General features: G+C 44.6%; 1 protein-coding gene and 1 long non-coding RNA gene across 3 annotated transcripts in view; one reads left to right on the top strand and one right to left on the bottom strand.

Annotated features, from left to right (window-relative positions):
- LOC120411752 overlaps nucleotides 1–8,255 on the bottom strand; it is a 10,031-nt gene extending 1,776 nt beyond the window's left edge. The window contains exons 1-3 of one of the 2 annotated variants that reach the window (XR_005604265.1): nucleotides 7,998–8,255; nucleotides 6,333–6,515; nucleotides 2,601–2,712 (exon numbers count right to left, since the gene is read on the bottom strand). This is a non-coding gene — a long non-coding RNA (uncharacterized LOC120411752). Of the gene's footprint in view, nucleotides 1–2,600; nucleotides 2,713–6,332; nucleotides 6,516–7,623; nucleotides 7,756–7,997 lie in introns of those variants that run through there. The other variant, XR_005604264.1, reaches the window with a different exon arrangement.
- A 29,687-nt stretch (nucleotides 8,256–37,942) lies between these two features.
- LOC104685413 lies at nucleotides 37,943–69,393 on the top strand. Its single transcript, XM_039569457.1, has 11 exons — nucleotides 37,943–38,017; nucleotides 48,474–48,533; nucleotides 49,721–49,811; nucleotides 52,167–52,235; nucleotides 54,062–54,277; nucleotides 55,208–55,282; nucleotides 56,872–56,970; nucleotides 64,131–64,234; nucleotides 64,917–65,036; nucleotides 66,623–66,752; nucleotides 67,216–69,393. Exons 5-11 carry the CDS (start codon nucleotides 54,202–54,204, stop codon nucleotides 67,269–67,271), a joined length of 660 nt encoding a protein of 219 aa, XP_039425391.1. The 5' UTR covers nucleotides 37,943–38,017; nucleotides 48,474–48,533; nucleotides 49,721–49,811; nucleotides 52,167–52,235; nucleotides 54,062–54,201; the 3' UTR covers nucleotides 67,272–69,393.
- Nucleotides 69,394–71,445: the final 2,052 nt, after the last annotated feature.

Here is a 71,445-nt window from a genome sequence, read left to right as displayed (position 1 = left end):
CAGCTTCCACGAGTTTGCCCTCCTTGAACAGTCAGGGTTTTTTTGCAGCCTTTTTAATTACACAGAGACTCTGAAAAATACAGTCTGAAAATAAGCATGGCATGTTTTGCTGAACTGTATCCTGACCAGGAAGTCTGAGCAACAGAGATGGGACTCAAAGCTGTAGCCTTCGTGACTTATTTAGCTTTCTAACCACAATTAAAATCTCAGTGCATCATCACGTAACAAGTGAGTACACTTGATCAAAAATAAGGTTGTTTGGAAGCTTCAGACAGTGGTCTGATGGTTATCACAGAATCATAGAATTCTAGAATGGTTTGGGTTGACAGGGGCTTTAGAGATCATCCAGTTCCAACACTCCCACCATGGGCAGGAACAACTTCCACTATCCCAGGGTGCTCAAAAACCCATCCAAACTGGCCTTGAGCACTTCCAGGAATGTGGCATCCACAACTTCTCTTGGCAGTCTGTACATATTTTATAGGTATTTGTGTATGTTTTATTCACTAAAATTAAAAGAACTACAGTTTTAAAAGCTTATCATATGGATGTGTGAATACGCTGATGCAGGATGGGAAAAAAGAATACACAGCGTCATCACTAAGTATTATTTAGGTCCCCTGGGGAGTGTAAAATCTGTTCTGACTGAAGGGACAGGAGCACCAGGTTCCCAGCAGCATGCTGGCAGCTTATGGGGTCTTTTGGTCTCCTCCAGGATCAGCATTCACCCATCCTGTTGCTGTTTTCCTGATATCTATTACCTGTTCTTCACTGTTGACTACAAGCAGTTAATGGATAATGAAAATATGTTTTGGGAGAGATTTATACAACCACATTTTATCACTGGGTCATTTTCTGTTGGCTTGTGTGGCTATAAACTGGAGGGAATGGATGCCTTTAAAACAAGCCCTTTGGTCAGAGAGGATGAGCTGTGGTTACAAAATGTTATTCACTGTCTAGAACAGACTGAGAGGAGAAGATTGCAAATACCCAAGATCTTAAACATCTACACTTGGAAGTAAAACAATGACATTCAGTCACTCTAGGCCTGGTGTTGGCATTGGTAACTTGCCCTCAGATCATTCTCTGGGCTGTTTTTCTGCAGCAATGCCATCCCAGGCTGATTATAGACCAACCCCAAGACAGACAGAGGACAGGACTGTGCCTGTGGGTCTAGCCTGAGGGCCACAAAATGAAGATTGACAAGAAAGTAGTTTCCTGTTTGTTTGATTAAATACAACTACAAAATTAAGATAAAACATATCCATAGCCCACTGGAGGTGTGTTGTGACGCACCACTGAATGTTTGTAAAATGATTTGGAAGTGAAAAACGCTGCAACAATGCAAAGCCGTGTTCTTATGAAAGACAGTTGATTGCTTCTTTTATAAGGCCACAAAGTCCAGAAAAGCAGAGTAGAAATCAGCATGTCTCCAGATGTCTGGCAGCAGTCCTATCCCTGGCAGCAGCTGCAGCTCTGACACAACCTGATGCTGCAATCTTCTGGAGAGAAGAAGAAAGCTCTCTAGCACTCAGTGACTTCAGGATGCCCACTGAGTGTTGTTATTTATTCAGAGGGGTACTGCTACACCCCCCAAATCAGGAGTTCAGGTCTGAACTCAGCTGCCATCACAGTGACTGGTGTGGCTTGAGAAAAAACTCACCATCCCTTAATCACCAAATCTGCAGCATTTCTGACTAAAGGCCTGTGAGTGAATGCTTCTTCAAAGAAGCTGGCAATTGGTGTCCAGTGCATTTTGAAAACTGGCAAAACTATACAATGGCAAAACAAGCACTGCTCTTGAATTTTCAGCAGCATTTGTGCTATGAGGATCAATGTTTGTATACATTTGTGAGTCTATTAGGACACAAGAGCATGAAAATCTTACAGGGGCAGGAATACACACAGCACCTGTCAGTAGTTCTCTTGAAGAAGGTTAAATCCTTAATTTTATTGAAAAACCTCTGTAGGATATACTGCCGTGGAGACTGATCACTCCAGAGCACAGTGTGAGCAGTTTATAGCTCTGTACTGAGAAATCTTGCTATGCAATGAGGTGCAAAATATTTTTCAATTCCCTCATTGCCAGTATCGAGTTGCCCACCATATTATTTGAAATATATTTCTTGACTGAAAGGTTATTGCAGGGATCTACTGGAAAAGCAGTGAGCCCCTGTGCACTGCTTGTTTGGCTTCTGAAGGGCTCTTGGTGGGCATCCTACCCAGTTTGCTATCACCTTCTGCTGCACCCCTTCAGCTGTGCTGGGGCAGAAGAGGATGTTTTTATTTTCAGTGGGGATGCTTTCAGTAATGCTGTGGATAAAGGGGTTTTAGTCAGTGGTGTGCTCACCCTCCCCTCCTGGGCAGGGCTGTGCCCTCTGCTCCAGGTGACATGGCTGTTCATGAGACAAAGGACTACACAGCCTGGTGTGAAGTCCTCAGTTTAACCCACAGTAGTGGAGTTATTATGGACAGGCATGGTTCAGCCACTGGGAACAGGAGTCAAGCAGCCTCTGTGCCAGGCCCAGCTCTGTTACCCTGTGGGACCAGCAGACCACAGGAAAAGGTACAGGGCAAAGAGTATAAAAGTCATCACCTACCCAAAGCCCTTCCCTTTACCGTAAATGCTGATTTAAATGCAGTTGCTGATTTAAACTTGCATTTCAGGATCATCACCAACTTGTGCAGAACAAAATGCCTTCCCTTCCCATCCTGTAAGCAAGAAGCAAAATGACTTTTTAGGAAAGCTGTGTAATTCCTGCCTGAAATTAAAGTGCAGATTCTTTTTGGTTCCTCCAAGCTATTTTTTTACAGTTTCTTAAGCCACAGATGAGAAAAAAGCACAACAAAAATCCAATTAAGGAAAAGCCTTGGGAAAGAGAAAGTGCTTGTTGTTTAAACGTGAGCTGCAAAGGTAGCTAGGAAAGGTGGGTTAAATGCAGAGCCTAAATATCCAGCAGCCATAATTGTTATCTGAGCCTCTGCACCATTAGTGATGCAGCAATACTGGTTTGGGTTTTCCCCTCCACTCTCCAGGTTCACATGTGAGCAGGTCTCCACAAGCTCCTCACTTACTGGTCTGATGAAAAATTGGTTTGAAAAATAAAACTCTGTTAGAAAAAGAAAGTGTGTGAACAGGCAAAGTAACGATCTTGGAGCTCTAGAAAAAAAATCCTGGCTCCAAATTATTCTACATGGGGAAAATTCATCAGGTGCCAAGAGGAAAAAAAAACAAAACTGAGAGCCTTGTTTTGATTTCCATCCATTCCAGCTGATCACTTGTCTCCAGGCTGAGTGTATCTTTTTAAAGAGAGCTTCTTATTCAGTGAGCCACAAGCAGTGACTGCAGGGAGAAGGCACAGCCTTGTTTTATGTAGGATGTTTCAGCTGCCAATGAAAAGATCTTCCTTCCCTGAATGTTGTAAAACCTACACCACCAAACTGTGCCATAAGTGATGTGCTTTGCAACAGGATTTCCTTGTACTCCACTAAACACAGACAACCTGAGACCCACTTACCTCACTCACCCATGGAAAAGGAAATGGGATGAAGAATTAGAAGAAGGAACAAGACAACAAATGCAAACACATTTGTCATTCGTTCCTCACCTGACTTTTGTACAGGCCCTTTCTCCTCTGTCTTTCTCTCCCTTTGACCTGTATGTTTAAAATCACTCTGGAGGGCTTCTGCCTTTTTCAGTTTGCTGGCCTTGGTGGAAGGAAAAATTCAGCTTTATTAATTTAAGCTATCTGGCAAAAGGCTTATTTTCTCAGATGGCTGCACAGATGCAAAAGGCCACAGACTGAACAGTGCTAATCCACTAGGTAAAATGAAGACAGAGTTTTATGGGCAAGAAGGAGTTTTTTGCAGAGTGACAGAATCTGCAGCTAGAAAAGACCAGAAGAAAATAAATCAACTCCCTCTACGGATTAAATTCTCCCAGTGGCACAAAAAGGGAGCACAGCTGTACTAAGGTCCTGGGCGTATATTTGGTTAATTAGATATTTTTCCTCCTTCCCAACCAGGATAGCTTTGTTTTATGTCTGCACCTCTCTCCGGTTTAGCCAGTCCCAACATGATGGAAATGCTTGTTCCATGCTGCTCAAAGGCACAGGGATTCCTGTCTTTGGCAGGGAAAACAGGGAAAGCTGTGTGTGTAAACATACATATACACATATATATCACCTCTTCTGGAAGCTATGAGCACTGACAGCTCCTAGTTCAAACTGAAGTAGCTCAGGTATATGCAGGGATCTGTTTGTATGTATTATTCAAGTAAGTATGTGTGTAGATAAATACAAAAAAATGCACAAATGGCTGCATACTCCAAACAATATATTTCCATATGAACTCATTTATCTTGAGAGGCAGGCAAGGAGCAGTTTCTGGAGCAGCTTTCTGCTGGAAAGACTGAGAGTGATCTCCCTTTGGTCATTTAATGAGTGGTGGGGTCAGATTGAGATCTCTGAGGCTTTCAACACTTAGTCTTCTTTCTCCAACTTATTTGTCTTTCTTTCTCATATTATGCAAGAGATGAGACGCTCTGATAAAATCTCTTCTTGTGGGAGAACATGACTCAGTTTTCACAAGTGGGTACCCCATGAAACAGAGCCATCATCCCCTTGCAAGTCTTCATATAACCAAAATAATATCAGAAGTGGAGGCAGGAGAGAAGCAGGGTCAGAGGAGTGAAGTGGAGGAGGAAGTCATAAACTTCCTTCTGTATTATTTGCACCCAGCTCCTACAGCTTCTGAATCACAACTATGTGAACAAATAACTCACAGTCATCTGCAGGAGATCACCACAATTGTAATAATCACCCTTTTTACTCCAGAATTTTCAAGGTTCAAGTATTAGTGGCACAATATATTTGTACACATCCAACTTACACCTCTATTACGGTGGGGGGGTGTCTCATTCCTCTAATCTCATTCAGCTGTAGAACTTCTATTGAATGTGTCTGGGAAGAAAATCTAATGGAATAAACCAGATCTATATCCACCAAGGGAGACAAAAACTCAAAAATTCATTGTTTCCTCAGACCCAAGAGTAGATATACCTAATTCAACCACAAATTGCTGGGCTGAGCAGGGTTCATGGCACAGCCAGGAAGAATAATTCCTTCCCGTGCAGGAATTACCATGTTAAACTCCCTGACCTGGGTTACACAGGAGGTCAGATTAGATTATCACTGTCCAAAATTCTGCTCCCAGAAACCAACTTCCAGTGCCCATCTGGCTGCAATCCCAGGTAAACATGAGGAAAGGAAAAAAGCAAGCATGTGGTCAGGGTATCTCATTTCTGTGTGCTGTGGTGGAGGGCTCTCACTGCTGTCGGTAAGAAGGCAGCAGACCTTCCTGAAAACAAGAAAAACTTTAACAGATGCCAGGGGGGAAATTTTAGGGTCATCAGTGGCCAACATAGAGCCCTCCCAGCATGGCCTTGTGTGCATGCAGGCAGTCCCTGCTGCTGATTCAGGGCTCCCAGATGCCCTGAAATTGGTAAAATACAGAGAAACTCCCCTGTGGCACAGTGAGTCGCAGAGGTACAAACCATTGCAAAGGGCAATGCTGCCAGTTTGTTCCATCCATTCCAGGACTCTCCTCTGGGCCATTGCATCCCTGCTGGAGAAAGGGATGCCACCTTGCCCTATGCAGCCACTCAATAACCACTTCTGCCCATACGAGCCCCAGTGAGAGACCAAACAAATTCTGCTGCCTGTCTTCTCTCCACTGCAGCAGCCAGCCCGCAGAACACAGACCTGGAATGGTGTATTCTCATGCCATGGATAGCCACAGTCATGCCAGCCCCATACATCTGAAGGCCACAATATCACTGGGGAGGAAGCAGCTCTCTCCAGTCAGCCTAAGCAGCAGACCTTTATTTCTCAGAGTTGCATGAACATTTCTCAGTAGCTGCTCACCTGCCAACAGAGGCAGCAGAGCCTGTTTCCCTGGTTTGTTGGTGCTCACTTCCAGCTCACACTTATCCCTAAAGCTCCGGGATCCCTTTTTAGCACCTCCTGTGTGAAATGCTTAGGCAGATGGTACCAGCAAGGCTTAAGCTTTCTTTTGAGGTGCCATGAAATCACCTGCCCATCCCTGATTACCAAACACTGGCCTCCATCCACTTGTCCTTTCCCCACCCCTGGGCGGCTGGTGAGCCCAGAGCTGGTCTGTGACTAACGGCAGCATGAGCAAGCGAGGAGGCCATCGGCCATCTAAATCAGCTGAATCAGAAGGACCAGCGGAAAGGAAAAAGAAAAGCTGTGTGAACAAGCACTAACCGCTTACAAGCTGCAGCATGAACATCAGGCACATTAGTGACTCACGGGTGAAATGCGTGACAGCGACTTCGGTGAGTGCTGGGAAGGGCTTCGCGCTTGGGCGGTGGGAGCGGAGGGTGTGCGGTGGAGACACAGCCCGGCCAGCCAAGTGTTTCCCACGCACATTCCTCTACTCCATGCACTATGAAATTCGGTCAGAAGATAAAGCATGGAAGCAGAAAGAAATTCCTAGGAGGAAAGCGAAACAGAAAAACAAAACAGCATGGTAATTTCTTGCTTGTGAAGAGCGGTATTTCCATGTGCGGGCTTGCTCCACCCGCAATTTTACATGTGTACAGTGATTTCTGATACATGCCTCTGGTAAGAAGCTTGATCTGTCTCAGGAAAATCCCTTTCTTGTTAATTTATTATTTGATATATATGTAAAAGAGCATACAATATAGCCTCAATCTACAGAGACTCATGCCTTCAGGGCTGTGGGTAAAGGAAAGAGTACACAAGAGATAAAGCACAGAGCAAACTAAGCTAACAGCTGAGCACCCTGGGTTCAGAGCAGCCCCTGGTGTTATTTTTGTCATGATTACCAGCACTGTGGTAGCATCCACAGCAGTGCATGGTGCTGTAGTTACACACAGCAGGTACCTGCCAGTGAGCATCCCCTCAGCAGTGCGACCCTGATGCTGGACAAACAGAAAAAAATCCACCCTGAGGATTTTCAGGGTAACGGGAGACAGACCCTTCAGTGGTGCTGAACTGGGTAAATTTTGAACTGGAAATATTCAAGGTTAGGTTGAATTGGGCTTTCAGCAAGCTGCTGTAGTGAAAGGTGTCCCTGCCCATGGCAAGACACCTGGAATTGAATGATCTTTAAGGTTCCTCCCAACCCAAACAGTTCTGTGATTCTATGGTTCTAGAAGTCCCTCTATGAGTCCCTGCATCTGAACCCTTTGCAGCAGAAGAGCATTTCTGAAGGAGTGCTGCCTGTCTAAGGGCCCATACGCTCCAGACCTCACCTCAGAAGGCATCCATGCATGATGGGTAAATAGGTGAAAAAAACCCTACTCTGTAATGAGGAAGCTATTGTTTCAAGCAGTGACCTCACAGCCTGCTGTGTGCTCCCCGTGGAATTTCAGTCAGCTGCACTGACATGCAGGAACCTGCCAGGACACCGACCCCACACCCAGCCCCGGGGTGCTCCATGCCCTGTAACAGCGGAGCAGAGCTCGAGGACGAGCCAAACTGAGATTACAAAAGAGACCTGAGGTGCAAAGAAACCCCAAAATACTACAGCAGCATGGCAAATAGTGGCCCAGAGTGCCCCAGCCAAATCACTCACTAGGTGTTGATGCAGCCAAAAAGCACTGGAGGCAGCAGCCTGGAAGAGCCCCCCAGCCCAGCTCCTGCAGGGGAGGCTCAGTCCCTGTCTCAGCATTCCGGAGCAGGCCCTGCTGCCAGTGCCGGCACACGGGGTGAGCTCTCCATGCAGCCAGCTGTGATTGCAACACAATGACTTGCAGTGTATTAAATTAAGCAAGCAGTTAAATCATTTTCCAGATCAGGTCCTAACATGAGACAAGATGCAAAGACAGTTTAATAGAGGAAGTGAAGGGGGCGGAGGAGAAAGGGAGGAGCACTCCAGACGTGCTGTAAAATAAACCTACAGCGCACCCATTTTGATGGCTACCGATCTGGGTGTTTTTTCAGACATACCTGATAATGGGAGGTAAATGCCAGAAGCCCAGGGATAGTGAGAGCCCCACCACAAGCCCACAGGATGACCCATCTCCTGTGTGGTTCACACACATGTGCAGCCTCTGTTCCCCTCAGTGCATGGTGTGCAGCAGTGCCTCGCGGTTGCAGGGCTCCACGGGTTTTGTGTTGTGTGGGCACAACCCAACCCGAAAGCCCAAGTGTGCAGGGCTATGTTGATGGCAGAGACTGCCAAGGCAAGTCCATGGTGCCGGCGGCTCCCTGTTCTCCTTGCTGCCTGCCTGCAAAATTTTCCAGCAGTTCAGCACATCTTTCGTTGTTTACTCTGCTGACCTTTGTACAAAAAGCAACCTCTGTCTTTTGCAGTGAAGAGGATATTTGCAAAGAGCTGACAGGTATTCACTGGCTCCTGGAGCAACTTTGCGTGCTAACAGAGTGTTAAACAGCCTTGGGCATCCCTTGTGCCTGTGAGTGACTGGCTCCAAGTAATCTTGTTGTGGATGTGTGAGTTTTAGTTCTCACTATCTCATGTGAGAGATGCCCTGGAGGGGCTGTAGGACGTGCAACACCCTTTCACAGACCCTTTTGTTAGGTATTAATGAGTTACCATGACCGTGGCTTCCAGGTCTCCATTCAATTCACACCGGTTCCTCTCAGGCAGTCTAATTTGTACACCTCCACCACTATTAGAGCAGCTGGCCACTTCTCTATCACAAATATACACTTCTTTTTATAGCAAAGAGATCGAGCCTACTTCCATCCTAGTATGAAATGAAAAGTACCCACTGTTCTCCTTTTCTCAGTCTTGCCTCTGGCCTCTCCACCATCATTATATGGCAACAAGGACCTAGCTTCAGTCCTCTGAAATGTCTTTTGCATCCCAAGAATGTGCTTTTCTAATTATGCCCTTCCCTCCCACCCCCAAAAGATTATCTTTTTTTTTAGTTATGAGTTAGAGTGAGGCCCTGGGACAGATGGGCAGAAGCACACTGGGATGGGGCAAGGCTCCTCCTTTCTTTAATTTTCATGGGGCAGAGGACATCTACAGTCCTAGCCTGGCCCCAGACTTAACTGCACAAACAAGATGGGTGGAGAGCGTGGCTAACACCTGCTGCAACCCTACCATGTTGGGCAGGTGTTGGAGAGGCTTGGGAGGCCAGACACCCTCTCCACGATGGAATGGGGTTACAAGATCCCATGTCAAATGAAGCTGTGGCTAATGCAAGCTGTATCTGGGGCTGCTGTAATGAAACTGCACTGAGCACTGAGCTCCTGGTGCCACTGAAGCACTCTGCCTTCCCCAAACTTCCTGGGAAGTGTTTTGAACTTTATTTTTAAAAGTGCAATTAATCACGGACCAGAGCTTGAAATGAGTCCAAGTGCAATAAAAGCAGCCGAGCAGAGCCTGCTCAGCCCAGTGAGCATTGTTCACCATGGCCTGACTTCAGGCATCAGGAAACTTCCAGATGTGTTAACTTTGCTGCTCCTGGCTCCTGCAGGAATCTTAACTGCTTCCATCTGTATGGGGGAAAGGCTTCGGAAAAGCAGCTCTCCCTCTCCTTTTACTTACATTCCTCCAAGCAGCAAGAGTTATTATCCCACAGCCTCTGCAATTTCTGCTGGCTTCACCCTCATTGATTGAATACTGCACCCTGCAAAGGTGCCATTCCTTGCTGCTCCCATCCCTTGGCAGGGAACTTCCTGAAGGAGCCCCTCCATTGGGCGAGGACAGGCCCCTCCATCTGCTCCTGTTCTGCATGTGGTTTACAATAAGCTACAGGAAGGCATTTTCTCACGCTATTAAGTTTTCACTAGATGCGGAGGGGGATCAGGAATGCCTTGGATGGCGTAAAAATTCCCTTCTTGGTTTGGTTATTAGGATCTAGCGGCAGCAGCAGGCAAAATTATAGCCTGCATGAAATCTGAGTCTGCTGCTCTGCCATGGGTGAGGGGTGCACCCCATCCCTGTTCCAGGTACACTCAGAATCTCCTGGGCAGCCCCAGAGCCTCTTCAGTTCCTCCTCAGGCCTCCAGACACAGGACTAATTTGTACCTGTGCAAGCTCCCTGTTTATGCCCACAGTCTGGGGGTAAGGCAGCTTTTTGGCTAAAAGTCCCCAAACCAGCACTTCCAGCTTAGTTGCTGCCCTGGGAAAGTTGTCCTTCACTCAGTGTGTTGTTTTCTTTCCAAGAAGAGGTTGCTTTTTGCTGCTTGTTTATCACCTTTTCCTCTTTCCCAAAGACTTTCAAGTAACAGCCCCGTGCACAAGCTCTGTAGATGCTCCTAAGCATCCCAGCCACATTTAGCACTTACGAAGCACTCCGTGCTCTGTGAAGCATCGAAAGTGTATCCCAAATGTAAATTAATTGATTTTTTCACTCTCAGAGGATGGAGGTGAGCAGGGCTGCACTCCTTTTGCAGATAAGGAGGCTGACGAAGGAGAGGTCTGCGGCTTTGCACAGGGCCACACAAGGGGTGAGTGGCGCAGTTAGATCAGAAGTCTCTGGCTCTTAAACTGTGCTCAAACCACCAAATGTCAGGGCAGAGGAAAATGGGAAGGACTAGGTCCAAACCAGAAGTGAACAGTGCCCAGGACTATAAATAATTTCATCTGACACAGCTTTTGTGAAGCTTGTGTAAAATGCAGAAAAGGCTGGGGTTGTCCTGGGGTTTATGACTGTGTTTCTTTCCAAAACCCTGCAGATCACTCAGCCCCCCAGTACCCAGATGAGTCCTGGAAATGAAAACCCAGTGAAGCAGTTTGTGACCACAGAGACCTTGTCTGTGGCCAGGGCTTTGGGTGCTATCACAACAAAACCAGTAACAAAGTACAGCTGCTCAAAAGCAAACCTACACACGAGGCCTTGGAGCAGTGGGTGAGAAACAAGGAGGAGCAGGGGAGAGAGGAAGGGAGATGCTTGACAAGAGGAGCTCCGGTGATCCAGGATCTCTGGGGAAAGCTAAAATGCAGTCCTGTTTACCTGCCTGGTAGCAGTATAGCTGGATGTGTTTGCATCCAAATACAGAGTGGAAGTTACGTGTTCAGAGATGTAACTCTTCCTGCCCTGTGCTCCCGGCCGGGAATAACCCAAATGCCCTGCTGTTTGGAGAAGGGGGAACATGACTCAGCATGGAGGAGCTGCAGTCATCCTGCCAGCATGCCAGATCTGCTGTCCTCAGGCTGTGCATGCCCCAGGGCCACATCTTCTGAGAGGAGAGATGTTTTCATAGACACTGTGCCAGAGCAGAGGCAGGATGCAGAGACATACAAGTTACTCATCCTGGCTTAAACCCCACAGGATGTCTCAAGTGACTGAAGTGTAGGCTGAAATAAAGTCTTAAACTATCAGCGTGTGGATTTTGGCAATAAGTCAGTGTCCGCAGGGAGGGCCAACATGAGATGACCAAGCAGATAACCCCAAGTGACAGCAGAAAAAGCTGCCAGATGGAGCTGTCCGCTCCCGAGGGATTTTGGCATCACTAGTGGCAGTCAATGCCCAGGCTCTATTATGGCAATATCAGAGCAGAGAAATTGTGGTCACAGGGGGAACAATGCCTATTTTTTGTTCATCTGTGCTGGATAGTTTTTTTAGCTGTTTATAAAATTTCGAAATCAAGAAGTTTCTGTCTTCTACATTTTTCTGCCAGTGCAGCTTCTGTTTCTGAGAACAGTCCCCAGATGGAGAGCACTGGAAATGAGATGTGAAATGAGAATTCAGATTTCACACTAGAATCAGAAATTAGGAAGGACAGTTAGCTCACTCTCTCCACTTTCCATGCAGGAGAAATTCATTCCCTCAAATTTTCAATGCTTTCAGTGTTATTTGCTTAATCTGATGGAACAGATCTTTTATTAGGAAATTAAAATGTTGTAGCATGATTCATCAGGAAGCAGATAAAATATATTTAAGGAACCACATTGTATTATGATATGTCTAAACATGTATAATAAATTAAGGATTTCCATATCCAATTTATACAGAAGATTGGAAGAGATTTATTGGATCAGATGTTCCAATGCATGTTAATTTTGGGTTTAATAACAGAAATGCAAAGCAAACTGGAAGACAACACCTATGACAGTTGTGACATAGTGGAAATAATTCAACACCAACCCATTAAAGCTGAACGAAGGGAAAGGAAACTGAGAAGTCAGGAAGATGATACTGCAGAAAAAGAGAATGAGCTGTTGGTCCTTCAGAATCAGACACGGTTTCTGTCTTTGCCATTTCTTAGCTCATTACCCCTAAAACAGGCTCCAGCTGTAGTGCATTGACTTAGCAGAGTCAGCCATCCTATTTCACAACTACCTTTTCATCAAGTCTCACTAGAAACAAAATCAAAACCACTTGTGATAGCTCTGTTAACTGCCAGCAATCTGCTGACTGGATTTGGAAGCCATCACCCCCAAACACCTTCCCAGTTGTAAGGTTTTCCTCACTCATTTGCCCTTTTTCTTGGATTCTTGCTCTGTTTTCACCTCTATATCCAACAGTATCACAGACAGCAGCTCCTCCATAGTTGCACAGACTGCGGTCCCAAAGGAGCTCACTAACATCTGTGTAGAGTAGGCAGGATTATGATGTTTTGAATGCTTTCTAGTGCTGGTTTTATTTACAGTGCTCCTCGTCTCAAGGATTGCTTGTGATTTTTTGTGACTGATAGTGGTACAGATGTTGCACTGGAGCTGCGATGGCAGCTGGAGCGCACAACGTGAGAACTGAAATTCTGTTTAAAGCTTCTGCAGTAATCTAGGAAAATAATATTCATTTGCCTCCCATTCCATTCAAATACACATGTATGGACACAGTGGGCAGGTGGCAGCCTGTACAACATTTATTTCTGCAGCGCTCTGAGATACTTTACAGAGATTTTCTTTAGGATCCACATCGAATGGTGTTTGCTATACTAAACTTGCTCAGCTGGCCTGATTCACTCTGGTCAGATGTGTAAGGGTATGTTTGAAACTTTTTTCATGGAAAAAAAAGCAAATAATAAAAGAAAAGCACATCCTATCGTATTGCTGCATCCTGCAAATGTCTGTGCTCTTCACCAGAGTGTGCAGATCTGTGGATCTGCCTGTGGATGTCATTTCCAAGCATGTTTGCTGTTGAAATGATCAGCATCTGATCCCTTCCTATACAGATACAGAAGTCTGGTTCCCATGATCTTTTTAGAAGTGGGAGGGAAATAAAAATGTGCCCCAAACATCACAGTGTGTTGTATAAAGGCACCTATGGCCAAGCTTCAGGGGCCCTCTCTGCCTGCATGGGTTCAAACCAAATGACATGCATAAAAATTCTGGACCTCATTCTCTCTAGGTACTAAAACCACAAAACCTGGGTCCAAGCTTAGAAAGTCTTTTGTTACCTCTGTTCCACAGGATGGTTGCTATGGATTATTGAGCAATCCAGTTGCTTAGGAAGCCTAACAAAGTGCTAGAGCCCCACAGCCCTGAGGTACCTGAGCAGAGGGTCCTCCATCTGCTTGGCCACTCCCTGCTGTGAGATGACAGGCACTGTGCTATTGCCTAAGCTTGTTTTCATTAAGGTCTGTCATCGGTGTGTATTTGTTTGCCCAAACCAGCAGGGTTCTCAGGCTACACCTAATTCACTCAGGCTGCGCCAAGGTTTCATGGCATCATTCTCCAGTAAATGTGAGGGGATGCTGGTGGAGTAGGAGCTCCTTTTGCTTAGAGACCTTGAGAAACCCAAAGGTAATATAGGGTGATGAGTGCTGAGGATCCAGACAGGAGTTAAAAAGAGCTTACCTCCATAACATAGGGCTCTACTGTTATAACAAAAATAAATACTAACAGCAGCCAGAATAAAAGCTGCAACTAGGACAAAACTGTTGATTCATGGCAACATGCTCAGAATACGTAAATGTTTATATACACACACATAAGCACACTCTTGAGCCTGCAGGTACCAAAGTTGCATAGATAAATATCCAGATAGTTGTCACATGCATTTTACTTCTGTAGCTCTTCCCTCTCAAGGATCTCAGGGACCTTTGTAGACATCCATGAACAGCTGAAGCAAATAAGTATTGAAGATGCAGCTCCAGGGAGGAAATCCTGACCCTGCTCTGAGTGGTGATGTTGAACCAGCTGGTCTCCAGACATCACTTCCATCTCCAGTGGTTCTGTGGAACAGCCTGCAACAACATGGGAAATCTGGGTTAGGATCAGATCCCTTGAGTCAACTTTGAGCCAGTGTTGCATTGTAATTGTAAAGGGAAAGAATTGCAGCCAGGCTTCATCACAACAGAGCATTTCTGCTCACAGCAGAGCATTTCCACCTGGAAATGGCCAGGTACAACAGCAACCTGTGGCCTTCCTTAGCTCAGTATTGGGGAAGATCTGGGATGAGAGTTACATGGCTGAACCTGTCTCAGGAACAAATGATGCTGAGCACATCATTCATCAGACCACTTCTTAGCACGTGGATGGATGGAAGAAATGCTTTCCTTTTAAGAGTGCTAATGTCAGCGATTTCATGCTGATCCCATCTACTACCTTCTAAGGAAGCTGGACTTTGATGATCCTTGAGGGGTCCTTTTAATTCACAATATTGTATGATTCTAAGTAAAACTTCATCTTTTTTCAAAGTCTTAGAAAAATTATTCTCAACAAGGCAACGTCCCTTCTTTGGATGGGTGTTTCCAGGATCCCAGGCCTTGACTTGATTCTAGTTGAATCCATGGGAAAAAACTAACACATTAATTCAAAAGGACTCGAGTTAGGTTGGTACATGGAAAATTCCACCATGTAGCTTTTAGTGAATAATGACTCTAGTTAATAATAAATTTTCTCTTGGTGCCATGGTGTACTTGGGTTAAATGATTGCTACTGGTTACAGTAACAGTCATAACAGAGGGATGTTCAGTGCTAGGCCAAGTGGCACTGGATCTATTTTTCTTCTGTTCCCCAAATGGCAGTGCACAAATCCCTTGCACACAGGGACAGACAGACATTCATATGCATGTAGCCCAAAATTACTTGAGCCCATCACCCTCCAAGCAGCACTGGTGCATGTTATTGCATGAAATTATTTATGTTCTCCATTTTGTCTCCTGTGTTGTTGTCTCGGTTTTGAAAGACAGGTGTCTGCTAAGGAAGGCAGAGGCCCCCCTTGAAGTGGCAGATATAACCCCTTTTCCCTCCAAGTTATTATATTTTGAAATCAAGGGCCTTTAGGCAAAGATGTGGGAAATAGGAATAACAGTTCTTTACTATATATATATATATATGTATATAACCAGTCAAACAAAACAACAACAACTCTGGCAGTAACAGCAATCACAAACCCAGTGCCAGCCTTCTCGGCTGTCAGGCCCTTTCCCCTCGGGTGCAGTTCCGCTCACAGCCAGCAGGGGCGCTGGCGGCTCCCGGTGAGCAGGGCAGGTGCGATGGTTCCCCCGCGGCTGCAGGGGGCGCTCCGGAGCGAGCTCGGGAAACCCGCGGCTCTGGTGCCCTGGGATCCCGGGAAGGGATGGAACAAAGGCTTCACAAACCGCTGGGCAGCCGATCCCGGGCTCTCAGGAACAGCAGGCTGAAACGGCAGGCTGGAGCGGCAGGCTAGAACGGCAGGCTGGAGCGGCAGGGACGAACGCAAATCCCGGGTGGCAGACGAGATGTATCCAGATGGGAAAAAACCCACGGAGGCCCAGGCAGGCAGGGCGAGCAGGGCTACAGCGTAGCGAAAGCTCGAAGCAGCAGCGGGTCAGGGCAGCCACAGCTCGGTCTCCAGCAGGGCAGGGAAAGCGGCTTTTGGGGTCCCGGCATTGCTTCCAGCAGGAAGAAAGAACGGCCAAAAAGAAAGAAGCAGCAGCTCCTTTCTCTGCAGCTTCTCTCTCCGGACGCTCAGAGCGAACTGACCCCACACCCAGGTGTAGACAAAGGAGTAGCCAGGCCCGCCCCACTTCCCTTTTTGTCTTTCTTAAGTACAGCTATTTGTCCCCTAGCAACATGCATATGGGAGAAAATTCCTTTAACAGGAAAACCTAAGACTAAACTAAAACCCCAACAATAAGGAATGCCACAACTCTAGGCCATGGGGCAGAAAGCAGTCCTTGAACTACTTTTTTATTCACAGTAGAGCCATCTTAGGATTTATCTTGTCAGGGCATGAGAGAAAAGGAGCAAATGGAGTTCTCTGAAGCAATTCAGATATCAGGACTTAGCAGAAAAAAAGTCATTAAAATTATTACACTAAGTTTAGGTGTCTACATCTAAGTGTCAACACATGAGGCAAAGGAGAAGTTGTTTTTATCACCTGAGACCTTCTTGGCGCTCTCTCTGGCTTCTGGACAACAGTGCAAACATCTTTGGGACTGTGCTGTGCCAATTTCCACAGCTCCACATAAAAATCTTGTGCAGCCCAGGACACTTGTCTGGCTAGCTGAGCTGAGCCTACATCCACCTTAATACAGAGCTGAAGCCTACCCTAACCTTCTAAAGGATTAATTTTTAAATTCATAATAAATGTCATTAATTTAAAAAGACAGACAAATAAAATCATGTATTGGTCTTTTAATTAAGATAATTATACAGATTGCTACTCTTAGTTGTTTTATCCAAAGCGTAGGGAGGTATCACAGATATCAAGGGCGACAATTGTGGATTTCCATACTTTGTATTACTCTTCATTCTGCAGTTCTAGGTACTGAAATTTTGCCTTTGTGAGATGGCATTGTGTTCTCAGAGAAGGTCATGGGTGGATTGTGTCTCTGGAGGCATCACTTATCTGTAGTGCTTTTTAATATTTTTACAGAGCATAGAAAGCAAATGTGGGGACAAATTCCCAGGACATATCTACGCTGCTACTGCCCCCTGTACAACAGTGACAGCGAGTTTCTCAGCGTTAGGCTCTGCAGTGTGAGAACTTCCAACAGAACAAACAAAGCAACAATTGTAAGAAGAGAGTGGTTTGGCAAATAAATGAGTAAAAGACTTTATTGGGCATATTCAGAGTTGCCAAACTGAGCCTGAACCCATGACCTGGCATTCGTCAGGATACGTCTGTGTCTGTGTCCAGTCTCATGACAGACATTTTGTCAGGCAGGCCGAGCCTGACTCAGAGATCTCCACTCTGCTGTTGATGGTCTGCTGTATCATAGAATCACAGAGCATCCCAAGCTGGAAGGGACCCATAGCTGGGTCACAGAATGTCTTGAGATGATGAGAGATCCTGGGAGCATCCCTCACCTCATCATTGTCATCTTATTTTATGGGTCTTGTCTTCTTACCTCTGTAACACTCTCAGCATGTACTGCTAAGCTGGGTCCAGTTTTGAACCACGTATCCTTGGAAACTGGAGCAACCCTGTCTCAATTTCACAATCAGAACTTGGGACACGAAATGACTACGTGCACCTTGGATTAGGCAGTGTTTCATCAGTCACAGCAGCAAGCTTTAACAAAGTGTTTTAAATGAACTAAACTTTATTAGAGGGAAGGGAGGGAAGGAAACAAAAGGAAGCAATAGTCTGGGAAATCTGAATTAACACCCAGCCAGCCCCAGCCTTGCCCCTGAGCAGAGTTATAAAGGAATTAGCCTGGACTCATCTCTCTGCTTGCAGCTGTGAAAAAGTGCCAAAAGACAGCACTGCCCTCCTGCCTGGTCCCATTCACCTCAACACATGCCTGTGCTCAGGGTGTTTCAGTGGGGTGACAGCTCAGGCCATTTCCAGGGCTCTGAGGATCCCATGGAAAACATTCCTAGCCCTGCTGCTGGTGTCCCCATGGAGTCATCAGGCTCGGCAGGTGCTCCCAGGTGCCCCAGACTGGTCCTCAGTAGCCACCATGCCACAGGTTTTGCCAGGGGGTGCTATGGCTCATGCAGTACCAGCTCTTGCTTACAGCCAGGGACCTGCTCCCCTCTGTCGTCATCACTTGCTTAGGCCACCTCTGGGCCACCCACCCACAGCTCCCTTGAGAACTGGGAATGCCTCTTCTCCAGGCTCCCCAATGGGGCTGGTGAACTCCACACCTTTTAGGACACCCAGCATCATGTTTACAAGCCTTCTGGGTACAGCAGTTGTCTCCTAACATGTGCTTTCACTGTACCAAGGCCAAAAAATGGCAGGTTTCTAGCTATTACTATTGCAAGTGAAAATGGTGGTTTCAGTGATACAATAATACATGGTCTGTGAGGGGATTGTAACTAGCTAATGGTCAGAGGTGATGGCAGAGCGAAGAGGGTGGTGGGCTGAAGAAAGTAATGCAGGTAGTGAATTGGTGGAGCACTGGGCACTTGGAGCATGTGGACGATATCTCTGATGCCCAAGAGGAGGGATGTGTGCTCAGGTACAGGAGGAAGAATGACACAAAAGGAGGGTAAGGAAAGAAAACACAGAACAACAAGGGGGGGAAAGAGTGAGCAGAGCACATGATATGAAACAGGTCAAAAGAACAGGATGAGGCAGAGAAACAGCCCATCTGAGACAGGGTGCAGCCACTTCCTACTCAAAATATTTCATCTTCCTTGAGGATACCCCAGTGCTTTTTCTTCTTTCCCTACAAGTCTTCACTACTGGCACACTCTGTGACCCTGGGGCTGCAGGCCAGGACACCTGCTGCCCGGACAGCCACAATGGCACCAGTGCTAGTGACATCCAAAGGAGCCTGGAAATACTTGTTTCCACCCTCAGCATGTTTAGCACTGATATTAGCCTTGAAGGTCCTTATATCAAGAAAGACATTCATTTGGTTCAGGTTTTCCAAGTGCTATTATAACCCATACTTGTATTTCTCCAAAGCCTTCCTACCGGGTCCCAGGATATATTCCCCCTCTTATTACATGTTACAGAAACTCCCTTCGAGTTGTCTCCCCTCCCTGCACACACAGAGAAGTGCGGGGTAAACCGAGTTCTTCAGAGCACTCAGGTTTTTGAAAAAAGGGCCGTGGGCATTGTTCCTCTCAGCGCGTTCCCTCGTGTGCGGAGGCGCGGGTGGCAGATGTGAGCGACATGGGACAAAGTTCAGGCTGCTCTGACTCCCCGGGAGCTGCAGCTGCATCCTGGGCAGTGCTGCGGGCTCAGCCCGAGCGGAGACACGGTGCTGTTGGGTTTGATAAGGGAGTGACAGAGATGCTGGGACCCAGCCGGCAGCGGGACCCTGTGAACACCCCTCTCCCAGTGCCCCCGGGCCGGGCTGCGTCGCTCCCGAGGAGCCGACTCAGGGCGATACACTAATCAAGGGAAACGTGAAATATTTGACATTCCTCGCACCTCTCACAGGAAAAAAAAAAAAAACAACAAAAAAAACAAAAAAACCAACCAAAAAAACCCAAACAGTGTAATCAAGGGAGAAGTGAAATATTTGACATTCCCCGCGCCGTGTCACAGCAAGAAATGTACCGGGTTTCACGCCCTGCAGGCACCTCGCTCCCCAATGTCCGCGTTCCTCCAGCACGGAAACGACCCGTGGTGCTTCACCGGAGAAGGGAAGTACCTGAGCCGTGCCAAGGACGCTGTGGGATGAGGAGGAGAAAAGCAAACAGCCCTCAGCACCCGGGGCTGGGCGAGGCCATCCTTGCACCGGGGACGTGCTGGCAGCCCCAGGGGCATCAGGATGGAGCGACAGTGCCAAGTTTCTCGTAGCCAACAGTGAAGAGCTGTGAGATTGAAATGGAGATTTTCCATGTGGAAGAGTCCTAATTCATGAAAAAAAAAAATCAGTCTGCTGCCACACGTCTAGCTTGGCCCTGTTACAAGTTGTGTGCGATTTTTGAGCAGCCCCCCCCGTGGCTGGGCAGTCACCAGCCATTTTGTGCTTAGGTACAAATTAAAGGATGTCTAGTCTTTGTTTTCCCATCATCTGTCCTCTCTGTACCACATACAGCTGACCTTAATACATCCTTACTTTACAGGGAAGGGCAAAACACCCCAGAATTCACTTGTATTGCATCGAAGAGAATGTTTCAAAAAATCCCAAACAATAAAACCACAAAACCCCCACCCTGCCTCTGTTCCTCCCTCCCTCCCTCCCTCCCTCAGGTGGAGAAGAGATTTTGGGACTTTGCAATATCGGTCTGGCAGTTTGGGCTCCTGTTTCAATGAAGTGACTTCATTAAATAAGTATTACTGAAATCTGCTTCTCCATCACCAGAAGAAGCACCCTGGGCAGATCCCACCTCTCTCCCTTCTGTAAATGGCTGTGATGATCTCACCCACCTGCACTGGATCTTCACGGCTTAAAGTTAGCAACAATGTAGAGAAATAAAATCAGTGTTTTCATCATTTCTTCTCAGATTCTCATTTCCTGATTTCTCTTTCTTACCTACATAGGAGGAAAGAAAGTGAAAGCCTTTCTGCCTGTGAGACAATTAATTAATCATCTCTTTTTAATTATGAGGGTGTTTTGCCATAAATGGTTTTACTTCTACCCAGGTTGTCTTCTACTTCTCCCACTACTTCTCAAAACCTTTAAAATGTATAGTGTGTTATTGCTTCATGGGCTCCCTAACTCCCACGTGGGAATACCTATTAAGTCAACCTTTTAAAAAATTTTAGGGGCTTTAAGCAATCCTTCTCCCTGCCAGTCCTGATCACATTGCCGAGGACAGACAGGGCTGAGGCTGCCATGGGGATTCAAGCCACCTTCCCATGGGGTCTAGGTGGCTTGAATCCCTGCCTCCCTCAGCAAGGCTGCTTTTTTTGGACCAATTTCTTCTTTTATCACCCCTGAAACAGCTTTTTCCATTGTTGAAATGTGAAAGGAAATCACCCCACAAGTAACCAGCAGCACGGGGGTGTTAAAAGTTTCCTACAGAAACCTTCTCGATCTGAATATTTTGGTTAATATGAATCAAAATTATATTTTAGACTATGTGTTCTGCTTTGGAGGGGGGAAAAAGGGAGTGAATTTTTGCTTAACACAGGAGAAAATTATTGCACAAAGGTAACAGATCAGTGTCAGGGACCTTTGCCTAGACCAGAATTCTAATGTCCCCTCTACAAATAGCTGGACATGAGAACAGCGACTCAACTTTTCCTCTACAATCAGTATCTGAGTACAAAAACAACATTTCCTGTTTAGGCAGAGATTGAATGAACAGTTAGAGAGGAAATTTTGCCTTAAGTTGAACCAAGAAATAGAAGTTTGGGGTTTCTGGAGATGAGAAATACTTTTGCTAACATCTAAGATATTTTTGATCTAAACTAACATGTGTCTTGGGGGAGATAGAACTTCAACCTTCAAAGGCTTTTTTTGGTAAATTTAGGATAATTTTAAAATTCAAGTTGGCTTTCTGCAGTGAAAAGTAAAAGGTTTTGTTTAGCAAAAGCCAGGAAGGGATACCAAAGTAATGTTTTCAAAAAATATGCCTTGATTTTGAGGGTCAATTTTTTTGGCCAAATTTAACCCAGATTTATAAGTAGACTTATTCTTTCTAAAGGTGTTTTGATTTTGGTGGGATTTTTTGTTTGTTTTGGTTTTTTTGGTGGGTTTTCTTTCTTTTTTTTTTTTTTCCAGGAAAAAACATACTGTTTGTAAAACTAAATTTAGAAAGCTTCTGTGTCATCTCACCACATCTGGAATAAGGATTGTGACCATTTGGTTATGCTGAAGTAGGTGAGAGGCTTCTCCCTCACTCCTATTATTTTTCATCTCTAAAAATAGTGGTTTCCTCCTATGGTGAAACAAGTAATCAGTTTTCTAGTCGGATTTCTTGCCAGGTTGTGACCTGTCTCCCAGGGGGATGAACTCCACTGCAAACCTACTTTCTCATTTAATGCCTGGCCAAGGCATAGGAGCAGTTTTTGAACAGGAAGCGTGTCAGCAACCCCCTGTGCCCTTCCCAATCCTCTGGCATCTCACCAGGCTGCAGACAGAGAAGGAGGTGGCAGAGGAATTATATCAGGCAGTGGTGCAGTCTCTTGGCAACTAATTCCTGAGGGAAGCAAGAAAAAATTGTCCTCCAGGTCTGAGACTCTTACTGTCCAAGGAAGAGAACAAAACATTAATGTACTACTTTTGGTGAGCTACCTGTAGGTAAAAACATGTTTAATTTCTTGAGCTGGATATCAGTTACACTATTGTGAGTAACATCAGCAGGATTATGGTGATTTTGCCACTCCTGCAGAGTCAGAGGACAGCAAAATGAAATCGCCGGCCTGATCTGCTCTGCCTGCTTGCTCTTGTGAAAAGGCTAGGGACTGGTTTTCAAGTGGGACAGGTTTTTGAGGGCTCACTGTCAACAGCTGTAAGTGCTTTCAGCACAGCTCACACCCAAAGGCAGGTCAGTGAGCATTATTTTTTCTTCCGTTGGAAATGTACTGAGCGGGGCCAGAGATGCAGTTTTATGTAACGTAGTGATGTGGCACAGCACTCTGCAGGCAATTTAGGGCCTTACCATCCAGACAAGCATGAAGAGGCAAGGTTACTTTATTAAATGCTTGCTCCTGCCTCTATGGTATCATCAAAACAAAAAGTTTTACATGACCTCAGCTTCAGGCATGCTGGTTTTCAATGGCAGCGTGGTGCACTTGATGCACATGGGAACTTCAGTTTCACAGCCAAAGCACGTGCCACAAATTAATAACAAAATTTAGGCTTCCCCTATATTTATAGAGCTAAGATGCTGCCATGCATGTGATTGTACCTTTAGGTTTTACAACAGTTTCCTTCTGTGGGCAGAAACGTTACAGCCCCCCAGACAAATATAATTAAACCAAAGTAAATGCCAAGGGAATAAGGGCTGCAATTTAAACTGCCTAAACTCCGACACCTTGCTTTTATAAAAGCCACTGAGTCAGAGTAGGACCTTGAGTGCCCAGCCATTGCCTCCAGGCTTTCATGGGAAAAGCAAGGGCTCATCTCGCCACCTGCTCATTCTCAAAAGTGTGTACTGAAATGCAACATCTGGAAGGGCAGGACTGAGCTTTACATCACTTTTTAATTCAATGGCTCGTTCATTCAAACAAGATTTACAAAGACATTATGCAATTTTGCTGCACACAGTCATCAGGGTTGTGTAATGAATACCTAACCTGCAGCCTTCGAGCCTTAATTGGATGTAGATCATCTCATGACCGTGGTCGGGAAGCAAACAGGGGCCGTGCACCAACTGAGCTCGTAAAGATGTGTTGAAGTCTCTGACTCAGTCGTTGTCTTACATAAAAGAGAAATGGTAAAGAATTGTGTAACCTTGTGAGTTATGCAAGGAGGGAGTTTAATTACAATTATTGAATTTATACATTTTTTGCACAGCTAGTAGCTTTTAATTACTCATTACATTTTGAGCACTTGACAGTTAGAAATAAGAACTGCAGGTAAATTTGTCCTTGATACTGCTTTTAGAGTAATGGAAAATTAAACCTATCTGTACAGCTTATTTTACAGAGCTATTTTAATTCACACATGGTATAATGAAAAAGAAAAGCTAACAAAAATCTTATTCACTCATTTCTCCCTGAGAACTTGTCAAAGAGATTAAACATTTCTCATTAACAGTGTTTTAATTTCTACTAGAAAGGTTTTCCTGCTTTGAAAGACTCCAAAAGCATTTATTTATGTTACCAAAAAGCATTTCTGGAAGTTATAACACACACACATCTATTCTCTGGCCTGCAGTTTACTGAGAATATTGACATAGTTTCTTGCAAATAAAAGGTGTAAAAAAGGTAAAAATACAATATTTATTGCTAAATGTATGAAAATATAGTAATAAAAACTTGATACAATTAATTGGAAGAAAAAACTATTTATTTCTCATTTAAAAATTGTAAACGTATCATCAGAAAGGAAAAACAGAAACTTAAGTATGCCTCATTATCTTCCGAAGTTTTTGAGTGCTAATGGAATGAAAGACAGAATGCTTTGAATTTTTTTTACATGGACATCTGCAACCCTTCTTATAGAAAATACCAGAAGAAAAACAAACAAAAATGCGTTTGATAATGATTCATACTTGCACTGGTAAACATGGCATAAGCCCTCGACACAAGGAAATAGACATCAGTTCTGTGGAGTCACAGAAAGAAACATAATGTACTCTAGCCCAGAAAAATTATTATTGTTTCAAGTAATGCTGACCTCAGTCTCACTTGTCCTTAACATAGCCCCATGCCCATGGCAGTGACAGTCACTGGAGTAACTGAATCCTCAGTTACATTTCTGTTGCCACCACTGGGTTTAATTTACTTATTTGGTTTATTAGGTAGTTAACGACTTGTGTGAATTCAAGTGTCTGTGATTATCAATATTAGTATTGCTCAATACTCGGGATTGAGTCTCCATTGATTTTATTACCCAGCAAGGAGTACAGAGCCTAAATTGTGGCAACAGGGGGAAGAAAAGTGTCACATTTTTATAGTTATCACTTTCCACTTAGTCTGCCCTCTGCACATCCTCAGGGTTGCAGCAATTCATTCTGGTGGCTGATCTCAGTTTAGTAATTTAATTTCTTCATTTCTTATGTAGCAGAGTGATGGCACATATAAACAAAGCATGTCAATTTGATTTGCGTATTTTGATTTCTCCTCTGACATCTTTACAGCATGAGCACAACAATAATAAATCTCTGCCATTATTTATTTTCTGCACCCAAATGCCCTGGCCAACATCAGGAGAGGAATGTAACATATTTCTGCACAAAAGTGATGATTAGGTTTTTGCCCTAAAGGTGCAAGGTGGGTATAAAAATAATTGAGTCACTACCCATAGAGGTATTTAAAAGAAGGAGATGCAGATGTGGTACTCAGGGACATGGCTTAGTGGGTGACTTAGCAGTGCCGCTTAATGGTTGGACTCTATGATCTTAGAGGTCTTTTCCACCCTAAATGATTCTATGAAGTAGCATAACTTCAAGGTTTATTTCCACAGCCAGGTTTTCCTGGTAGCCAGAAGGAGGTGGCAGGATGTGGATGATATTTCGGGGCTGGATGTGCCCAGGTGCTTCACAGGACAGCAGGGTGACCCAGGCCAACATCCCAACACGGGTACTGGTGCCTGTGCTTGGGTTTGTGCCCTGCAAGCCTGGGGTTTGCTGGTGCCAGCACACCCCACAAGCTCAGACTTTTAGCTCCAGCCACCTACCCAGGGTAGTTAAAAAACAAGCCCCAAATCACACGAAGCTCACTCATCCCACCACCGGATATTTATTTAGCCTTGCCACTCTCAAGCAAAGTTTTCAGCCTGGTGGTGAAGAATTTGATGCTAAACACTGAAGGCAAAAACCCCAAAGGCTATGAAGCAGTGAGAGACAGTGGCGCAGAGCTGCAGATCCTGGCAGCCTGCGGAGCCCCTGGCTCGCCTGCCCCTGTTTTGGGTTACACAGTGTGGGTGACTCAGCCAGGGAGAGTGAGCCCTGGGAGGGGCTGGAAATAAATGTGTTTGGAGGAGGAAATTGAAGGAAGAAGAGTGTTTTCTGTAGGGGAGAAGAGTGGTATGTAGGACTGCATGGGGGAAATCCAGCATAAGCCTTGCACAAGCCTGACTGCTATGATCCCCACGACTGTCTTCTCATTCCTTAAGTAATTGAGGCTTCAGCTCAGCAAAGCATTAAAGCTCAGGCTTCATTTTATGTTGTCAGTGAGTGCTTTGCTGAACAGGGGCTTAAAGTATCAAGCTTCTTGCATGAGATTTATCCCACCTAATTTTAGACATTTGCAGTGCAGATATCTACACCAGAGCTAGTGACCCCAGGCTCTCCTCATTGTGAATGGGGACAAATAAGCATCTCTGGTGTGCTTTTCATTAGGCCTACTCTACCCTAGAACAAGAAATACCACTCAGTAGAAGTATTTGCAATCAGAGCTCAAAATAGCTAAATCAGATGTAAACATCTCCAATCCATGTACCTACATTCATGCACCTGAACCACAACAGCCTCTGATGACATGAGTAGGGAAAAAACATACCAATTGGGAGAAATCAGGAACATGCAAACTGAATTTTCACAGAGAACGGAAACTGAAAATTATTTTCTCCCTGAGAAAGCTACAGTTGGAATTGTTTTTAAGACAAATAGAGGAAGAACAGAATAGGCCATTGTTATTCCCTTGTTTAAGGCATTAATTTTTTCATACTTGCATTGTCTGAGATCGCTCCCCTGCCTCCATCGGTTACTGAGGGCTCCTGCTCACCCGCCTAACTTTTAGAAAGCTGTAGTTAGGTGAGGTTAATCTCCTCTTGTGTCAGATAGTTTTGATGGAGGAATCTCAAATATTTGAGACATTTCTGCAAAGTTATTTTACTTAAAACTCATGTTTCTCTGAACATTGAAAACCACTGCTCTCCCTGCATAGGCAACCGGGATGTAAACTTCTGGGAATCACTGCAAACATGGGAACGCCTGGAATCCCTCTGGGAAATAACTGCAAAACCTTTAATCCTTGTTATCTCTGAGAGCACATATTTTTGTTTGCTTGATTAGCAGTGGGAGAGGATGAGTGATTGGTGTGTTGGGCAGTAAAGTCTTGTGCTGTTTCTCTGCTGCTGCCTCAGGCTGCCTCAGGGAAGATGCTGGTTCCTGGGCAAACACCCCTGAGCAGAAGAGCAGCAGCAGTGCTTGGTGTGAAGCAGTGGTAGGCAGGGAATGTGTGGTGAATACAAAAACAGCAGCAGCAGCAACTGCAGATGCTGAAAGTACAACAGAGGAACAAATACTGTCAGACTTAGTGAGTTAGTGCTTAATGACAGAATCACAGAATCAATCACAGAGTCACAGAATGGCTTGGGTTGGAGTTCCAATCCCCCTGGTGTGGTCAGGGCCACCTTCCACTAGACCAGGTTGCTCAAAGCTCCATCCAACATGGCCTTGAACACTTCCAGGGATGGGGCACCCACAGCTTTTTGGGGCAACCTGTGCCAGTGCCTCACCACCCCTGTAGTAAATAATTTCTATCTAACATCTAATTAGGAAAAATATCTACTTAATGTGGTCTGACTCCTGTGGCAGGAGTTTGGGACACCCATTTAAGTACTGAATTGAGGCAGTAAGTTAGGAGTAAAATTGCTTGACATTTCCTTATATGAACAGTGGAGACAGGCAGCTCCAAAATATAATTTATCCTATCCCAAGGAAAAAATTTTAAATTTGTGGATTGAATTTCTCTCTGAATACAACAGCCTCTTTCTAACTGCAGGAAAGTCATGAGACACTTAACAGTGGTGGATAGTTCACTCCTTAAACATTGCTAATACAAACTACGTGCTTCTTAGCACTGGAAAATTCTTTTTTTCTGCACTTTGACATCTACTGAAAAGAGGGCCATGCTGAGATTGCTGCTTCCATGTGCTCTTGCTGGGCAGCTGATAACAGAGCTCTGGGCTCTGCGAAGCCCACAAAAGGAAAATTCACATACAGGACCACAGAACATCTTTTTGACTTTGTCTATTTTGACATCTAGAACTTTCTGACTCTAATGTGAAGGCTTCTACCACAAGCCTGGGAGCTACATGGGGACCAGATCTGGTAAAGAATATATTTTACTTGGGGACAGATTCTGTCTGGGTGTTTTGTGGGACCTGAAGAAGAGGAAATGATTCACTGACAAAGGGGGGAACAGACGCCTTGACTCATAGTTTCCTGCTCTAACCACTAGACAATTCCTCTAGCAATTCCTTAGTGCATCAAAAGGATGGATTAGTTTCTTAATTCCTTAAACATCATGAAATGGTTTTCCTGCGTTATACATCCAGGCTTATCATATTGCCTGCTGGAGGAAGATCTCTAGGTTTTATTCTGTAAGTTTGTAGAAAAAGTGCCAAACTAAGTGTGTTTGCCTGTCCAAATGCTAATTGCTAATGGAACCAAAGTGCCAAGTCTACTGTACTGCTTTCCTCATATGTGGAGGGCTGGGGACTATGGGGTTGATTTACCCATATCTCGCTTAGTTCATAAAATTCCAAACATAACAGAACACATTTTTTGTGCCTAATTTGGTACAATTCTGGACGATGGTTAAGAAACACAGAAGGATTATGTCCACATAAAAGCAAATTTAAGACATTACTGTTCAATTAAAACATTCTGGGGTTTCACTGTCTTTCCAGTAAATAGAATTTCTTTGTATCTATGGCCACTGTAAATTGTTTCTAGATCATACCAGGATGATCAAAAGAGTGATTTACGAGGCATGGATGCAAAAAACTTACAATTGCACTTAAGCTGCCAGCTGTACTTGAGAGTCTTAAAATAAACTCCACTGCTATCAGATTGTCTCATATATGCAGTTTCTTTTATAAATCTTTCCTAAAGAGAAAATACACTGTTCTCAAAACCAGTATGCTTAGGCTGACAAATCCACAGGATCCCCTTGAAGGAACGCTCAGATTCACAGCCCAGGCAGTATTTCCCCTTGCAAGCTGATTTTAGTTTTAGGACTGTGCCATCTGCTGTTGGAATTGCAGATTTCCCTGGGTCTGCACGGCCTGCGGTAGTCAGCTCTGACAGCCTGGCCACACATGACTGTGCTTTGTCCGAGGTGAGGGACACGTTGTGGCATGATTGCCATCCCTGTCGGAGGCTTCAACCTTCCCAGGATCATTTATTTCACTGTTTTGAAGGGCTCTGCTTTGGCATGGACATGTAAGGGCTTCCATTTTTCCCTCTTGCTCAGAAGTATCAAAGGTGGTATGACACACATGGGATACAGAGTCATATTCTACAATATTAAATTTTAGCAGAAAATTGAACCTCCTTTCTGCTCTTCAGTTCCATGAACAAAGAAGGTGCACAGACAACCAAGGAATGGGCAATTTCACCTTCCCAGCTTTATACTTTAGTTCCCATTGTTTATATGCTTGTGGGATCACAGAGCTATTAAAAACAAGACTGAACAATAGAGATATTATTCTGCTACTGAAACTGGATTACACTCCTAACCACAAGCATCTCCTATCTGCCAACATGAAAGCGATACCGCTTTGGGAAAACTGAAAAAGACTGTGCATTGGGTACTCAGATTCCTCACAAGGGTAACCCACATCCTCTGCAGAAGCATTTCTGAGCTCAAAGGTCTGCCAGGAAAGACTGGCAGGGAAATATTCCCAAATATATTTTCAGTTTTAACATTTCAACAAGGGGCATCTTCCTGGCAGTCACTGCAGAACAGGCATGATGTGCTCCATGCCTGTCTAAGGCAGCTCAGAAAATGAGGCAGTTGATATATGGATCAGCTCTCCAGGGGAACAATGCCATATTTTGAGAGGCACAACAGACCTGGAACTTCTTCATCCCACTCCTGGTTCCTGTTATGACTACATCTGACTGCCTCACATCACCAACATGCTTGTCTACTGACACTATTAGGAAAGGAAATGTCTTACGTTTTAGACACAGAATTATGTGAGCAGTTAGTTAATAGGATTTTGTTACTGAGAGCTAGAGGACCTGGCACCTATTAATGCAGGGGATGTACCTGCCTAGGGATCAAACCAAGAATGACCAGCACACCACGCAAGCAGCTGTTTAAACCATCTGGTTAGAAACACTGAGACATACACCTTAAACCCTCTTCTGCTTCAGGTTTTAGGCAGTTTTGAAGGTTTGTTTTTCTCTCAACAGCATGAAGAACTCCCAGATCAACAACATCATTAATACTCAGAGATGGCATGACACCAGCACTCCTCCAAGTACCTGTCCCCAAGGCTTTAGGTGTCCATCCTACCATCAACAACTCCTGCACCAACACATCACCCCACTGGCCATGTTAGCACACCCCACTGGCCACACTAGCTGACCCTGCTGGCCACACTAGCCCATGGCTTGTGGAACTTGCCCCAGTGCTACTCACAGGCACAGGACATTTAGAAGTTAAAACAGAGGCTCACAAGGAGAGCAAGGGTTGGTGCCTTTTGTAGACCATGGGCTGGTGGACTTTGGGGAATGCTGATCTGAGAATACAAGAAGATAAAGGATGTGAAAGCAAAGCCATTTGTTCCTGAGCTGAAATGGCTTGGCTAGCATTACCCAGCAGAGTTGGGAAGTGAACATGGCCCCCAAAGGTCATGTAAACCATGGTTTGTTTTCTAGTTGAGAAATAAAATGGAAAATACCAGGAACACAAATAAAAAATCCCTTTTGCAGACCGAGAATGTGGCTAATATTGGTGTTCCTCCTCTGCTTCATTTAATCATCTTAGAATTTGTTTATAACAGCAAATGATTCATTTTCAGATAGAAACACGATGAAGTGTCAGCAGAGACCTTTGACATAATGATCGCCAGCATTTCCTTCCAGGATCTGAGTTTTTCCCACAGGACATGCCATCCACACCAAGCCCTTTTTCCATGGGAGCTGCCTTCCCCCAGTACTGCCTGATGCTAATTAGAGGAGAGCTGTAGAGAAGTCAAGTGATGCTGAAGATCTTTCCCAATTTTCCTGGCTTCAGGAGGTCTAAGAGCGGGCCTTGGACCAGAGGCAGGACTACAAATGAAACAGGAGGGCTGAAAGCAGGAGGCAAAAGTAGCTGTGAGTTTTTGACCAAGAGGGTTTCAATGAGAGCAAGATATGAAGGGAAGCAAGCTCCTCCTGGAGGGAGGCCTTGGGATCCAGCCATTGCTGGACAAACCTGCCAGATGGACCTGGGCATGGAGCCACCTGCTCCTGCCCCAGCTGCCCTGTCCTGCCTGTCCCGAGGCCAGCACAACTCTGCCCAGCAGCAGCACAACTCAGATGAAAAACCTGAGCCTTGGTATGACTGCCTACCTCTTCCAGCCTGGATTTCCTCCTGAGACAGTTTGCTTCCCACATTCCCGAGGTAGATTTAAAAATAGGACTGCCTCTGATCCATGCTGGGTAAACATCTTATTCTCCTGGCTTGCATGTTTGAATAGCACGTGTTGCATGGTATCTAAAGACCACAGTCAGCTGCAGGCAGCACAGTCTTTGGAGGCTGAGAAAAGACACATCTCATCTCTGGAGATGTCTCATACAGTAAATTTAAGCTCAATACCCTAAATTTAGAAATATGTTACATGAAAGGAACCTGAAGTGTAGGGAACCACTAAGGGACTTGAATTTGGCTTAAACACACACTACTACAAACACTCAGAGAATTGCAAGGTACTCCCTTCTGAAAAACAGCTACCAAATATGCAGCCTTCCCTTCTGAAATGCTGCATTACTTGGGAAGAAATGTGGAAGAACAAGTAACCCTGCACATGGGAGTCTCCAGTAGCACGGCTGCAACAATGTGTTGCTGTATGGTGTGGCTGGCAGGCTGGTGGGATGGTTCTGAATGCTAAATTATGCCATGTTTTAAGAGATATAGCCCCAGAAATAAAATGTTATCAGTCTAAGTTACAATATAGTTGCCATGGCAATTATAAAATGGGAAGCCATCGGTGTAATTTATTTCACTGTCACATGCCTTATGGTGAAATCTTGGCACCCTGGGTTGTGGAAGGAGATGATAAATGTGGGGTTTATCCCAAGTGGCTGAGGGCTTTTTGTGCAGGCTGAGCAGAAGAGCAACAGCCCCAACAAATCCTGACTGTCTGGATCCTTGGGGCACAACTCAAGGACACAGTCTTGGCATCTAGACAAAATGACAGTTTGAAAAACCTTAGGACTTAGTTGCTAATAGAGATTTCTGCTAAAAAGCCAGATCCAGAATCTTCTTTGTGGTTACTCCAGTTCTTTGGCCTGGCTGCTCACAGGACAGAGCCCTTGTTAGAGCAAACCTACGTGCCCTCAAACCATAGGCAGCAGCCAGCCATGGAGGAGACTCAGCCCTTTGCTGTGACACCTCCTTTGAAGGAACCAGGGTCACATTATATTTAATTGACATTAGTAAACTGTCTAGGAAGCAGAAAAAAAACACGAGCAGCCAGCTCCACTGGTGCCCCTCATATGTTGATGAGGAAAAGAAAGCTAAACTCTCTTTTGAGAGAGTTTTTCTCTACTATGTGTCTAGGAATAAGTGAATAGGTTACAAAGGCTGAATGTTACCTCTCCATAAGACAATGCAGAAAAAGGATGTCAAGGGAATGTGCAAAATAAGAGACTCCAAAACCAGCATGAGACCTGTTGGAAAAGCCTTTTGATCAGAACTAGAGTTTTAATATCTTTTATTTATCAAAACTGAGTTTAAGAGGTAACGTACTTGTGACACTGAAGCACTTTCTCAGGAGGAACACGAGAAGGATATTGCTGTCAGAGCAAGTCACAGAAACCAAAGCTAGATAACATTAAATTAGCAACAAGATGTAGGTTTTTTCACATGGAGGATGACTAAACATGGGAAGAAACCATGGAGGATGTGGTGGATGTGGTACATTTTTCAGACCTCCACATCTCCAGATCAAAGTGGAAGATCCTCTTCAGATGTGAAGCTTATCTGAGCACATCTAGGGACAGCCATGCCTTTGGTACCCAGATTGTGTGACAGTGTGATACTGCTGAACACTGCAGTGTAAGCCACACTTTTACCAGTGCATGTGTATTCAGACATTTTTGACACTAAAGCCTCCCTGAGGGTAGTGATTGCTTCCCTCCAGTGTTTCAGCTGCATCCCTCTGAATGCTGTGTTTGATAGCAATAAACTGTGTGGCATCACTCATTTACTCCATGTTCCCTGTGTCGTGTGCCAGCTCAGAATAAAGCAAGGAGAGACATCCCCTTTTCTGTAGACATCATGTTCCTGTAAAATTGCACACGTGCTGCTGGTTGCTGATGAAGGGACCATGGAAGTTTTTAAAGCATGAGCTTGAAGTGTTTGTCAAAAGAAACAGCAAATTACCAGCTGGTTTCCCAGACAGCTGGATGTGGGACACAGGCTGAAAAGCACTGAGAATAAATATGCATGGAAAGAAAATAATAAAGCCCTGTCTTTTGCTGCTAAACAAATCCATTTATTACTTGTATAAAATATTTATAATAGTATGTTGTAGGCGGCACTCAGCTTTTTTTTTTTTTTTTTTTGTAGAGGGGAAGGCAATAAATTTTCCTGCCAGACTCTCAAATCACCACTGCTGAGGAGATGTGCAGAAAACCTACCAATCCTGCTGTGTATTCATGCAGCTCTGCACAGGATTCCACCGAGGGGAAGAGTGGGTGCTAAGGGTGCGAGTGACCTGGGGCACTTAACAGCTTCTTTCTGAATTGTTTGACAGGGATGCAAACCTCTTCACCTCCAGGAAAGCCAGTCATGCATACTTTTATGTCTCCTTCTGCTTTGCTCTCAAGGCCTTTGATTTTATCTTTAAACCAGCAGTGTTTATGGTTCTCAAGATGATCGTGTTCTGCTAAACAAGTTCCTTTGTCCCACAGTGTGGCTGACAAATCTGCTAGTGAAACAATTTTACTATTCAGCAACTTCAGTTCTGCCTCCAACTTTTTCTCTGTTGCCTTTGAACTGCCACTACTGCATTGATGCCTGCTATGGCTCTGCCTGCCATGCATGTCATTGCTATAGCCCATTAAAAGCAGTTGCAGCCGTGCTTACCACTGGCTTCCTCTTCCTTTGAAGCCGTTTTCTTTGACTGGTCTTAATTAATGCATAAGCTGGGAAAGTGCCTTCTTTCCTCCTTTCAAGATGTTTTTGTTTCTTTGTTTTAGTTTCATGTCTTTGACTGAATAGATGTTTCCAGTATGTTCTTTATGAAAATGAAAGGGAAATTGAAGCTTACACAACTTTTTTATTGGTGAAAGAAACCCAGGCCATGGTTTTCTTTGACTGTGTTACCACTGCGTGCTTTTTTGACTTCATTTCTTCTCTCTATTCAGGAAAGCCAAGTAACATGATTAAAGTCCTCTTCCAACTCAAAGACTTTGACAGCAAACAAAGATGGATCACTTACCAACCGAATGAATCATGTACAGGAAACCGAGGCAAGTGTTAAACATATTTACTAGGGGAATCAGTTAAGAATGGTATGCCGAAGATCTGCAATTAATTAACAGCAGTTCCCTGTACTGAAACAAGAGATTGAAAAGCTATTAGATAATTAGTAAAATTCTATAAAGCTGCATTCCTCAAAGCAGCCACAGATGCTGAAAGGAAATGCCGGACTGCCAGGCCAGATACCAACTTGTCAAGGAATTAATCATCTTATTTAATGGCAAATACCTGGCCACGTGGGCAGCCGTGCAAAAGAGCTGAACAGTCTGAACAGACGGAGCACTCCTCTCTCATTACTGGTTATTGTCACGCTGCTGCCAGGCGTGCAGCTACCACCTTCCTCAGTTTCCTCATCGACAGGCTAAGCAGGCTCAGTACTTCATCAGCTTTAGGCATGTCCGTGGAAAGTCACTGCTGCATCAGGGCTTCAGACAGGAGGCAAAATGGGAGATGCTTGTGAATTACACAAATATGTGCTGAATACCTGTTCTGCACATCAGCAGATGAATGTCAGGATTTGGTGAAAATGTCCCTTCAAGCCTGTAAGCAAGAAGGTTGTGAGATCATCTCAGCCTGCAAATGAGCTTCATTACAGCAGAGCAGGAGGGTCCCAGCCCACAGCAGGGCCCTGCAGCAGGAGCCTTTCTGGGGGACATGTTCTTGCTCAGGGTTTCATTACCCACGAATGCCAGAAACAGAGACCTGTGCTTTGATCTCAGCCATGTCCAAACATCCTCCTGCCCACATCTGCACAGTGCTCCCCCGAAACCTTTCCCAGCTGTGGGCTCAGAAACACAGAGGCTGCTCCATGTCACTTGAACTGGTGCAAAGCCCCACTGTTTTCCATGCAGTTACCCCAAATCCCCAAGTCTCAGAGAGGGGAAAGCAAACCCTTGTGAACCTATGAAAAGAGTCTGTTCTGAACAACCTGGTCAGCACCAATGGCTCCTCCAAGGGAAGGCACAGCTCATGCTCTGCCCCTCACTCAGGGATTTCTGAGCAGCTGCTTAAGAACAAAATTCTCCTGCTTTCTTTCAGATACAGCTTTCTGAACTCCTGGTTAAGGGAGTCTGATTAAAGAGGTCTCCTCACTACCCCTCCAAAAGTGGTTTTGCTGGGGCAGTTTAAAAGCTTCCTCTCTGTATCTCTGATGTGTTTGAAAATCCTTAAGTCTACTGTTAATACATCAGGTCAGAACCTTATAATTTTGTTTCATTTTTAGAAAATTTCATTTTTTAACAATTCAAGAGAAAATTGAAGTGAAAATTCTGCTTTAATTTCAGCTAGAAAACTCTGGTTTGCCTTTACCATGAAAACTCCCCAAACCAAGATTTTTGCCTTTTTTTTTTCTTTTCAGTGCCATATGATTTCATCAAGATCAAACAGCTTTCATGAAACATTTAAAAATTAATTACTGGATTTTTCTCCAGAAAACTTCCCAAAGCCTACCTTCATAATTTCAGCATCCTGAAAGACAAACTCTGCACAGAAGCAGACAGGTTTGAGCAGGACCCATCAGGCATTAGTGTCTGCACTATTTTGTCAGTGAAAATCCACCACATTTTGATCTACAACAAATAGGTGGTTCCAGCTCCTAATTATTGGACTTTCTGTCCAGGTACGAATGGAGAACCACTCCCCATCTGACATTTGCAATTAGTTCATGTCACAAATAAATGGAAAAATACCTCCTCACTTTTGCAATAAAATTTCAGTCTTTCCATATAACATGACATGATAATAATTTGTGCTATTTTCATGGAGCAATGCTATAAGAGATATGCTGCCAAATGAGCCTGTAATAGTACTAAAAAAAAAGGTCTAATATGATGATGCTTATCTTTGAAAATAAATGCCATGAGAGGCCAGCCACAGTAATTGCCTCTATTGAAGAAAAAAAGAAATAGAAAGGAATGGTGCAAAGCAGTAATCTCATACTCAATTAAGCAATGCTGACTCCTGGAATGTCTTTCAGCTTATGTTTCCCCAGGAAAAGAAAAACAAACTAATTTAGATGAGATGAAAGTAGTGAATTTATGTATGAGCTGAAGTATAGATTGTATGCATTTTAACAGCTCAGACCTGAAGAGATGTACCTTCATTTTACAAACAGGGAAATCAAGAAGGGTAAAAAATAAAAATCAAGATAAGGAAAAAAAAAAAAGAGAGAAATATCTAAACTAACCACATAACTGCCATTTTTAACTATGGAGGAAGTCCCCCTGTCTCTGACACTTGAACATGATTACTCAGTTATCAGCTCAGGGCTCCAGATGGGTGCAGGATAGACATATTCTCACAAGACGTCAGTATCAGGCCTAGGAACAAAACCACTCAAATTCCTGAGGTTTTAGACCACAAGATTATTCAGCGCTGAATTTTAGAAGATAGGCAACATGAGATACAGACAGAAAACGATAACTTGTGGGATCCATGTTTAAGCAGAAGCCTCCTATCCCTACAACAGTATTTGAAGTAGCACCATACCCCCACAGCTCTCTCCCATGTATAAAGCATTTCTCCCTCCCTCCCAAAACCTTTCTCTCCCCATAAGATCATTCAGCACATCATTTTATCCACACTCCTCTTGTATTTCATCTGAAAATTTCTAGAGTGCTATAAACACCTCATTGTGCTTTTAAAACCTAGACTTGTTTAGGAATAATTGCAATTAGGCCCAGGATATGAGAATAATAAATCTTTCATCCCTGAAGAGTTGGTAATCCAATGGAAGGATGGATAATGAACCTTTCCCAAAAGAAACCCATCTTTTCAATGGGTTCGAGTTTGAGCTCCAGCACTTGGATCCACACTCAAGAGAGAGCAATCCCTGCTGGGTGTGAAATAAAGCCATGACAGATAAAAGCCATTCTCTTAACAGCCTTTTCTCTGTGCTGGCTTTACTACAAATATGACTTTTTATACTGTTTTAGTTAAATAAGCTTTATCTACCATCTTTTTATTGTTTGGTTTTTTTTGTAGCAATGGCTCCTGGTAAGTCCCACTGTGTGTGCCAGGTGCGAGACACAACAATGCTGAGAGAACAAGGAGCACACTCCTTTCCTTCACTGCTATTCAATGTTTATTTTATTGCTCAGAGGTTGTCCCTCTAGTTTGACCAAGGCAAAACTCAGCATTCCACTTTAAAGAAACTCGGTGACTTCGAAAACAGACTTTCTGAGAGCATCATCTGCACTTATTCATCAGGTGGCTGGAGAAATTTTCCATCCTGCACGGCAAAGAGGTCTGTGGTTCGAGGCGCTCTGCTCTGCGTTCTGCTGGCGGCGGTAAAACGCTGTTTCTCCGAGGATCAGCCCGAGATGAGAGCGCATCTCGCGCTGCGTTACATGGCAGCGCTTGTCATCATCACAGCGATGGTGCTCGATAACGACATGTTTGTAACGCTGCCTGACAACAGAAGTACATCGCTAAAAACTATTCTGTCTAACTGTGGAATTTTGCAGAAGAGCATCACTTGTGAGCATCCCTGCACACCCCAATCCTCGGCCAAACATCTGCTCTCAAACCAACGCTGCTGCCCGCAGCTCCGCTGCTTCGAATCGCATCGCCTTCACCTTTCATCGTGTACCACTCTCATCCTGCCATAGGAGGACCCATTCCGTGTATTAACCCCTTCCTTCCCTCCCACCAGCGATCGGCCGCGCCCGGGGTCCCACTCCCGCCCCCCCCCGCACGGCGCACCCGCCCTTCGCCACGAGGCTCCCGTAAGCACCGACGTGTCCGCGCCCCCCGGGCCCCCCCGCATCCCCCGCCCCGGCCGGCCGGTCCCCCGCCCGCGCCGCTCCGCAGCCGCGCTGGTGCCGCTCCGGGCGGCGGCGGCGAGCGCGGCTCCGGCACCAACTTCGGGAGCGGAGCGAGCGGAGCATCCCCGCCGGGGGCAGCGGCGGGGCCGGCGCGGCCATGCTGGGGCCGGCGGCGCGGCTGGCGCTGGGCGCGGGGGAGCTGCCGGGGCGGCTGCTGGCGCTGCTCTGGCCGGCGCTGGTGCTGGCGGCCGCCGCGGCCGCGCTGCTCGTCCTGCGGGGGCTGCGGGACCGAGGGGCCGCGCCGGGACCCCCCCGCCGCCGCGCCGCCGGGGAGGCGCAGGAGGAGGAGGAGGAGGAGGAAGAGGCGGAGGAGGAGGAGGGTGGCCCCGCGGGGGCCGGCGGCCGGGCGGCCGGGGCGCTGCCGGCGCGGCAGCCGGAGGAACAAAGGCGCACGGCGCAGGTAAGGTTAGTGCGGGGTTCGCGCCTGGCCCGCTCCCCGGGACGGGACGAGCATCCTTCCCTCTCTCCTCCCCGGCACCTTTTCGTCCTGCCCGTCGCGCGGAGAACAGCCCTGCAGACAGCCCGGTCTGCACCCTCCGAGTCCGGCCCCACCGGGCTGCTGCCATCCCAGCTCACCCTGTCTCATCCCATCTCACCCCGTCCCGCCTAGAGACGCACCGTCCCGAACCTCTCGGTGTGATTTAGGGGTGAGTGGGCTCAGCATTCCCCGCCGAACCCGGTGGTGCCATCAAGATGACAGTGCAAGGCAGCAGGTTGCCCGAGCACCTGGCTGGGGGTTGCTGGCACTGGCTTTGTCTGACAGCATTAACTCCATATGAGATTGATCCTCTTTGCAGGGAATTAAGAAAACTGCAGTTAATGTCCATCATATTAAGAAGGAATATACAAGAATTGTATCCATACTACGGTGTTAACACAATATGCTAATGATGTATATTTACTCCAAATCAAAGCTCTGCTGTTATTGCATTAATACGTGGCTGTGAGCTTATGACCATGGCCACCCTGTTGAATATATGCTGTGAGTTTAATTTCATGCACAGTATTGAAGTTTCTGCATGACATTGTCATGACTCTGTTGCTTTGACATGCTGTAAGCTGTCTGTAGCAGAAAACCTCAGCGTAAATTACAGAAAACAGTTACACTGAGGCACTGCAATATGGAAAGTAAAGCTCTCAGAATAACTTACCAAACATAAGTATGTACTTAAAATTAATACATCGAGCTTTTTTTTAACATGTTGATCTGTTACTATTATCTCCTAGGTCTCATTTCTGAGAAAGACAAACAAAATTAATTTGAAGGATTTTTTTAAAGTGTGCTATAAAATAAGTGGTTTTGTTCCTCAGGAAGAAAAATGTGTCAGGCTTTCCATTGTAACACTAGTTTTTAAGGGTTTATTATTTTGTCATGAAGTTTTAGCTTTTAGTTGTATTATAGTTATCTTTTAATAAACTGTCCCATTTTAGGGCATTTTTTCTTTCCTCGGTCAGAGCAGAACCTTGACCTGACAGCACAAGTACCCCAAATTAGTAAAGAACAATTAAATCCAAAAGCAATCTGAACAGAGCTGCCTGTGTCAAGGGGTGAAGAGAGATTTCAGTAACAATTTTATTATAGCTTTATAATTGTCTATACTAGATAACTTGAGTTGGCTGCAGAATGAATGAAAATTTTCCAGAGCCACCAGTACTGGTGCGGGACAGAAAGGGGAGGCACCCACCTTATTGTTTAATCTGTTACTATTATCTCCTAGGTCTCATTTCTGAGAAAAACAAACAAAATGAATTTGCAAGGATTTTTTTAATGTGTGCTATAAAATAAGTGATTTTATCCTTCAGGAACAGAAATGTGTCAGAGGCAATCCAGGTGCTGTGATGGTGGCAGGGTTATTAGTTCAAGCTGAAGGCATTGATTTGAATAGATATCTTCTAGTCAGAGATGTACATCTCACAGGCCTGAGTAACAGAAACCAAACAAGAGGAGGGATAAACAGAAGGGATAAATTTTTTTACAGTCATGTGCAGTTTCTGTCATTAATCTCTTTTCCAGTGCTGAGCTATTCCTACTCTTTAGGTACTGGGCTCTAGCAGTTGCATTTACACAGTAGCATCATCCTCTATATGAGACCCACTGATTATTGTGCAGAGTATGGAAAACATGGTCCTGAGGAGGTGGAAGGATGAGAAGACGATGATCAAGAAAAATAACTTTAAAGATCCTAAAGATAGACAACCCAGAGAAAGCATCTTACATACCAAAATGAAAAACGGAGGCTTGTCCTCCCATGACGGTACCATGCCCTTTCCCTTCTCCATTTGTCTCTTTTTTTTCTTTTCCCCACCCTGTCTTCTCCACTGCTCCTTGTCGTTTCCCATCATGCTCTCTCTGTCTTTGGAACATCACATCCTTGAGGTAAAAACTTTATCTCCTTAAGTAAGTGTAAAACGCTGCACGCTGCTTTGGCACTTAGCTGATGTGAGGACGCCAGAACAGTGAAACATCTTTGATATGCTGAAATTTGCATATGAAAATCCCCACCAAAGCAGCAGAGGTGTTATTAATCCATTCATAGACATGGCCAATGCCGTAAGAGGGGGTGTGCGGGCATTACAGGACGGGAGCCCCTCTCTGCTGCCTGCTGTGGTATGAAACCAAGACAGAAATTGCCCCCAGTGCTCAGGTGTGTTGATACATCCTAGCAGCCAAACATCTGCATATCCTGGAGTGGTGGATAAGTCAAGATCTTAATTAAAAGAACCTAGGTGGTTAATTATTTTTTCAGTTTGGGAATGCGTGTTTGCCAGTGGTTCCCAGTTGCTGCCTCATGGGTGGGCTGTAAGGTTGCCTTCCCATGAAATCTGCTCTTACTTGCAGTTGTCTGATGTAGGACTGATCTTCTTCCCTTTGTGCGTTCCTAATCCCCATTGCAATAGGCAGCCAGAAACTGTCCAGGAGCTACTGTGCACTCTTAGACCCAGACTGAGTGGCTTCCACAGCCCATGTGAGATAAGTCTGTTGAACAAACCTTCACAGAATCATAGAATGGTTTGGGTTGGAAGGGGACCTTGAAGATCATCCAGTTCCAACTCCCTTGCCATGGGCAGGGACACCTTCCACTAGAGCAGGTTGCTCAGAGCTCCATCCAGTCTGTCCTTGAATACGTCCAGGGATGGGCCACCCACCGTTTCCCTGGGAAACCTGTTTCAGTGAGTCGCCACCCTCACGGTAAGCAATTTCTTCCTGATATCTAATCTAAACCTCCTCTCTTTCAATTTGAACTCATTCCTCCTTGTCCTCTTACTACATGCTCTTGAAAATAGTCTTGCCCTCTCTTTCCTGGAAGTTCCCTTCAGATACTGGAAGGCCTCAGTTGGATCACTGTCATGGTTTAGGAATTGGAGTCCCCAGATTAGTGCCCCCACCAAGACTCTCCAAAACCACATGCTGCCCTCTCCTGCTCCCCAGCTTTTCCCCTCCCACCTGCAGCAGGATGGAGTTGAGAATTGGAGGCACAAAAGGTAAAGATCACTAAATGAGATAAGATCAATTTACTGGAAACAGCAAGGAGATAAGAGATAAGAGAACGAACAGGAACAGCAACAATACTAATAACAGAAGGTGCAATAAAAGAAATGGTTCACACAGAAACCCGTTGACAATAGACAATACCAGACTAGAAGGAACCCCTTCTCCCCAGAAGAGAATCCCCTTCCCCTGGCACCCCTGGCAATGACTGTAAGGTGGGATAGAATGACCTCCAGGTCCTGGCCATGCTCCCTTTCAATTTCTGAAAAAATTAACCCTGCCCTGTCCAGAACCAGGACAGTCACCCTGAAGTCTTCTCTTTTCCAGGCTGAACAATCCCAATTCTCTCAGCCTTTCTTCATAGCAGAGGTGCTCCATCCCTCTGATCACCTTGGTGACCCTCCTCTGGCCTTGCTCAAACATGTCCATGTCCATGCTGTGCTGGGACCCCAGGGCTGGATGCAGCACTGCAGGTAGGGTCTCACCAGGGCAGGGCAGAGGGGCAGAATCCCCCCTCACCTGGTGCTTTGGATGCAGCCTAGGACACAACTGGATTTCTGGGCTGTGCGAGCACATGGCCAGGTCATGTCCAGCCTCTCACCCACCGCTCTGTTCAAATGGGTACATGGCCTCCACACAATCACACAAGCACATTTTGAATGTGATCTCATTATGCAACACACGAAACAAGTTACATTCTGGCTGTTGTCACACAGCCACACACACCAAAAAAACCCTCTAGAAATTATGCTGAGTGTGTTTAGTCTTTTTCAGGATTGCCTTTTCCCTAATTTCTTTTGGGAAAATGCTAATGGAACTTGCTGGAAGCCAACTGATCTGAATAGGACAGCTGCTGAGTTTGGGGATTTGTGTTTATTCAAAGTTTTTGGGTTGTTCTGCAAATTGGTCAGTTGCAAAGAAGAGCATTTTTTACAAATGCAGTGACATCATCTTCCTTAGGCATCTTCTAAAAATATGTACTATCTGATACATTCCAAAAGAAAGCTTTCTGCCTTTCAGAAGTGTCTTTATAAACTGGTGATACTTTTTGCCTCTTGCAGGATTGCTTAACAGTACCAGAACTACAGATCCATCCCTTTGGCTCCAGAGCTTTGCAAATAGACTTTTTCTTTTACCCTTTCAGGTTACACAGTATTCTTCATGCCAATGCAACAGAGTTGCACAATTATTTTAATACAGCTCTCTTGGATGAGAAATGATTTTGAAAGTATCTTGAAAGGTGTTGGTGTTTGGTAATTGACTCCTTAAAATTGAGCCTTTATCCCTTGTTGAGATGGTGCTCTAATTAATCAGAATAGAAGATCCCAGGAAACTGATTTCTTCATCCCTCCTCACAACAGTAGTTTTAATCTACTCACGCTGCAGAAACTCTTTCCCCAGATATGTTTTTATCCCCAGATGATGAGAGCAGCTGAACTGAGGCAGGTTCCTGTCAGCTTCTCATGTTTATGGCTGCTGTGTGGCTTCTCATGTGTCCAGGGAAGGCTGGCCAGCAGGAGGATATATAATGTAGGCAGCATCATCTTAAGGCTGTTTCCCTACATTTTCTCTTGCAATTGCTTTTGGATATGAGTGGCTACATATGCAGTCCTGGCTCCCACTTCTTGTCATCCACCTGTGTTTGTGGTCAAGGGGTCCCTACAAGCAACTTCATCCCTGGGAATGTGTGCAGAGGAACGGGCTTTCTGTGCTAATGGCCCAAGTCCTTTTCCACAAGGTTCTTGGAGCATCCATTTGACGGGAGAACCACCCCTTTCTTTGCTATGGTAGGTGCCTTAAGGGAAGGGAAAATTTCACATATTCGTAGTGTGTAGTTCTCATATAATTCTGTCTATTCATTGCATGTGTTTCCCACATCATTTTCCTTTCCAACAGACTCTTCTTTCCTACTGGGAACACATTTGTCTGAAGTGATTTTGCCAGGGAAAACTTTGCATTACTACATACCAATAATAGCTATTAATAATAAGATTATTAGTACTTACGGTATTGATCACAAACCAAGATTCTGCTCTCTTTTCCACCCCCTTTGCAGATATGTCTGTGTAGTGTTGGGAGCAGCCATGTCCCAAAGAAGTTCTTTTATGTTCTTCTGCCATGCATGGAGAGCCACTCAGTTTCCTATGCTAACAAACCCAATATGTATTTTTTTGGCTTTTCATTGTCACCTCAGCAGAAATTGCCATTGTGTTGTCCTTTCTCTAGCCGTTAGGACTGAATGAGTAATTTTCTTTGAAGCTGGTACTTTCCTGTTTCTCTGGTGGCCTCTGCCTCTGCCTAAACCCCTTCCTTTCTCCTCTGACAAATGCAGGCTTGTCTTTTCCCATTCACCTGGTTCCCATTGGTTTAGGGAATAAGTCTCCCAGAGCGAAGTCCATCATCAGGCCAGACCATGTGGCAAAGCCAGACTGGCCAGGATGTCTGCTTCCATTTATGGAACTCTGAATCAGAATTAATGAAACCCAGCAGTGCTTTATTTCCCAACACGTTTGTCTCCCCGATTGCTCGTTGACTGAGGATGGGGAAATGCGAGCTCCTGTCTGGCTGCAGCAGCAGCACTTGGGTTTGCTCACCCTGTGGCCCAGCCCCTGCTTCTGTGCACAGGAGACAAGAACCCATCTGCAGAGAGCCAAGAGTGAACTGCGAGTGGTGCTGCAAATATCTGACTCATAGCATGGAGTGTAGGGAGCAAGGACTGGGTCTTCCAGAGGATGCTGAGAGGGATGAAGACTCCCTGCTCACTTTTTAGCTTGTTGAAGATTTACTGAGAAAGCTGGAGTGCAGTGATACCTTGTTCAGTTATAACAGAGCATGTTTAAGGGAGGTTATTTATTGCCTGCTTAGAAAGTCCTTTTCTTTTTGTTCTTTTCTCTCACCCCCTCCCTTATTTTTTTAATTTAGTGCATGTTGGTGTTACTTTTGTCATACCAGTATTGCCTTTTGGCTTAAATCCACCATATTTATCTTGTGTTATAACATAAAGGGAAAAAAAACCCATTTTTTTTCCACTGGAAATGAGCACTAAGAAACAATTTAATTGAAGTATTTCTTAAATCTGGAAATGGTTTTGGGTTCACAGACCCCCTGCCAGAATGGGGTAGTTTTGCTTCCTTTCATTTCCAGTGTCCAACCCACTTAATTTGAGTTTTCTGAAAGTGGTGGCTGAAAACAATTTTCTGAATCTTTTTTCATGTTCTTAAATGAATTCCCTTATTTCCAGTGTGTGAAGCATATAATAGCTCCCTTTGGGTTTCATGGGCTGAGTTTATTTTGTCTTAGTATCCCTCTACTGGGCAAACCTTTCCATGCCTTCCTAAGGAAGGCAACTTTAAGCACCTTCCCCAAGAGGGAAAAAGGGCAGTTAGTGAACTTGAAGCTGATATATTCACATAATTTTTAATTAATCCTCTAACCGGTTGGTGGCACTGAGATGTGAAAGCAGGCTGCCTGATCTGATAGACACAAAGGTGGTGGGTTTTATAAAAATGACTAGCCTGACAAAACTATTGAAATGCATAAAGGTAAGTCTCTAGGGGTACAGCTTTATGGCTTTGAATACAAGGTTTATATACTAATAATTAAACCCAGTCTTTTTAGCCCTTGGAGATGTATCACTTTGCCTCCTTTCTTTGTGACTTTACATAGAACTATATTAACAGCATAAAATAAATTAAGCACTAGCTCAAGAGAACCAGAAATTGCTAGTTTCAGAGCAATCATCAGAAATATAACCTTAAGTTACATAAAAAAGGGGGAAAAAGGCAGGGGGTGGGGGGAAATCCTGTTCCACTGGGTCATGAACCAAATGTCCATGAACTAAAAATATCTTTCTATTGTTCCACAGAATGTGAGTAGAAATTAATATGCTAAGTCTGATTCCACTAAAAGTCCTGATTCTGTTTCTCTGCATATATTTGACGTATTTGGAATTGCACTTAAGACTTAATATAGTCACTTAATGTGGTGGGTTTAGATGTGTTTTCCCTGTACAAAACTACATTTTTTATTAAGAAAAAAATTTCCCTGACAGTATTAATTTCTCTTTAATGATTCCATTAGGTTAAACGAAATAAAATAATGAAAATTCCTTTTTCCTTTTCATAGTGGCCAAATGGCACGATAAAGAGGCATGACTAATCCCCTACCCTAAGGGCTTCAAAAGGGAAGAATAGGACAGGGTGGGGTTCCTCAGCCACACAGCCAGTTTACTGCCTGAAAAAGGGTTGGATAAGGGTAGGATTTAATACAAAAGGTCAGGCTAACATAATACATTTCCACTGAAAGGAAGTAGAACTCAGTAAAAATTCTTGGTGATGAAAGGAAGGGAGTTGATGGTATTACTGAAGAATGGCAAAGAAGCAAGAAATATTTCAGGTTGGAAAGAAGAGCATCACCACAGTGGTGGGCTGTTCGCTGAGCATCAGTCAGTGGTCAGGTTTGGTATTTTTTTGCACTCAGCCGATCGTAAGGAAGGATGCAACAAGGTTAAGGAGTTCCAGGTGGGCACTTAGGGCTGAATAGCCACTCAGTCATCATGAAGACCCCTGGAACATAGTAAATGACTGTCAACAGTATCTAGTCAGTGATGGAGAGAGAGGGGGATGTTTGTCTAGCAGATTAAAATCATTTAAGTAGCAAATGTTGTGCTTGTTTGGTAAAAAGCATGCAGCAGTCAGGTTGGCAAAGTGTTAAAACAAACTGCTGCAATTTCCCCAGTTCCTTGCTTGCTTGTCATTTATATGGAGAGAAGGTCCAGGAATGTGATTCTGCCCCACCTGAGACAAGTCTGTCAGAGCCAATACAGTTTGCATCTTCCCTAATCCTCTATTGCACTCAACATTTTCCCTCTGGAGCTCTCCTTGCCTGTGTGAGGGCTCTGTACAGCCTCGGGCTGTGCTTGCTTATGCCAGCCTGGGGGAGGAAGGCAGTTTCATGTCCTTAATCCTGACGTCTCTTTGTCTCTGCCTGTAGTCCCTCATGCTTGCAGAAGCATCTTGATATAAAGAGAGGCTAACAGGAGGTGGGATGTCTCTTACCCTCTTATGTGTGTGTCTGAAAGAAGGCGAAAAAGCATCCTCCTCTTTGCCTCCTAAGCTGGTGTTGCTATTTCTGTGCCCATGGTGGCAGTCTTGCTCAAAGTGCCTTCACTTGGGAGGTCCATTTGCAAAGCCTTCAGGAAACTGTGAAGATTTCATTATGAAAACTGGGAAATCACCAGGGTTTGATGACATTAGGAAGGAATATTCCACTCACATATTGTGTGGCTTCCTCCAGTCATCTCTTCTTGCATTCTTCCGATAAAATTCAGTTTTCCTGAAGTTCTCTGTCACAGAATGGAAAGTCACTCCCCCAACATTCTGCATTGCATAGGAATTGTTGTTGACTGAGACAAGATTTGTTTGTATTTTCACATATTTAAATGGAGAGAAGCATATGCTGAGAAAGAAAGAAGTATGAGCTCAAGATTTTCCATATCTATGTGGTTCAAATTTTCACCAAAATGCCCCTGGTTTTGTATTTTATATCCCACATCATATGTGAGAGGGTGCTTCCCTCTCTGCTGCAGGGGGAGTGGGATTTTTCCCTTGGGCAGAGCAGGAGATGGAAAATGGTTTGGTTTGTGGTAGGGTTTATGGAGTGCCTTTAGTAAATGAACTTGAGAGTCTTAGACGAGAGAGCCCATGGGAAGAAACAAGACAGCCTTGCTAGCTATTAACAAATGTTGCTGGGTTTTAACAGGGAAGTAATTATTTTACTAATGTTCAGAATTACATAATTGTAAACAATTATATTGTTTGCATTTGACAGCCAAGGGAGACAGAGGAGATGTGGACCAGTTTGGCTTAAGCTTCTAATGTGAAGCTGGTGGAATTACTGCTATGACAGGCAGGGGTTTTGCCTCCTGTTACTGGAAGACCCAGAATCAGTATTGTCTGTGTGCAAAGCCCACGATTTTGGGGCTTCCTCTCCTAATAATTGTGGAACATGGGATGAACACCAGCCTGCTGGGTGCACGTCCACTGTGGGCTTGTAACTGGTCTGGGATTCCAAGCAAGCACCTCCAGGGATGAAGCATTTGCTAGCATACAGGTGCCTGTCATGCACTTCAAAACAGATCTTCCTGAGACTTGTGAAGAATAGCTCTAAAATCCCCAAAATATCAAAGAGATGAGCATTAAGAGTCTGAAGGACTGCAGCCCCACTGGGTCAGACATGGACAGTCACCCACAGGATTACATTTGCTGGTAGCTAATCACAGCCACAGTGCCTCAGGGACAGAGATGATTTGTGAGAGTGGAGAGGAGGAGGAGGCAGGAGGAAGCATCAGCAGGCTTCCCTTCCCTGAGAGGACTGTGGGCACCAGAATTCAAGAGGGATCAGATGAGTTTTGCTCTGGGCAGGGCTGCCTTCACCTGCCAGGGATCCCTTAGCCCCAGGTGGAGGAGGAGGAGGATGGATCAGGGATTTGGGTGACAGCCTGGGTCAGGCTCCCTGCTGGGAGCTGTGGGATCAGCTGGCCAGCCCAACAGGTCTGATGGGCTGAAGGAAGCCTGGGCAGTGCTGAGCAGTGGCTGCACTGCACAAGGACAGCAACCTGGGTAAGGCAGAGAAGTGCCATACATCCAGCAATGAGGTCCTGTGTCTGTCAGGGGGAAACAGAGGCACCTGTGGAGAGAGCTTCTGCCTTGTCTTGGATGCTGCTGGCTCTGCACAGTGTGCAGTGGCCGTTACTGGCACAGCCCTTGCTGTCTCAGCTGCAGATTTACACCCTCCCATCTCTGTAGCTGGTGGCTGGCAATTGCTGGGGGATTCTGAGACAGCTGATACAATAATCAAACTATAATTTGAAAAGTCCTTAAACATTTAATGTTTACTTTACAGGATCTAGGTAGGATAAAATCTATTCTTTTAGTTGGTCAGATAGACTTGAGAGGGAACATAAGGTCCACCCCAACTGGTAAACAAGAATTAAAATAAGCCTTCTCCTGTCTATGCTGTTTTTTTAAGACAGGCTTACCCTATTTGAAAAACAACTTTGATCCTAGACAAATCTTATGATAAACCACAAATATGTCTGCTTTGGAATAAATCTTTGTGGAGTTTCTGGATTTACATTCATAATGGCTTAGCATACACTAATTAATTTGAAATAAATTACTCCAGTTGGAACAAGGCCACAAATTCTAGCCCAGATTCATACAGGGGGTTACTTAGCTGTATCTTTCAGACTATTAAATGTATTATAGGGAGGTATTGAAATAAATATATTTATATTTATATTTACACATACACACACATGCATGTATATGTACTATAATGCATTTTTTTATTGTCCATCTCCTAGGTTCCAGTGAATGGCCATCTTATCACATCAGTCAACATCAGAGAGAAAAAGCTCCTCAAGGTACCAGCAAGAGTTTTAGAGTTTATGTATTGTCTTTCAAGAGACAGTTGTTTTAAGAATGCTCTTTTTTTAAGGTAATTTGTTCTTCCTGGGTTTGCTGCACTTAAGAGATGACTTAGGAATATCAGACCACGTAATTTTCTGGCACAGTCACACTGTAGTGCTTGTCACTGCCACCACAAGGGAGATGGTCTCATCATCCAAGCCCAGAAGTGGGTGCTGGGATCTCCTGTATTTCTGTTCCAGCTCCAACAGGGACATTTCCTTGGGTGTCTTTAAGGGGGCATTGAGCACTTGTACAGATGTGGAGGAAGAGGTTGATGCTTTAAAGAGCTTCCAAGTCTTTGCAGCAAGTTTTACAAGTTGCCCAGAGAAGCTGTGGCTGCCCCTTGTGTTCAAGGCCAGGCTGGACGGGGCTTTGAGCAGCCTGGTCTAGTGGAAGGTGTCCCTACCCATGGTAGGGGGTTGGAACTGAATGATCTTTCAGGTGTCTGCCAAGCCATTCTGTGATTTTGTGATTCTGAGTGAGGAGCAGCCCCCGAGCCTGTGTTTCTGGCAGGGGTTTCCCACCTTGGAAAAGTCAAGAACCACTGTGTTTAAACTAGAGCATTCAAAATTGATGGTTTAAGGTTAGCGCTCCTGTTTCATCAAGCTGTATGAAAATGGCCTCAGCTACTCCTGTGCCCTTTCAGATTAGTGTAAACTACAGATGCCTTCATTAAAAACAGGCCGTTCCATGGTTTGGGGGGCAGTGTGTGTGTGTGTGTGAGGTGTTGGGGGTTTTTATAAAGCATTGACAGGATCCTAACTCTTGATTTCAGCATTCTGGATTTTAAAGTGGGTAAATACTTTAGACTTTCCTCCTTCACAGGAAGAACATTAGGACTTAAGAACGATGAATGCAAGTCTTACTATAGAGCAGGCACCTGAATTAAAATGTGAACTTTCTAATCTAGCAGATAAGATTTGTAGGTCCAAAGCAATGGCATTTATTTGTTTGGAATTTGCAATTAAATCTGCTCAGGAAGGCTTTTGCACACACTTAAAGAATCCAGCAGTCCCCTGCTCTTTCTGAGTATCATGGGTTGCCTCCATTTTGAAACTACTGCCCTGACTTTTTTTCTTCTGGATGAAATGTAACAAATACTTGTTTTATCTTTCTGCCGTGTATCTCATGAATACTGTAGCCTAAGAAGAAGAGGAAAACCCAGTGCTTGGACAAGGAAGTGCCAAAAGATCCGCTTTCTGTGGAAAAAGACAAACTGCAAGAGGAGGAAGGTAACAAAAGATCAGATTCTTCTGTTATCTAATGCATATGACCAAATAGTAACATGGGATAAAATAATGTCAAAAGGGAGGTCTTCTCTACTATTCTAGAGTTCTGTGTTAGTAGGAAAAGCTGCCAGTTTGAGAGTTATTTCTATCACCTGCTCCTTCCTACGTGTAACTACATGGACAGGGGCTGTTGCAATCTGGTCTAATTACAGAGGAGTAAAGAGAGCTAACACTCTGAATAAAATGGGTTGAATTTTGAAAGATTTGAATATACCCAAAAATATGATTAAAACCAAACGAGGTTAGATGTTGATACCAAAAAAATTATATGTTTTATTTAACAGTAAAAAAGGCAAAGAGAAGAAGGAGAAAAGATAGAAAGAAAGAGGCGTGGGGGGGGACAGGGAGAGTGACAAAGATTAAGTAGAAACACATCACCCCTCTATGGGTTCCAACAATGTCTTGTGGCTTCCCTCCATATGGTCTTCTTGGTGGTGAGGGTCCCTCACCTAAAAGTATAGAATCCTGTTTGGGCCAGGTGGGAACACCCAGGTACCTCCCCTGAGAGGAGCAGGTTTGACACTCTCCCTTGCAACACTGTGGATTTGTTGCATCATGTGCAGCGCTCTGGTGCAGGGTCTGGGGACCCCTTTGGGGGGGAACCTTTGATGGGCCATGACACCCCCTCTGCTGTCCCTCACATGGATGTCCCATAGATGCGGCTTTCCTGGGGTGAAGGGCCCCACAGCTCAGCTGGTCTGCGCAGCAGAGGGTGGGTGTTCACTGCCCCTGACCAGAGCCTGTGCCACACGCCCACAATCTCTCCTCCTCCCTCTTTGGTGCAGGGTCTGTGCAAGCCTGGCAGCAGACAAACCTGGGGCTGTGGCCTCCACGGAAGGTGGTGGTCTGGGCCCTGCCATGGATGCTCTTCCAGATGCTTTGAACAATAGTGTCACTTTCCTTATCTCAAGTTGCCTTAGGCGTTTAACTCGCAGTTCAGGGTTTCAGTCAGGAGGCCCATCCAGGGTGGCCTTCGGTGGTGCAGCTTCATTATACACTTTTTCTGTAATGGGCGAAAGTCCTTCATAAAGATGTTTAAACCATAAACTGTAACATTTCAGTCTCTGACATAGGCCATGCGCTTTCCTGCCACACTCCCCAGGTCCTGACTGCCTACACAGGGGGGGCAAATCTGCAGGTGAGGAAGGATCTCTGAAGTGGCCAGAGGCCCAGTGGTCAGCGGGGTCCTTCTTTGTGCTCTTACCCTAATCCTGTGGCCTCCACACAGATGGAGCAGCATGTTGTTTTGCCCATGACTGAGGCTGGTAAAGGTGCTGGGGCAATTCACAGCCAACTTCTAGCACACCTGTGAGCAGAGACAAGACTTTTGTTTGCAAACAGATCTGCAGAGAAATCTGGCAGAGGCCAGCAAGGCTCAGGCAGCTAGAATTTCACTGGAAAATACATTGCATCCTGTGAGCCCCTCTCTGCCTCTCCCCACCAAGGGTTATATTGAAAACAACAAATTCTAAGCTTTTCTGGGCTTAAAAGATTACAATGTGATTAGGGTGAGAGCAAGAGAAGCCCTCACTGCTGTTGGACCAGAGTCCTTCCCGGGGCCTGTCAGGCTGCTGGGGGAGAAGGCAACACAGCAGAGGCTTTCTTCAAATGGATCTGTAGTTTTTTGAATGGCTGAGCCAGCTGAACTCCTTCATGTGTTTCTTGGGGATGCTTCATGTGTTCTTCAGGGATGCTTCAGAGAAAGGAAGTGTCTTGGTCAGCTTCAGGGGCTGTGTTTTTTCCTTCATTAACCATTTTTGCCAGCACCTCCTCTGACTTCTTGGGTCATGGAGAGCCTGGATGGAGAAAGGATGTGGACCCATGGGTGTGAGTGAATGTGTGTGTAAACCAGCTGAGTGAGAGAGGGTGCCCACATTGCAGAACAAGTCTTAGGGTAGGTTCAGGGCTAGAGGAACCCTGTAAATTGAAGCCTTATTTAATGGTTAAGATTTTCATCAACTTCTCCCCACTGTCAGACATACAAGGTGGTTGATGCTCTGCTGTGACGTCCCTCAAGGGAACGGGTGTCACATCAGGCTGACACACAGGACAGAAGAATATGCACAGTTACATGAGTCAGGACATGACAGAGAGGTTTGTGATGGGGATTTCTTATGTAATGCTTTTCTGCAGAGGATGCAAAGGCTGCACACAGGGGAGGTGCTGCACAAGATCTAATGCCTCTTTTACAGCCAGAATCAGAAACTATCAGATGGCTACTTACCTTGGTGTTAAGCAGTAAAGACAATGAAGAAAGTTCTTTAATAGCTTAAAAATTAACTTTTCTCTGTGTTGTAGGAGTTTGGCAGACCAAGATCAGCAGCCGTGAAAAGAGACACTTAAGGAAGGAAAGGCTGAAACAAAAAGGTAAATGTACAGGCTCAGTTCACACACCTGATCTGGCTGGGTTTGTTATCCCTCCTTACACCCCAGCATCTTTCTGTTTGCTCTATCTGTCATTTGGCAGCAAAATCCGTGCACTTACTGAGGCTATTTACTTAAGAAAATACAGCTTTGGGAGCTTTTACTTGGGAGCTTGCCTTTTATTCCATGCTCTCACTAAAACACACAGCATTACCCACAGGACTTTGAAAGCAGATGTCTGTTAGAGCTGAGATCTGCTAAAGGCTTGGTGTCACGTGGGCTAGTTCCGTCTGCGTGACTTGACAGAAGAAGTTTTTTGATAATGGACGTATAAAAACACATGCAATTTGCTCAAACAGGTTCTTTAGTCCACTAGACTAAAGAACTATAGCAGGAATATACTCTTACCCTAATGAGATAAAATGAAACAACACTTTGTGCTCGCTGCACATTTTTCCTCCAGGGATTTCAAGGTGTCTGCCGTGCACTTATGCCTATATACATTTCTACTAATCATGTTTATGTAATAACCACTATCTGAAAGCAGGTCATGGAATTAAGTCACTTGGAAGCATTTTCATTATCTGTGATAAAATGATCAAAATAACCTTTATTATAGTAGAGTAATTTAGAAGCTAAGGTAGGAGTTTGGATGTTGGAGAGAGGTAGCTGGATTGGGAGATGTAACCGGATACATGTGTGAGTTAGTGCACTGTCTGCAATAAGGCTCTTAAAGTGCTCTCAGATGCTCTATTAAAATTGAAGGGTAAGGGAACAGGAAATTTTAATAGAAAAATATACAGGCACCTTGGGACCACTTTATAATTTGGATTATCTAGAGTTAAATATCAAGAGTTTAGATTTTTAACTCTTGGTTTATCAAGGGTCTTTAAAGGCTAGAGGTGCTGAGGTCTCCACTTTCTCTCCAGCAAAGTGAATAGGTCCACATTTCTTTCTTCATGTAAGTTGGCCTGTTGTCATCAGTGGTGCCAGCTGCACATGCAGAACCCCACAGGGTTTAACCCTAAGGTCATGCAGGTGTTGAGGGCTTTGCTGACCCAGGAAAGGGGGCTCAGTTCACCAAGTCTCATTTGAAGTACCAGAAGTCCTTGGTGCAATCCTGCAGCCTGGGCTGTGCAGGATGCTGAACCCAGTGATCATGTTAGCATGGGCATTCACAGAGTAGTGAGATCTGATCTTCTAGGAAGAAGCCCTAACCCTGCTGAGTGCTGGTTGATGTTCCCTGCCAGGGGAGAAACAGTAGCATCAGCATTAAGGTGTATGAAGGTGGAGTTGATGTCAGCAGTGGTCTCCTCTTCACCAGAGCTCCCAAAAATGCTTTGCTATTCTGAAGGCTGGAGTCATAAAACACTTTAGAAGTCCTTTGGAACAAAAATGTTGGACATAACTGTCACTTTTAAAAATATTCATTTGCCTGGCACTGATTTCTCTAGCAGCCTTGAACTACCAACATCCAAGAGGTTTGCTTTCTTTTTCCTTGGAGGTCCAGCTGTTCTCTTTCTCTCCCTTCAATGCCCTGGGCCCCCAGCAGGACTCTGGAGGCCTTGAGCCTCCCCTCCAGGGATGGATGCCCAAGGCTGCTGTGGCGCCTTCCTTCTCACATTGGCCTTCCTTCCTGTTTTCCACTTCAGTGTCCCATCCCAGGAACTCTGCTTCACTGTCATTGTATCTGTAAATAATTTCAGTTGGAAATAGTCATAACATCTGATGGGTTTAGATCAGGCATTGTTCTGTTGTCTCTCCTGTACAAACTCTTACTTGTAATTAAAAATAATGATGATCCTGTGGTAATGTTTATTCCTGAGAAGACCCCAGCAGAGCATGCCAGGGTAGCTCGGCGGTTGAGCCAGCCTTCAACTGGGATGAGAAGGGAGCGGTGTGGCCACTCACAGAGGACACCAGTGGTGGTGGAAAAGGTGCTTTCTTTGCCAAGGTGGAGTGTGGAACCATGCTGAAAGGCTCAGGAGCCCTACGGGAAGAATCAGCACCCTCCAGGTCAGAAGACGATGTTTTCTCCAACGTAGGTGAGTGTTGACATTCCAATATTGCCGAGGGGAAACTTCACAAATTGCTGTGTCCTCGTCAGAGTGTAGCCCCATTGACATCCATCCTGCACATAGTGTTGTTCACCCCCCTTGGACCCTGGTAGCTGTCATTTATTTCCCAGCAATGTGAAAAGAGGGGTACTTACGGCAGGAATTCCTTGTGTTGTAGACTACCTGCTGGGTGCAAGTTGTTTTCTTCCCACAGATATTTAGTGTTTGTGTCCTTTACAGCCAAGGCCTTGCCCTCTGAGGATGCTCACAGAGTATGGTCAGAGTTAGGCTGCAGGGTATATCCGTGTGTTTCAAAGCAGGATAAAGCAGGGTATTCCTAAATCAAAAGCATTTGATTTTGTCTACGTTCTCAGTGATTAATTGAGCGTGGTGGCTGAATTGAATGGTATATAAGGCCACATGATGACTCACCTTCAGTAGCAGTAATCCAGTACTCTGATGATTCAGAAAATGCTCTTAAGGTTGCCCTCACATGAGTCAACTTCTCTGCTAGAGTCCTTTTCTTGAAAAGTATAGGGTTGATGAGGGAGGACATTAGTACCATTTTTACTCTAATGCTTTCAAAAGGCCAAATTCCAATACTGATCACAACTTCTGCCAGCAGTGCATAAAGGGGACATCAGTTCAGATGAGTGAGGAATTTAGGTCCAGAGAAGTGCTCTGCTGGTGTGACATGCATGCTGAAAGGCTGAGAAGGTGTACGTGGTGATGGGGCTGGGCTCTCTCTGTCCATAAAGGTGATTTCTCCTTGCTTGATTCTTACCTAGCAACAGCAGTGGATGCAGGCTTGGAGTGGAGAGAACATGGAAGGGCTGTAATGAGCTTGGGAGCATGAGGTAGAAACTGTGAACGTGATATCAGATTTTGGGTTACTGTTTGTTTGCATTTTAAATGCAGGAACATGGGATATTGCAGATGTAAAATCCTGTCCTGTGACCTTTGGGACATTGTCAGATCTCTCCAGGGATTTAGGTGAGTGGCCTCTCATTGTACTTCCATCTGAATTCTTCTACCACTTTCTTAGCTGCTTGGCTGAAAGGGGCTCACACTGATCACACAGGAGTCTTCTCCCCCGAGCCACATCTCATTAGTCACTCTCCCTTGCAGAGCTTGCTTGCATCTGCAATCCAGCACACCAGTGTTTTAGGGAGTGACATCAGAACCTTTTATTGAGTGCTTTCCAAACTTGTGTTCTCATCCGGGAATAAATAAAAAAAAATATTGCCTCCCCTGCAGATTCTTTGTTAGGTTGACTCACACAGAAGGTTTCTGTTGTGTTCTGACAACCAACAAATTCAGAGAATTTCAGACTGAGGGAGGGAGTGAATGTGCAGCTTGGAAAGGCTGCCTAGCCAGCAGCTTCCCATCCAGCACAGCGAGGGATTTTCAGCTTGAGCCTCTCCATGCGTGGCCTTGAGGATGGAGCATCTCTGTGCTTTGCATTGAGTTAAGCCTCAATTCTGGCTTTCACTTTGCATCTTTGCAACTGTCAGTCCTCACTGATTGACTCCAAGCGCCCCTGGTTCATACATTCCCTGCCTACCAGCAACTCACATTTGACTGAAAGGTTAGCTGGATGATGCGTGCAAAATCTGATCCTGAATCTCTTAGAGATGCTAAAGACAAGCATAGATACATATAGATAGACATCTGTGCACAAAACAGTGTGTGTGGTGTTAGCCAGAATGCTGAAACTAGCTTCCAAGGCCAGATAAGGCAATTAATATAATATATGCCATATTTAACCATCTATTTTCTGACACTTTGTCAGCGGATTCAAGCAGTTCCTAATCTACAAGTACTCAACAGGGAGAGATACATGTTAACATCTGCATTTATGCAGCAAAAAATCGAACTGATACACAACTGCATAAACCATAGAGTTCACTAGGTAAAAGGAAGAAAAGAAAAATCAGAGATGTGAAAAAAACCTCCTGATTTATGAAAGATGTGAAGAAAACCCTGGTCTGTTATATACAGGCCTTAGAAAGTGGCTAAGGGGAGTCATTGTGGGAGGTATGTGAATCCTACTGGTTGCTTTAGTTACTGAAAGTAATCATCAAAACAACTTTTTCTTTTTCCTCCAGCAGCACACTTACCTGTTTTCTTTCATGGAGCTATTAATTTGGTAATTATGGATTTCTGTTAGCTTGAGCCGAAGCCTTCTCACTTAAGGTAGTGGAAGTTGGAGCTGGATATTCTGGATGCAGCTTTTGTTCTGCAGGAACTACAGCTCCTTCCTTAGGTCCCCAACAGGGACATGCCAGAAGTTTACATTTCTGAATATTGTTAGTGTAGCCACTCCTGAGTGAGTTGTTTCTAATAAGTTACACATGTAGTGTCCTCATCCAGCCTTTGTGAATAAATACACTGTGATGAGAAGCATAGATTAATGTGTGGCTTAAATTACACAACATCCTGGCATTGTGACATAGCAAGCAGACAGGGGCATGATTAATTGGTTTTAATAATGTGAATATACCTATGTGATTATATTTTAGGTTTGGGATTTGGGCTTTTTTTGATTTAATTTTTTAATGAAGATGCTCTCCTATGTGTAGATAACGTGAAGAGTAAATCATCTGAGGACAGTCCTTCCAGATGCTGTTGCCATGGCAGCTCAACTTTCCTCCCAGCAGATGATGCGTGGCAGGGACAGGGTACGTCTCTTTGCCCTTTTTCTGTAGACAGACAAGTGCACTAATGCAGGAACTCTCTTCAGTCCATTCCCTAAGCCTCAGACATCAGGGTCCACTTCCCATGTGGCTCACTTGCTGGTCAGGGAGAAATCCAGTATGGTTCTGGTTTTGGGCAGGTGCCCAGAACTGCTGTGAGCTTGGTCAGGGCAGCCATTGTCCAAATGGGACCCTTGAGAAAGGCAAGAAAGTGCATTTTATTTATGTTTTTCCTTGGAAGGCAAACAAATAATGCAGTAGGTACAGTCTGTTTTGGTGCATACATGCCGGTGCAAAGTGTAATTAGATTTCCTGAGCAGCAGCAGGGAGGCTGTCTGCAGGCTCCCGTGTCCTCTCTCCAGCAGTTGCACGGCTATCAGCTGCGAGCAGATAAGCACAGGAACAGGGCAAGCACAGGGCAATCCCTCCCCACACCCTGCAGAGAGTGGGTCAGGGACTTCCTGAGCCAGAAGCAGCAGGATGGGCTCTGTGTTTCAAAAAGCCCCACGTGTTAGCAGTCAGCTCAGATTACTGAATTTGTGAAACGAGTTCAAAGTTGTGTTTGGTTTTCATAACCGAAGCACCGTGTTTCCCTCCCTCCCGCTGTTGTGTGGAAAGGTGGAGCTGAGTGGGACTTTTCCAGGCAGCCACAGCCTGGGCTCGGTGAAGTGTCTGGGGGAGAGCCATGGGAGGACAGGGTGCTTCTCGAGCTCTGTGTACCTTTGCCAAAACTTTAAATTTCCTTGGAAATGCCCTGAACCCAGATGCAGAATTCAACTCCAGTGACCTGTGGCAATCAGGATTTCAGTCTTTCTATAACTGGTAATGGTTTTTTTTTTTTAGTTTTAAAAGAAAGACAAGCATGGGTCCTGAGTGGCTCGAATAATTTGACATGAACAGTGTGGGTATTAGATGACCTTTTCTCTCAACCTTTTGGTCAGGATTGAGTGAAGTATCTGTATATACACCCCTGTTGTTGGGAGGCCTTTCCCTGCTCTTGCAGGAATGATGGCTGATGAGCTGAGCAAACCTCTTCGTGCTCTAGCTGCTCTGATTGCCTAACTGCAGGAGAACCCAGAGGGGTGGAATGCATTAAGGAGAAAAGATTGTGGTTGTCTTGCTTCTCTGCCCAGCGGTAACTGAAGCTCTGCAGCAAATGCATCATTTTGGCCGTGATTTTATAAATAGCACAGTTTGCTTTAAAAAGAATAAAAACTAAACCCCCAACCCTCAGCATTCCCTTCCCTTGGTGCTGTGTTTCTTTACCCCTGCGTTGCTGCAAAGGGTTCCTGGCCCCTTCCAACTTTGGAGCCCGTCGTGCCCACGTGGGATGGAGGGAGGCAGTGTGGGCAGCTCTTCAGCAGCGTTCCCTTGCACTGCACTTAGCACATGTCAGACTTGGCACACTCTGGGCTTGATCTGCAGTTGCAGACAGGGCTCTGCTTTTGGAGTTCCATATCTGCCTGAGAGTAGAACTATGGGAGCAAGCTCAGCAGCTTCCTTCTGCAAATATCAGAGCAGAAGTTTTTGGAGGATTCTGTCTGTCTTACAGCTTGCTTTTTTGTCCTGGTTTTTTTTTTTTTGCCTTTGAATCATCAGCCTTGATATTGATGCAGGGGAGAGCCATGTCATGAACATGTATTCCCTGAATTTAGATGAGGTAATGGCTGGCATTAAGGTCAGCGCTGCAGGCAAAATGAGCTCTTAGACTGTTAAACATGGCCTATTAGCTCTTGCAGGCTTGGGAACTAAAAAAAAAAAATACCATTCATAGCCTAAATATGAGCTGGGGTCATTTTATCAAATCCAGAGCAGTACATGTAATGTACTCCCCTCTTTGTTCTGTGCCAGGCTGGTACAACCGAAGGAGCTGCATGCTGGCCTCCTGCCTCTGCCCCTGCTGCTGGAGCTGCCTTGGCTGGCTCCCTGCCTCACATGGGGTTATCTTTTGTGAAGTACCAACAATAATAACACCCGCACTTACAAAAGCCTTGAGGCGTGAGTGTTGGCACAACTGAAAGCATATATACATAGAGGGAGAGAGGGAGTTAGTGGTAAAGGGAACTGGGCAGTCACTTTTGGAATATTTAAAAGTCTATCAGTCTGGCTGGTTTCCAAATAACGCACTGCTGTGTTGACATTCACTAATGATACATGCTGCTCATGGTTAATTCTTAATTATTGTCATATCTGGAGTTCTGTGTCCATTTCTGGGCTCCCCAGTACAAGCCAGTCAGCGATATACTGGAGCAGGTCCAGCCATGCCTGTGTATGAGCATAGGGTTGTTGCATATGGTCAGCCCAGACAGTGGGGAAGAGGCAATGGATAAGAAGTGAATTTCCACTTATCCATAAGTGAAAGCTTTTTTTTTATGGTGAGAGTGGTCAGGCAACAGAACTGTTTGCCCACAAAGTCTGCAGACTTTCCACCCTTCAAAATATTCAAAACCCTGATTGCTACATTCCTGAGAAACCTGCTGTAGCTGAGCCGTCTGTAAGGTGTGGGGTGGGACTAGACAATCTCCAGAGGCCTCTTCCAACCTCATTGATTCTGAAATTCTCATTCTGTCATCAGTTATTGTCTCTGCATATTCAAACAATTAGTCCGTAGCAATCTAAGCCTTTGTCAGCTGGGGGCATTCAGTGTCCTGGAGTTGAAGCCACATGGTCAGCACTGATGGCTGCTGTCCCATTAGTCCCTGTCCTCACCAGCAGGCTGAGGTGGCCAGGACTCTTCCACGAGGGAAGGGGGCCCCAAAGTTTTTCATCATCATTTTTCCCTGCTCATCATTAGTGTTTACCCACCTTTCATTCCTGTCACAAAGAGAAAGAAAGGGGGGTGAACCTCTTCTGGTCCTGGCATAATTCACTTTATGTTTGAGCCCGGAAAATGCTCTGCTTTTGCCAGGCACCTTTCCTGCTTCTTCTGCAGGGTTGTTCTTGATCCTCCTGCCTCTGCCTTGGAAGCTTTACTTGCATGTGTTTCCCAGTACTCCCTTTATATACCTATGCCACATATCCGCCACTGCCCGTTTGGTGACATTTATATACTTCAGCTTTGCTGTCCCACAGAATGCATCTCAAGCTGTGGCTGGTTTTGCTGTTATAAAACATGTAACCCACACAGTGAGGCCGGCTGGGCTGTTTTAGGGCACTTGTACCTGGTTCTAAGGCAAGGGAATACTAATTTTATCCCATGCATCTGCTTCCAAGTGAAGTGGACCTGCGCTTTGGCAATAGCACAGTGTAATCTCAGAAATCCCACATGCTGCTTTGCAAATGCAACGTCTCATGACCATGAGAGTCACTTTTTACCTGTGTTTTGGCGTCTTCCCAATGAGTCCTTCTTGACTGCCAATGCAAATTTTCTCCAGAACCTTAAAAAAACTCCCATGTCTCCTGATCCTATGTCTCCTGACTCCCAACCTTCCTTCTGTTCCAGGGTTAAAATCAATTTTAATTCCTTTGTTTTATGGGAATCAGTAGCTTTTATCCATTAAAAGAAGTCTTCAGTCTGGGGTTTATTTGCTATTTTGCCTCTACTGAGTTATGCTGAAGGAAGGTGCAAAATAAGGGATTCCTTCACCCAGCTATTGGTGGCAATAATTTTGACCTGTAACACAGAAATGCAAGCTTTAGACTGGAAATTTTCGACCCATTTCAACTGGATGTATTACACTTGGTCTACAAGTGATGACTTGGCAAGGATTTGGGTGTATGTTCATTACTCAGTCAACTGCCCTTTGCAAAGGGATGGGTTTTCTACAGCAGCCACAGAAAAGCTCAATGCCATGGACAATATGCAACCTCCTGAGAGGTTTGCCCTGCCAGATGAACCTCCCTTAGGTTTCTGCTGCCCATATTGAGGGACAGCATGCCAAGAGAGATACTGGTAGATAGAAACCAAATGTACAACTCTGGATTAGAAAATTTTTAATCCCCTTCTCGGTGACACAGACTGAGTTTTTCTGCAGTACTTTCCAGTTTCGTTTTCCAGGCCAGATAATTAGGTTCAGCCTGTACTCCACCCTATCTATCAGCAGGCACAGGGAACTTGCTGACTGTCCCCTTTGACCAGATCCTGCTGCTGTGGGGCCCTGTTTGCCTGCTCCCCAACAGCCCCCAGGGTGCAGCCATCTGCTCCTCCTCATTACACAGGAGAGAGATTGGAGACCAGGGGCATTTAGGTAGTTGGTGCTGGGATGGACTTTCTGCCTGCAGAGCTGCTGGCAGCCTCCCCAGTTTCTGAAGACACCTTCAATGTTGGGCCTTTCAGGATCTAAAAGTGTTTTCATTTCATGGGGTACATGGAAACTACCTTGGCCTTGAAATGCACACTGCAAATGTTTGCTGCCAACAGAAAAGTACAGATGTGTCTGGGTGGAGTTTGCTGGAGGACTGAGGTGGCTTGCAAGCAAGAACTTAGTGGGAAAATGACATTTAACAGCATTGCTTTTGTCAAAATGAACAGAAGGAATTGCCAAGATGTTGGTCTGTACTGGTGCTGAGAGAGATATCACCTCTGTCAGGGATATCACCTCTGTCAGGGCTAAACACACATGGGGAATAGGGGGATGTGCTGCTGCATGGTACATTCCTTTTAGTGTTTATGTTCACAGAAACTTCTGATCAGTTTTAGCCTGTGAGAGGCTTGATGACCCAAGGAGAATCAGTTGCTGATTTAAAAATACTAGAGAGCATTCAAAGTTTAACGACACTGTGGGAGATGTCACTGTAGAAGAGAAATATGCTACACAAGAGAAGAGATTTTAAGACAGAGCTTTGGGAAAAGTACATTTAATCTGATTTCCCCATCAAATCCAGCAAATTATAAAGAATCTTATACCTCCCTTAACTTTAGTCTGAGTTGATTTTTAACACCCCTGGGACACAATGCTTTGCAAAGAGTAATTCTGAGATGAGGCAGAGTCACCTCTGTTTAGCTGTTTCATGCCCACATGTGATAAGGATGAAGCATTAATGTAAGCCCATTGCAAGCAGTTTGCCATCAAAACTATTTTCATGTTTAGAAGTGTACAGACAAATGCACTTTTTGAGATATCAGAAGTTAAAAAGGTGAAAACAACAGTTGTGGCTTTCCATTTGTTAAGCTATGGTCTGTTTTGCTTGCACACCCACAAGAGCATCCATCAGCAGAGCTGCTGCCTTGCATCTCAGGAGATTGAATTCTGTTTTGGACTGGAATTTTATCGGGGAATGCATTCAAAATTAGCTGTTCCTTTCCCTTTTGAAGAAGGAAAGACATTGTCTATATAGAGGGCATGGATTTTAAACTGAGAAACTTAAACAATGTTTATAATCATGTTTATTACATTTGGCAGTAAACTGGTCAGAGCAACATTCTGGAAAGAGTTTTCTTTTATCATTCCCAGCATGCTTTTGGTTTTGGCCCTGCTTCAAGTAGAAGTTTTTCCATCCAGCTTGGAATTTTTTTTTTTTTAAGAGAAGTAATCAGCCAAGAGTTATTATTATATGTTATGTTTTTAAAGTCTTTCTTCCTGCTAGGATAAGACTTAAGATTGTTACATTCAAATTGTTAAAAAGTAATCAAGTAGTCCTTTCAACATCTTATGCCGATTTATCTGCTTTTTTGCGCCTCATTCAGTTTGGGTGAAGGAATTAAACTGGTCTGTTTTGCCTTCTTGCCTGAGCACAGTTTGCCAGTGCTGTGAGGAGAGGCAGCTGAGGGCTTGCAGCCAGATTTTCAAAGGTACCAGATGCTGAAAGATAGAGAAAACTAAAAGATTTTGAAAAGCTTTTTGCCCAGCTCCCATGAAATGATCAGAATTGATGCTGGGTAGGTGATACCTATTTCGTGCCTATTTAGAGTTGCATCTTAGGGAGGTTTGGAAAACAGTGCTGGGATGGTGCTATTCTGGCTTACATTCAAGAAAAGAAAATAGAAAAGCATGGTGAAAGTTGAGAATGTACTTGGTTCTATTTTTTGTAAGAAAGAAAACACCAATGAGAGCAATAACAAATGCACAAATCCTTTGCTAATATTACTCTTCCTTACAAATAATCGCCCAGAGGATGGTGTGTTGCAGTGAATGGAAGAGCCTGCTGTGTCTGCCAGTGTGTGGGAACCCAGAATGCAGAGAATATTTCTCTGCCTGTTTTGAAGACTTTTACCCCCCTGAACAACACTGGTTTTGGCCTTTGTCCATGGGAAAATTTGCCTAGCCTCTGGGAAGAATTTGAATCTACAATGGTGTGAATTAGGTGATAGAATAGTATGTGAGATTATCACAGGGTGAAAAATTTAGAGTTTTTAGGTCTATTTGCATAGTAAATAGGTAAAAGTAGAAAACCTCAAAATGGAGGATAAGTTGTAGTTAAAACCTTCTTTCTCCTTCTTCACTAACTCCATATTTTGCAGCAATAGTGGTCTGGGATGATTGGATACAAAATTCCACAGTTTCTGTCTACGTGATTTAGGAACTTGTTGAACATTGGTAAAAAAGTGAAAATATCTTGCGTTTTAAGTCTTCATTGGGTAATTTACCTTAAAAAGGCTGTGAAATCTTGGTAAGTTGTCTTCTTGCTGCATTCTCTGCTCTGTGCTATGTCTGGCCATGGCAGTGGCTTGTACGCCTTAGATAAGAATTAATAAACACCTATCTGGAGACTGAGAAGCATGAAGTCCCATTCGACTCCTTTTTTCTCCTGGCGTCTCCCCCATCAGGGAAGACAACAATTAATAACGTGGACATTGTTACCAGTGTTTTCTGGATATGCCTCAATCCTTCTCCATAAAATTAAAAGGAGATGTTTGACAAGATACACTATTAGTTCTGTAAAGCTTGCTTTCTTGAAGTGCAGGCTGGAAGGGCTTTTGTTTCTGTATGTGCTTTTCTGCCCTTCTTCAATTTTTCTCCTGTCCTGAAGAGTGCAGTCACTAATTGTGAATTGGCAGTCAATGTATACATCTTAATACATTTTTAAAATAAATTTGTAAATGTTTTAATGCATTTAAGATGTGCACACATGCACATCCAGACATCACACGGTCAAGCAGGAAGACGACGAGCAGGAAGGTATTTTTGCAGCATTTGTGCTACTCATGTGAGGCTGGAAAGTAGTATGGATTTGAACATAACTCATTTGTCTGCTTGCCCTAATAGGTGACCCTTCAGTGATTGATCTGGACTCTGACTGGAAGGCTCCCACGGAAGAGTGGGGAAACTGGACTGGAGATGAGGAGCATCAGAAGAGGGATGAGAAGAAGGTGAGGAGAGTGGCGTTGATGGCCAAGGGAGACCTGCTCCACTGGGGTCAGACTCATCCAGGCTGGGGTCTCCAGCCCTGGAGCCAGGTTCCTTTGGTTGTGGGGGCCTTCTCATGACAGGAGGAAGTGCCTGGCATGGTCACTGCCTGATCTGTGTGAGATAGCGGGAGCTGGGGGACACACTTGCAGGATGCATGAGATGGCTTGGGGAGAGTTGGCTGGTTCTGAGAGTTCATCATCCAGGTGGTATTGCTGTCCTAAGCAGCAAATCCTGGCTGTTTGCACCCTACTGCTGCTGACCTTCTCAAATAACCAGGCCTTAAAAGAGGTGTGGAGTCAAGAGCTGACAGAGCCTTCACAGCATCTTGGGCAGGCGGGACATATTTAAGTTTGCTGATAAGACGGTTTGGTGACAGTGATACAGTGGTATCTTGGGTGGAGATGTAGAAGCAGAAGTCTTGCTGTTTAAATGCTTTCTGGAAGCCCAGGGAAATATTCCCCTCAGGCAGGAGTGGGAAGAGCATGCTGAGCTTTTTGCAAAGAGCTGAGGTGTGCACCTTATCCAGAGAGACAGCCCTGTTTGTACACTGTTAGCACACACTCCTGGAGGTAATCAGTCTTCCTGAAAAAAACAAAATTAGCTGTCCCAGGACTCGTCTTACAAAATCTCTGATGCTTTCAGGATTTGCCAAAAGGCAAAGCAGGCATCCGTTTCTGCCTTTCTGGGCTCGAAAGCAAAACACAGCGGAAGAAGAAGAAAATGGAAGTGAAGGAAGCAAGGGGCGGAGCTGGACTGAGGCATGTGAGTATTTTGTATTTCAAGAGTAATGTTTGGTTTTCCACAAGCAGAGGGGTATTCTTCTCTGTTAGGATGACCTAAGGGAGACTTTTCTTCCTCTGTCTTCTGGCTTTCTCTTCTCTTTTCTCCCCATGAAAAGAAGTTATGAGTACAGTGAACAGTGGAGTTTTGCAACATGGTATTCTCTAACATATTTTCACAACACTTTGATGTTGCAGTACAGAATGTTGTGCACTAAACTTGGAATGCATCTGCCTAAACAATTTTTCGTCCATGATTAAAGCCAGATGCACTCTAAATTTAATGTACAATTGGCCTGTGTTTCATCTATAGCTGAAGGTCACCCAGAGATATTAACAGTAATGAGAAGGTGGTTCCCAAAAGTCAGTGAAGATAAAACGAGGCCACTGTTATACCAGTAAAAAGCCTATTGAGAGAAAAATGTCTCAGAGTGCAACAGAGGAAGGCTGTAGACAATGTCAGTTCAGTTGGGATGGGAAGTGCAAAGGAACAGAGTGTTTACTGGGTTTTGGACTAGTCCTCGCCTGTGATGTCCTTGGCGCTCAGTTAAATGAGAAATGGGGAGGGACCTCCCAAAATATCCAAATTGTATTTCATTCACTTGTCACAGAATATGTTTTTCTGGACATGTATAGCTACTTTTTTCTTTCCCCTTTTCCCTTCCCTCCCCTCCCCTTCCCCCCTCCCCTCCGCTTTCCTTCCTCTCCCCTTCCTCTCCCCTTCCCTTCCCCTCCCCTCCCCTTCCCCTCCCCTTCCCTTTTTTTTTTTTTAATAATTTGTCTTCCCCTCACACCCACTGTGGTCTCTTATGATCCTTGGGACAATTTTGCTCCCGGATCTCCTGATGCTCCCATTTTAAGGGAAATGTTTTAACTACCTCACTGACCACAATCCACATAATCATTAAGATATCCTATCAGTTCCCAGAGTGCTGTCACGCCACTCTCTTGCACAACCAATTAGTTGGTTTAGCTTTGTAGGTACCTTAATGAATAATCTTAACAGTGCTGTTCAGACTCCTCAGGACAGCATTGCTTCTTCTGACATGTTTATGATGGGCCAGAAGAAGCTCATGTTGCATGTCAGCCCCAAATGCTGGTGTCTGGTGCCCCAAATGCTGCTGTGCATGCTCGTCCTTCAGATGGACATAAAAAATGAAATTACTTGTGAAGCCAGATCCACAAAGTTGCTCATCACACTCCTTGTGCTACCTCCAGTCTTTCTGTGGACTCTAGTCACTTTTAGCAGTCACTGGGTGCATCTTACTCTTCAGTGTCACTATACAATGACAGTACTTTCATCTCAGTATTTCTTGCTGTTCCTCTGTTCACTGGGGGAAGCAAGGGGAAAAATGGTAATGAAAGATAATTTCAACACTTTAATCCCCTCTAAAACAAATAAATAAGAGGTAGGTAGATAACATGGCAAAATATTCTAATCATGTAAAAATTAATTTGTCCTGCAGTTCCTTTAAATGCCCCACAATAATGACATTTTCTCTCATATTTTGTAATTGCCTATGCTTTGTTTAATTCATATGCTTAGTGAAGCACATTGTTTCAATTAAGCCCCAGCAAGGTTTGCAAACAAGAATGGAAGAAGGCCCAAGGGACTTGATATCTACAAAACATAGCAGTGATGCAGTTGGTGCTTCCTTCAAAAAATCCTTGGACATTGCTAATAATTCACCCAATAATGGTAAGTGATTGCACATCGGATGAATTTTCAGAAGAATGTGTAATCTGAGAAGTGTTCACCAATGCATATTTAAGTGAATATGTGAAATGCTTCTCCTTTAGCTGCATGTGTTAATTCTTTGAGAGGCTCTGTATTACTTCAGAGGCTTTTCTGTGACAAATACCTATTCCTGCTCCTCTTGGAGTTACTGAACAAAAAAAAAAGCTACTATTGCATTAAGTGACAATAATTTTTGCACAGCACTTTTCAACATGAAACAGAAGCAAATATGAGTGATCCAGAGCCCACTGAAAACATTCAGAGTTCTCCCCGTGACTTTGAATTACCCTTGAAAGTAGGTGGCCCTTGTAAAACACATCTAAGAACCCTTAAATTTCCTTCATCTGGCAAAAAGCCAACAGTTCTCAGGGATGCAATTGCATGTGGAAGGTTTGTGCACTGGCCCCTGTTGTTTGTATGGCAGGTGTACCTGGAAAAAAGGAGAGGAGGAAGAGGAAGAAAATGAAGAAAGAGACTTGAGGGAGCTGTGTAGCTGCCAGAGTGCCAACCCGATGGGGCAGACATGCCGATGAGCTGCAAGGATTCTGCTTTCTGCGATGCTGCTGAGCCCCAGGCAAAGAGAGGCTCCGGGAGACCTCCCAGTGAGAGGAAGAGGAGAAGAGGAGCAGTGAGCCAGAAAGCGTGAGTGTGTGAGAGAGGAGAGAGGGAGCAGGCTGTGCACAGGAGGTGGTTTTGAAACAGAGTGGCTGTTCATTGCAAGCTGCTGCCCTTGATCAAAAGCTGCTGAATGGGGTTTGACTGGTTGCATAAAGTCCTTTCAGTTTTTTGCTGTCATGTTGTTCGTCAACTTGTAGTGTTCTATGCCATTGTAGAAATAGTTGGGCTATACCTGACTGTGATTGTACTTTGGTCCCATGGAGGATCCACCAGCTAGTCTGGTCTCCTCTAGCATTTTTGCAGAGGTGCTCATCGACAGGCTAGTAATGTACAAAAGGAAGCACTGTTCAGAGACAGAGGGAGAATAACATGGATCATTCTCCAACCTCCTTTTTTAAATCCTTGGTGGCTGCTACTGTCAGCTACATTGCCATATTTATCCTTTTTACCCCACATCAGACTAGTTCGCTCCTCAAGGAATATTTCTAAAGGAGGTTTTAAACTTATTTGGAAAGATGATCTAAACACTTTTTCTCCCTGAATTTCATGGTGGGCTAAAGTTTAAAGTCTGTATGTCCAAAGCATGTAGCATTTGTACTTATAGTAGACTGAGGTAAATTTTTAAAGTCATTTTTCTTAATCTGATGTTTGGAAGTTTTTATCATTTTGTCACTTGAATATTCTAATATAAACTAAATTTGTGAATGAAGTTTTTAAAAATGTCCGTTTAGTATTTATTGAAGAGTGTGTATTTCTCCTTGTCAGAGGGCTCATAGTATGGAGAAGAGAATGTGTTACAATTGAATACTATGGTTTATAAACAATGCTGAACTGACACCACGAAAAGCAGAAGCCCTTTATCCCCAGAGGAGCTGCAGCTTTGGTGGTAGCTGGGGGGTTTTCTTCAGATGGTCCTGAGACTATGCCTGACCCATCCCAGAAGTGCTGCCTTGAAGGATGAGATAGTGTTTCTCAAATCTCCATCTGCATTTGTGCCTTTGGAGATGGTGTGGGAAGGTTACCAATGCATGTTAAATGTGTGCACATTTGTAGGCTTTGGGCTGATGCTGTGAAACTCCTTTTGCTAGGACCGTGTATAACCAGGGATGTCCGTGGTTTTACACTGCCACAGCTGCACTCCTGTTTGTATCACGGAGCCAGAGGAGAGCTCTGTGCTTCTGCCATTGCATCCCCGATCCCTGATCCTGGCTTGTCTGAGCTTTACCTGCAGCTCAACACTTTTCCCTGATGGCTGTCATCTGTTGCATAGCTGTCAAAGCAGCTGTACCCTTCAGAGAAGCAATTAACTGCAGCAATCTATTTGTGTTTAGAGTTTAGCTACTATATGTTGAAGGGCAGTTCTCTTGTACTGTGATTTTTGGGGTAGTCAGCTGTACTGTGTGCCCTGAAATTTAGCACAGCAGGGTTATTTCAGACAGGCAGGCGAGGAGTAATCATAACTGATGCCACTTAGCAGGCCACTGCCTAGAATCTGCACATCTTGGTGTTTGTGTCTCAGTGTAGGCGAAATATTGGCAGTTTATGAATGGACTGAATAGACCAAAGAGCTTTTATCTGCAAAGTAACTGGTTTGGAGCAGATGCGTAACAAGAAAATACATGGCCTCACTGGAGGAACAGGTACAGCAAGTTCAAGGATTTAGAAGATGTGCTAATGAGTACGTGGGTAATGAGCAAAGTTCTGCTATCTCTGAAGCCAATGGAAAACATTCGTTGACCTCATTGGGGCCAGGATGTTGCCCACGGTCTTTGCTTAGCATTGAAGATAACCTCTGTCATCCAAACAAGAAAGAAAAAAAGAGAAGCTCACAAGATTGGTGGACTACAGATTTCTTCTGCTTTTTTCTCTATATCTGCTTGTTAACTTTTTGATGTCTTTGTAATTATGCTTTATTTCAACATTTTTCAGTATTTCAAATGTCACTGTTTTTATAATAAAAAATTAAAACTTGTCCAAAGCCCAACATTCATGAGCTGTTTTATTTAATTTGTATGTGTGTAAGAGCATGTGGTTTTGGCTAGAACTATTCCATTTTCAAGCTTTTTTGAGGTACTATAAATTTTTTTAAGAGATTCCCTTCATCTGAACTCTTCTATGTTCAGGAAATCCTCGAGACATTCTTTTGTTGTTGGGATGAAAGAACAATCCAGACTTACAACACTGACAAGCTGACTGAGGTGCTGATGACAAGCAGCAGCAAATGATATTACTGTTTTTCTGTCAAATTCTTCAGTACCCCTCTTGGTGACTTCAGTGCTGTCTGAGGCCTGCATTTTTCTTCTGGTTCCACTGGTTCACCTCTGGGAAGTCATCACAGTAATACAGATGGGCTCAGTAGTTGACAGCAGCACATTATTTAAAAAACCATGCTCTAATGTAGGCAAAAAACCTCCACACTACTACAACTAAATATTCTTGATCGTAGGCTTTCCTAAATAATTGAAAAGCACCTTTCAGGGCAAATTGGGTGGCAATGTACAGCATGCTTGTGTGATTCATCTGTTTTGTCAGCAGTTAGGAAACAGTATGTTGGGTGCTGCTTGTTTGATATGGCTATTGCACTGCCTGGATCCTTCCTTTACCACATCCCCCAGCAGTGCTGCTGCACAGGCTCCCAGGGATGCAAAAGTGTTCTTCAATCAGAAAACTGAGTTTACAAAAACTACCAAACCAAAACAAAGCTCTCAGCAACTGCTGTCAACTTCCATTCTTGCACTTCCCAGTTGTCAGAGGCTGAAAAGCCATCACACAGCTTAATGAACGGTCTCTGCAGATTCCCTGAAAATCAGACCTTTGAGTTCTTTAAGAAAATCCCCTTCATCACCACATGTTCAGGTTATTCCCTGGTTTCTGTGCTTCTAAGACAGAGGCTGTGCAGATCATCAGCCTGCTCTGGTGCTCCTGGCTCTGGCAGAGTTAAATTAATGTGCTAGATGTGCGCATTCTCCCAGTCTCTGATCTTTGCTAGCTGGAGAGTATTGTAAATCCTCAGACAGAAGATTCAACATCCCCCCCAACACACTGAAGCACTGCTTGAGCTATAGTTATCCCTTAGAAGAGTAAATTGAGAGTCATTCTCTCTGGTCATTCAATACCACAGTGTAGTCTAATTGCCAGTTCATGGGCCAGGTCCAGCTGGCACCCCCTGCCTTTTCCCTAAGCAGTTTATTAGCTGCTTGAGAGACACTTGCCTTAGGAACAGCCAAAAGCTCTCCCCGTGCCTGCAAATGGCCCACTGGCTGGAAATCAATCCTCTGGTGCAGCCACAGTGTGGGAGGTGGGATGAAGTGTGGCTGGCAAACATCTATGATCTGGTTAGGCGCAGGCAGTTAATTGTTACAGCAGCAGCTGTAAATGATGAAATACACGGCTTTAAGTTTCCACTTTCTCTTAAACTCAGTCTGTTCTATTTTTGTAATGATGCTCTTTCTTGTGGGCAGCCTCTTGAAGGTGGAAGATTGGCTATATCCCTTATAATAAAGCCATATCCATACGTGATGAGTCCATAGTATCACAGGCATTAAGATGTGGCTGATTATGTAACTGATGAACTCCTGACCTACAAAGTTGTGTTTACTTGCAGACAGACAGCAGGCTGCAGAGGCAGAAGCTTTGCTTCACACTCAAACCATGGTGTAACACCGCCAAGGTTAAGAGGGGAAACCACAGAGAGGAGTTTGGCCTGCTGTTCCATAATTATCCATAACTGATCATTGTAATTGTCTATAATTATCAAGGTCCCACCCAGTCTGCAGATCGGTGGCACAGCCAGCATGTGCACAAGCTGACTAGCAGGTAGCAATGCTAATTGCCTGGCAGGAAATAATTTCTTTACTATGTTTACAACATGGGCCTCCTCTGTAGCATTGAGTATTTTCTAAGGGTAGCTGAATGTTGTGAGGAGAGAGGGTTTTCAAGTCATGGGCCACAAAAATCAAATATAGGAAACCTTGTCCTTCTTTGATTGTACTGGACCAGACCCAGGGATCTTTTCAAGGCAAAATGAACTTTCCAG

This window comes from Corvus cornix, chromosome 3, assembly GCF_000738735.6.
Source record: "Corvus cornix cornix isolate S_Up_H32 chromosome 3, ASM73873v5, whole genome shotgun sequence".
In the NCBI taxonomy this organism is placed as follows: Eukaryota; Metazoa; Chordata; class Aves; order Passeriformes; family Corvidae; genus Corvus; species Corvus cornix.
This window is presented reverse-complemented; position numbering and strand designations above follow the sequence as displayed.

Excerpts from the sequence above, each read along its gene's own strand:
- LOC104685413 (XM_039569457.1), top strand. The coding sequence starts at position 54,202 with ATGCTGAAAGGCTCAGGAGCCCTACGGGAAGAATCAGCACCCTCCAGG. Across the intron at positions 55,283-56,871 it reads AGATCTCTCCAGGGATTTAG|ATAACGTGAAGAGTAAATCA; the intron begins GTGAGTGGCCTC and ends TCCTATGTGTAG. Across the intron at positions 64,235-64,916 it reads AGAAGAGGGATGAGAAGAAG|GATTTGCCAAAAGGCAAAGC; the intron begins GTGAGGAGAGTG and ends TGATGCTTTCAG.